Source organism: Oncorhynchus tshawytscha, linkage group LG16 (assembly GCF_018296145.1).
Source record: "Oncorhynchus tshawytscha isolate Ot180627B linkage group LG16, Otsh_v2.0, whole genome shotgun sequence".
Lineage (NCBI taxonomy): Eukaryota > Metazoa > Chordata > Actinopteri > Salmoniformes > Salmonidae > Oncorhynchus > Oncorhynchus tshawytscha.
In genome coordinates this window covers 57,601,486-57,673,574 of record NC_056444.1, presented here as the reverse complement: position 1 = coordinate 57,673,574, position 72,089 = coordinate 57,601,486, and the positions used below count along the sequence as shown (strand labels likewise).

Genomic DNA, 72,089 nt, shown 5'->3' with positions numbered 1-72,089 from the left:
CCCACTACCAAAACCTACGGGCTCTCCTTCACTGCAGCCGACGTGAGCAAAACATTTAAATGTGTCAACCCTCGCAAGGCTGCAGGCCCAGACGGCATCCCCAGCCGCGTCCTCAGAGCATGCGCAGACCAGCTGGCTGGTGACATATTCAATCAACCCTTATCCCAGTCTGCTGTCCCCATATGCTTCAAGAGGGCCACCATTGTTCCTGTTCCCAAGAAAGCTAAGTTAACTGAGCTAAATTACCACCGCCCCGTAGCACTCACTTCCGTCATCATGAAGTGTTTTGAGAGACTAGTCAAGGACCATATCACCTCCACCCTACCTGACACCCTAGACCCACTCCAATTTCCTTACCGCCCCAATAGGTCCACAGACGACGCAATCACAATCACACTGCACACTGCCCTAACCCATCTGGACAAGAGGAATACCTATGTGAGAATGCTGTTCATCGACTACAGCTCAGCATTTAACACCATAGTACCCTCCAAACTCGTCATCAAGCGTCTCGACCCCGCCCTGTGCAACTGGGTCCTGGACTTCCTGACAGGTCGCCCCCAGGTGGTGAGGGTAAGTAACAAACTCTCCACCCCACTGATCCTCAACACTTGGGCCCCACAAGGGTGCGTTCTCAGCCCTCTCCTGTACTCCCTGTTCACCCACGACTGCGTGGCCATGCACGCCTCCAACTCAATCACCAGATGACACTACAGTGGATGACACTACAGTGGTAGGCAGATGACTACAGTGGTAGGTTTGATTACCAACAACGACGAGACGGCCTACAGGGAGGAGGTGAGGGCCCTCGGAGTGTGGTGTCAGGAAAATAACCTCACACTCAACATCAACAAAACAAAGGAGATGATCGTGGACTTCAGGAAACAGCAGAGGGAGCACCCCCCTATCCACATCGACGGGACAGTAGTGGAGAGGGGAGAAAGTTTTAAGTTCCTCGGCGTACACATCACGGACAAACTGAAATGGTCCAAACACACAGACAGCGTGGTGAAGAAGGCGCAGCAGCGCCTCTTCAACCTCAGGAAGCTGAAGAAATTTGGCTTGTCACCAAAATCACTCACAAACTTTTACAGATGCACAATCGAGAGCATCACCGCCTGGTACGGCAACTGCTCCGCACATAACCGTAAGGCTCTCCAGAGGGTAGTGAGGTCTGCACAACGCATCACCGGGGGCAAACTACCTGCCCTCCAGGACACCTACACCACCTGATGTCACAGGAAGGCCAAAAAGATCATCAAGGGCAACAACCACCCGAGTCACTGCCTGTTCACCCCGCTATCATCCAGAAGGCGAGGTCAGTACAGGTGCATGAAAGCAGGGACCGAGAGACAGAAGCTGTTTTTCAATCTCAAGGCCATCAGACTGTCAAACAGCCATTTCTAACATTGAGTGGCTGCTGCCAACATACTGACTCAACTCCAGCCACTTTAATAATGGAAAATTTGATGTAATAAATGTATCACTAGCCACTTTAAACAATGCCACTTCATGATGTTTACATACCCTACATTACTCATCTCATATGTATATACTGTACTCTATACCATCTACTGCATCTTGCCATCTTGATGTAATGTATCACTAGCCACTTTAAACAATGCCACTTCATGATGTTTACATACCCTACATTACTCATCTCATATGTATATACTGTACTCTATACCATCCACTGCATCTTGCCTATGCCGTTCTATACCATCACTCATTCATATATATTTTTATGTACATATTCTTATTCATTCCTTTACACTTGTGTGTATAAGGTAATTGTTGTGAAATTGTTAGGTTAGATTACTCATTGGATATGACTGCATTGTCGGAACTAGAAGCACAAGCATTTCGCTACACTCGCATTAACATCTGCTAACCATGTGTATGTGACAAATAAAATTTGATTTGATGATTTGATTTGATTTGACAGCCTATAGGGAGGAGGTCAGAGACCTGGCCGTGTGGTGCCAGTTTATCATCCTCTCCCTCAGCGTGATCAAGACAAAGGAGATGATTGTGGACTACAGGAAAAGGAGGACTGAGCTCGCCCCCCATTCTTATCGACGGGGCTGTGGTGGAGCAGCTTGAGAGATACAAGTTCCTTGGTGACCACATCACCAACAAACTATCATGGTCCAAACACACCAAGTCAGTCGTGTCTGGACACGACAAAGCCTATTCCCCCTCTGCAGACTGAAAAGATTTGGCATGGGTCCTGAGATCCTCAAAAAGTTATACATCTGCACTATCGAGAGCATCCTGACTGGTTGCATCACTGCCCGGTTTGGCAACTGCTCGACCTCCGACTGCAAGGCACTACAGAGGGTAATGCGTATGGCCCAGTACATCACTGGGACCAAGCTTCCTGCCATCCAGGACCTCTATACCAGGCGGTGTCAGAGGAAGGCCCTACAAATTGTCAAAGATTCCAGCCACCCTTAGTCATAGACTGTCTCTCTGCTACTGCACATCAAGTGGTACCGGAGCACTGAGTCTAGGTCCAAAAGGCTTCTTAAAAGCTTCTACCCCCCAGCCATAGACTTCTGAACAGCTAATCAAATGGCTTCCCAGACTATTTGCATTGCCTAGTCCCCCCCTTTACACTGCTGCTTCTCTCTGTTTATTATTTATGCATAGTCACTTTAACTCTACCTACATGTACATATTACCTCAATCACCTCGACTAACCGGTGCCCCCGCACATTGACTCTGTACCTCCTGTATATATCCTCGCTGCAGTTATTTTTTACTGCTGTTCTTTAATTATTTGTAACTTTTTTTTGACTTTTTTTTCTTAACACTTATTTTTCTTAAAACTGCATTGTTGGTTAATGTCTTGTAAGTAAGCATTTCACTGTAACTTACTTACTTACTGACTTTATTGTCCCCATGGGGAAATGTTGTTGCGGTGTCATGTACACATTTAAAGTGCCGTTTAAATACAAAACCAAATTGACAATAAAACTTTCATAACAGTTACATAACAATAAAAAAAAGATAATAATTGTAATAAATAAATAAAATAAAAAAATAAATAAAAAAGGCTAGCCTGTTGGCCTTACGGAGTCGATAGGAACATTAGCCCGAGCTATTTAGGAGGGATATCACACCTGGCACAAATGATTGTCTAGGTCTGTTTTTCCTGCTGAGGGTTTCCCTATACCTGTGATCAGAGGGGAGTAGTTCAAAGTCCAGGTACAGGGTGTGGTTTTGGTCTAAAATGATTTTGTGGGCCTTACGGAGAGCCCTGACCATAAAGATCTCATCCAGGCCTGACAGTTTGACTCCAAGGACCTTGCTTGCTGTGGTAATAATCCTTCTTAATATATTTCTCTGGCCGACAGTGACATTGCCAAACCAACAAACAATAGAAAAAGTTAAAATACTCTCAGTAAAAGATTTGTAAAACCAAGTCAATATAGTACTGTCTACATGAAAAGATCCCAGCTTTTTGAGAAAGTACAGTCTCTGTTGGCTCTTTTTGTAGATCAGGTCTGTACATTTACTCCACTGAAGCTTATTGTCCAAAAGGACACCCAGATATTTATATTCCTCTACAATCTCTATATTCTGACCTCTGATAGATGTTGCAGAGGTAGGTGTTGTACACTTCCTGAAGTCTATGCACATCTCTTTGGTCTTGTTGGTATTGAGGACCAAGTGTGATTCCTCACACCATTCTACAAAGTCATCTAGGACCGGGCCATGATGTTCCTCATCATCATGCAACAGGCTGATCAAGGCAGTGTCATCAGCGAACTTAATGAGGTGTCTGTCAGGATGGAAACTAGTACAACTATTAGTGTACAAGATGCACAGGAGTGGGGACTAAACATATCCCTGAGGAGAGCCTGTGTTGGTATTGCGTATATCCAACACGTGGGGACCTATTTTGACTTGGTGTGAACGTTGGCTCAGGAAGTCCAACAGCCACAAAACCAGCCCCCCATCTAAGGAGAAGTCCCGAATGAGTCTCTGTGCCAGTCAGGTTGTAAAATTGGATTTGATTTGGTTGAATTTATTCTTCCACTGTGTTTTCTTATTGTCTCGGCCTTAGGCCTAAATATCAAGGTCGCAAGGCACATGAACGAACAGGTTATAGAGCAAACAACACAATTATCACAACACAATATGGCCTTTTTTTCTTCCCCAGTGATTTTATCCACGCACCACTACTGCCAGAGGGAGCATGCAATTGGCATGCTGACAATAAAATTGGTTGGCATGCTGACAATAAAGTATGTGACAATAAAACTTATATATACTGAACAAAAATAAAAACGCAACATGCAACAATTTCAACCATTTTACTGAGGTACAGTTCATATAAGGAAATCAGTCAATTGAGATGAATTCATTAGGCCCTAATCTATGGATTTCACATGACTAGCCAGGGGTGCAGCCATGGGTGGGCCTGGGAGGCCATAGGCCCAGCCAATCAGAATGAGTTTTCCCCCACCAAAGGTTTTTTATTACAGACAGAAAAATCCTTCTCAATTTCATCAGCTATCTAGGTGGCTGGTCTCAGACGATCCCACAGGTAATGAAGCCGAATGTGGAGGTCCTGGGCTGGTATGGTTACACGTGTTCTGCAGTTCTGAGGCCGGTTGGACATACTGCGGCTTATGGTAGAGAAATTAACATGAAATTCTCTGGCAACAGCTCTGGACATTCCTGCAGTCAGCATGCCAATTACATGCTCCCTTAAAACTTGAGACATCTGTGGCATTGTGTTGTGTGACAAAACTACACATTTTAGGAACATTTCTGGGATCTTTAATTTCATCTCATGAAACACTTTACATGTTGCATTTCAATTTTAGCTCATTGTATACTGTATACAATATTTGCCCGTTTAAAAAAAAAAAACTCTCAAGTTGGTTGTTGATTATTGCTATACAGTCTTGCCATAGATTTTCAAGCCTATTTAAGTCAAAACTGTAACTAGGCGGCTCAGGAACATTCAATGTCATCTTGATAAGCAACTACAGTGTATATTTGGCCTTGTGATTCACGTTAATGTCCTGTTATAAGTTGAATTTGTCTCAAAGTGTCTGTTGGAAAGCAGACAACCAGGTTTTCCGCTAGGATTATGCCTGTGCTTAGCTTTATTCCATTTATTTGTATCCCAAAAAGATTGGTACTCAGTGATGTGTTGTGTTGGATTTGCCCCAAACATAACATTTTCTATTCAGGACAAATAGTTAATTTCTGTGCCAGATGTTTTTCCAGTATTACTTTAGTGTCGTGTTGCAAACAGGATGCATGTTTTAGAAAATTTGTATTATGTACAGGCTTCCTTTTTTTAATTCTGTCATTTAGGTTAGTATCGTGGAGTAACTACAATGTTGTTGATCCATCCTCAATTTTCTCCTCCTATCACAGTCATTAAATTGGTCTACACGTACAAGTTCTGGCCTGGTTTAGATCTTATCTGTCGGAAAGATATCAGTTTGTCTCTGTGAATGGTTTGTCCTCTGACAAATCAATTGTACATTTCGGTGTTCCTCAAGGTTCCGTTTTAGGACCACTATTGTTTTCACTATATATTTTACCTCTTGGGGATGTCATTCGAAAACACAATGTCAACTTTCACTGCTATGTGGATGACACACAGCTGTACATTTCAATGAAACATGGTGAAGCCCCAAAATTGCCCTCACTAGAAGCCTGTGTTTCAGACATAAGGAAGTGGATGGCTGCAAACTTTCTACTTTTAAACTCTGACAAAACAAAGATGCTTGTTCTAGGTCCCAAGAAACAAAGAGATCTTCTGTTGAATCTGACAATTAATCTTAATGGTTGTACAGTCGTCTCAAATAAAACTGTGAAGGACCTCGGCATTACTCTGGACCCTGATCTCTCTTTTGACGAACATATCAAGACTGCTTCAAGGACAGCTTTTTTTCCATCTACGTAACATTGCAAAAATCTGAAACTTTCTGTCCAAAAATGATGCAGAAAAATGTATCCATGCTTTTGTTACTTCCAGATTAGACAACTGCAATGCTCTACTTTTTTATTTTTTTTATTTTACTAGGCAAGTTAGTTAAGAACAAATTCTTATTTTCAATGATGGCTGAGGAATAGTGGGTTAACTGCCTGTTCAGGGGCAGAACGACAGATTTTGTACCTTGTCAGGTCAGGGATTTGAACTTGCAAACTTTCAGTTACTAGTCCAACACTCTAACCACTAGGCTACGCTGCTGCCCCACTTTCTGGCTACCCGGATAAAGCACTAAATAAACTTCAGTTAGTGCTAAATACGGCTGCTAGAATCCTGACTAGAACCAAAAAATGTGATCATATTACTCCAGTGCTAGCCTCCCTACACTGGTTTCCTGTTCAGGCAAGGGCTGATTTCAAGGTATTACTGCTAACCTACAAGGCATTACATGGGCTTGCTCCTACCTATCTCTCTGATTTGGTCCTGCCGTACATACCTACACGTACGCTACGGTCACAAGATGCAAGCCTCCTAATTGTCCCTAGAATTTCTAAGCAAACAGCTGGAGGCAGGGCTTTCTCCTATAGAGCTCAATTTTTATGGAATGGTCTGCCTACCCATCTGAGAGACGCAGATTCGGTCTCAAGCTTTAAGTCTTTACTGAAGACTCATCTCTTCAGTGGGTCATATGATTGAGTGTAGCCTGGCCCAGGAATGTGATGTTGAACGGAAAGGCTCTCAGTATCTGACTTGCTAACCAAACTTATACTCTTGTATTTATTTAGGCTTGACATATCAAAGGGGTTGAATACTTAGACTTAAGACATTTCATCTTTTCATTTTTTCAAAATTTGTAAAACATCCCACCCCCAAATCCACTTTGACATTATGGGGCCAGTGTCACAATCTCAATTTAATCCGTTTTAAATTCAGGCCGTAACACAACAACATTTTGAAAAAGTCAATGGGTGTGAATACTTTCTGAAGGCACTGTAGGTCCATTATTCTTTCTACAGTTTCGATTAGATTTTTGTCATTGTAAAGTATATTTGAAATGACTAAAGTATAATTATTTTACTTAAACCACCTGTATTAGACAGCTCCCTGAAAATGTGAAACACCCTATGTCAGCTTGATAATGAAGGAAGTTATTTTGTTATTGTCCCGTTCTGACCTTAGTTCGGTAGTTATGTCTTTGTTTTAGTATGGTCAGGGCGTGAGTTGGGTAGGTTGTCTATGTTCCTTTTTCTATGTTTTGGGATTTCTGTGTTTGGCCTGGTATGGTTCTCAATCAGAGGCAGCTGTCAATCGTTGTCCCTGATTGAGGATCATACTTAGGTAGCCTGGTTTCACTTTTGAGTTGTGTGTGATTGTTTCCTGTTGTAATGTTTGTTTCACATTTCAGGACTGTTTCGGTTTTCGTTTTGTTATTTTGTATTCTTTAGTGTTCAGTTTCATATATATATATATATATATATATATATATATATATATATATATAATATATAATGGTTAATGTAATACAATTTTACATTTGATTATGTTTGGTTTTCGTTTTGTTATTTTGTATTCTTTAGTGTTCAGTTTCATATATATATATATATATATATATATATATATATATATATATATATATATATAATATATAATGGTTAATGTAATACAATTTTACATTTGATTATGTTTACCGACAAGGTATTACATTAACTGGGTTTATTACACAAACAAAATGTAAAAGTTATTACATTTGCCGGCGGTATTTGATTTACCGCTGTTGCCTTTTGACAGGAAATCATTTGACACCTATTCAGATTACTGTAGGTTTTCAGGGTTTTAGGGTTTCAATGGCAGGATGATGGGAACTGGGTGCAACAGGAGGCTGGGGTCATCATGGGTACCTGTTTCCACCTAGTGGTTAATATAGTCAGATCCATTTGGGGGAGAACATTATCTCCACTGAATGATCATATGAATAGTAGTAGACTCAATCACAAGGAATTTTGCAACTTTTATTTGTTAAAAAGCAGCTCAATTCAAATTCCGTGCCCAATTCCATTTTCAGTCTTGCATTTCTAAGACATGTCTCCAATGTGCTTTTTTCCCCATTCAGAGCCCCTATCAGGGGACAAAGGCAAGGCCTTATGACAACTGATTCACATACACAAAAAAACATCACTAACTACTAGAAAAAGAGAATACCACACAGTAACTGGTCACATTTGATAAGGTGACTGTCTCAATTCCCATTGAAGCTTACAGTTTACATGGAGTTGTATGCTCTGCATGTTTGTGTTTTTCTTAAATGGCTGAGTAGTTGAGTTACTCACTGTTCTGACCTTGCTTGTGGTAAAAAGAGGGGTTGGGGTCAGTTCCATTTAAATTCCAGTCAATTCAGGAAGTAGTAGAATTTGGTTTATTTTCTGAATTGACTGGAAGTGAAATAGAATTGACCCAAACCCTGGTAAACAGGGGGCACAAGATGTTCAACATACTGTACTGTTTTAAATGGCATAGTGATGCTGAATAATTCATGGGTATAACACAGTAAACAAAGCATTCAATGGTGTTGATAAACTAGAAGACTACAGTATGCCCTCAAAATGAAGGGTGCAATGGGAAAGGGAAGATGAATGCTGTCTGTGGAACCCCCATATATTCCTGTCTCGATCAGTGACTGGTCTCACAATAGTGCCACAATTAGGGGTATCTGTCATTGGGGGACTGTTGCCTTTGCTTTGGGGTCAACTTTTGACCTAATAAGGAAGGTTTTGCTACACAGTACACCTGTGTATCTGGCTACTTACAGTAGGTACACATGAATGATACAGTACATTCCCACTCAGCACTTAATGTCACTATGGGAAACAACTCAAAACCACTGAGCCTGAACTGAATAGTTTTCATTCACATTGGATATTCAACATACTTCATACACAAATTAGTCGGAAAGTAATTCATAACACATTTCATAGTACATGAGGACCCATACAGTAAGGACATTAAATTAACTTCCTACATAATTGGATATGGTAAATGCATTGGTACAGTAAATCACAAAGAAGGTGATGGTACAAAATAAATATTCACAGAAATGTACATGGTAATCTTGCAGTGCAACCTCCATACATGTCAATGCAACACAACATCACTCTGTTATCTTAGATTTTTCTTCCTCATTCAAGATTTGACACAACAGCAACAGTAGATGATAATAGATTAGAGGCACATTAAAACACTGTTGCATACACAGCCTCCTCATGCATTCATTCCCTCTACACACAACCACACATGTACAGTACACGCACACACGCACAAATGCAGTAAACCCAGTAAACTCATCCATCCAACTCCCCTCAGCTCTTAAAGGCACTGTGTTGTGGTAAATCTCCATAGCTGAGAAGAGCAGCAGATAGTCCAAGGTGTTCAGATCAGAGTGTCTCCTGACTGGGGGGTATGGCATGGTTGAATCAATGAGAGGCATTGGCCCATCGCTCTCACTGGCATTGCAGCAGACTTTAGCCCTACGACCTTCTATCATTAAGCGACAGCTCCATGGCAATATATACTCAAGACTGATGTTGGACCAGTTGCACAGTGGGCCTCACAGGCTGCAGGAGAAGAGGGCTACTGTTTGACCTCTCCTTCCACCTCCCAGACCTGGGGGTCTCCTTTCCTTTTCTCCTTCCAGCCGATCAGCAGGATCTGTGTCACAGGTTACATGACAAGTTGTTTATTCCTGAGCTCAAGAAAGGGGAGGATAAGAGAGATAGTGGGAATAAGAGATGAATGAATCAAATATATAGTTTGAATGTATGTGTAAAGAGACTGTATTAATATTCATATTATTAAAAACAAAAGTGTCAAGTTTCCTCTTAACTTAAGTCCGCAATCTGGATCTCTGCATGGTCTCTTTGAAGGTCCCTTCTCTAGCCTCCGGATTAAAACCCAATTATGAGTGTACCATTATGTGTGCCATATCATATACTGGATCTTTAAAAGATACAACTTTCACATGACCCTGTAGTTTACCAATAAAATGGGCTGTTGGTGATGTAGGTATACTGGTATTCATATCCCAAAATACATAAATGAACTTACCATAACAAATTGATATAGAACGTTAACAAAAATAGACAAGATCCTTCAACCATGGAGAGGTAAATACCTATCTTTATGGAAAAATCACCCTGGCTAACTCTTTAGTCATATCACAGTTTACTTATTTGTTATAGCACTACCCACACCAGACAACTTGTTTTTTAAACCATATGAGCCAAAAATAGTTCAATTTATTTGGAATGCTAAGTCAGGCAAAATTAAATGTGACTATTTTATAATGAAATGAGTTTGGGGGGCTGAAATGCTTCAAAAAGTATTCACACTCCTTGACTTTTTCTACATTTTGTTGTGTTACAGCCTGAATTTAGAATGGATTAAATATAGATTTTGTGCCTCCACACAATACCCCATAATGTTAAAGTGGAATGAAGTTAAGAAATGTTTACAAATGAATTAAAAATGAAAAGCTGAAATGTCTTGAGTCAATAAGTATTCACCCCTTTTGTTATGGCCTAAATAAGTTCAGGAGTAAAAATGTGCTTAACACGTCACATAATAAATTGCATGGACTCTGTGCAATAATGATTTTTTGTATAAATGACCCCACCTCTGTACCCCACACATACAATTATCTGCAAGGTTCCTTAGTCGAGGAGTGAATTGTAAGCACAGATTTAACCACAAAGACCAGGGAGGTTTTCCAATGGTTCGCAAAGAAGGGTACCTATTGGTAGATAAAAGACATTGAACAGACATTGAATATCCCTTTGAGCATGGTGAAGTTATTAATTACACTTTGTGTGGTGTATCAATACACCCTGTCACTATAAAAAATATAGGCGTCCTTCCTAACTCAGTTGCCAGAGAGGAAGGAAACCGCTCAGCGACTTCACCATTAGGCCAATGGTGATTTTAAAACAGTTACAGAGTTTAATGGCTGTGATAGAAGATAGAGGATGTATCAACAACATTGTAGTTACTCCACAATACTAACATAAATTACATTGTGAAAAGAAGGAAGCTTGTACAGAATAAAACATATTCCAAAACATGCAACTAAACATGCACTAAAGTAATACTATAAAAGATGTGGCAAAGAATTGCACTTTTTGTCCTGAATACAAAGTTGTATTTGAGGTAAATCCAACACGACACATCACTGAGTACCACTCTTCATATTTTCAAGCAGCATAGTGGTGGCTGCATCATGTTATGGGTATGCTTGTCATTAACAAGGAAAATGTAGTTTTTTAAAGAAAAATAAACATAATAGAGCTAAGCACAGGCAAAATCCAACAGGAAAACTTGGTTCAGTCTGCTTTTCAACAGACACTGGGAGACAAATTCACCTTACAGCAGGACAATTACCTAAAACACAAGACCAAATATACACTGGAGTTGCTTACCAAGACGACGTTGAATGGTCCTGAATTACAGTGTTGACTTAAATCGGCATCAAAATCTATGGCAAGACCTGAAAAAGGCTTTCTATCAATGATCAACAACCAACTTCACAGAGGACATTTAAAAAAATAAAATAATGGGCAAATATTGTACAATCCGGGTGTGCAAAGCTCTTAGAGACTTACCTAGAAAGACTCACAGCTGTAATCACTGCCACAGGTGATTCTGACATGTATTGACTCAGGGGATTGAATACTTCGCTAATCAAGATATATCAGTGTTTAATTGTCCTTTTTTTAAAACAATGTTAGAATTTGTATTCCACTTTGACATTACAGAGTATTTTGTAACACAACAAAGTGTGGAAAAAGTCAAGGGGTGTGTCATGTTCGTTATAAGGATCGGACCAAGGCGCAGCGTGGTATACGTACATTCTTATTTATTTAAAGAGTGAACACTGAACAAACTAACAAAATAATAAAACGAAATGTGATCGAGTGCTGACAAACGAGTGCTGACAGGCAACTACACATTGACAAGAACCCACGAACACAAAAGGGAAAATGGCTACCTAAATATGATGCCCAATCAGAGACAATGATAAACAGCTGCCTCTAATTGGGAACCATATCAGGCTACCATAGACATACAAATACCTAGACCTACAAAACCCCTAGACAATACAAAAACTAGCATACCCACCATCATCACACCCTGACCTAACCAAAATATAAAGAAAACAGAGATATCTAAGGTCAGAGCATGACAGGGTGTGAATACTTTATGAAGGCACTGTAGGCAGTGCATTCGGAAAGTATTCCTATGCCTTGATTTTTTCCCACATTTTCTTATTTTAGTCTTATTCTAAAATGGATTAAATAAAAAAAATCCTCATTAATCTACACACAATACCCCATAATGACAAATTGAAAACAGATTTTTAGAAAAACAGGAATACCTTATTTGCATAAGTATTCAGACCCTTTGCTATGAGACATGGAATTCAGCTCAGGAGCTTCCTCTTTCCATTGATCACCCTTGAGATGTTTCTACAACTTGATTGGAGTTAACCTGTGATAAATTCAGTTAATTGGACATGATTTAGAAAGGCACACACCTGTCTATATAAGGTCCCACAGTTGACAGTGCATGTCAGAACAAAAACCGAGCCATGAGGTCGAAGGAATTGTCCGTAGAGCTCTGAGACAGGATTGTGTCGATGCAGAGATCTGGGGAAGGGTACCAACACATTTCTGCAGTATTGAAAGTTACCAAGAAAACAGAGGCCTCCATCATTCTTAAATGAAGGAAGTTTGGAAACACCAAGACTCTTCTTGGAACTGGCCAGCTGGCCAAACTGAGCAATCGGGGGAGAAGGCCAGGGAGGTGACCAATAACCCAATGGTTAGTCTGACACAACTCTAGAGTTCCTCTGTGGAGATGGGAGAACCTTCCAGAAGGACAACCATCTCTGCAACACTCCACCACTCAGGCCTTCATGGTAGAGTGGCCAGACGGAAAACACTCCTCAGTAAAAGGCACGAGACAGCCCACTTGGAGATTGCCAAAATGCACATAAAGACTCTCAGACCATGAGAAACAAGATTCTCTGGTCTGATCAAACCAAGATTGAACTCTTTGGCCTGAATGCCAAGTGTCACTTCTAGAGGAAACCAGGCACCATCCCTACGGTGAAGCATGGTGGTGGCAGCATTATGCCGTGGGGATGTTTTTCAGCGGCAGGGACTGGGAGACAAGTCAGGATTGAGGGAAAGAAGAACGGAGCAAAGTACAGAGAGATCATTGATGAAAACCTGCTCCAGAGTGCTCAGGACCTCAGACTGGAGCGAAGGTTCACCTTCCAACAAGACAGGGACGCTAAGCACACAGCCAAGACAACGCAGGAGTGGCTTCAGGACAAGTCTCTGAATGTCCTTGAGTTTCCCAGCCAGATCCCGGAATTGAACACAATCTAATATTTCTGGAGACCTGACAAAAGCTGTGCTGCAACGCTCCCAATCCAACCTGACAGAGCTTAAGAGGATCTGCAGAGAAGAATGGGAGAAACTCCCCAAATACAGGTGTGCCAAGCTTGTAGCGTCATACCTAAGAAGACTTGAGGCTGTAATCGCTGCCAAAGGTGCTTCAACAAAGTACTGAGTAAAGAGTCTGAATACTTAAATAAATGTCATATTTCAGTTTTTTCTTTTAATACATTTGCAAAAATGTTTAAAAACATGTTTTTGCTTTGTCATTATGGGGTATTGTGTGTACATTGGTGAGGAAAAAAACTATTTTATCAATTTTAGACTAAGGCTGAAATGTAACAGAATGTGAAAAAGTAAAGGGGTTTGAATACTTTCCAAAGGCTCTATACATAGCTACCTCAATTACCTCGTACCCCTGCACATCGGCTCAGTACTGGTACTCACTGTATAGCCATGTCATTTTTTACTCGTTTGTTATTCATTATTTTAAAATCTTTATTTTTATTGTCTTTGAATCTGTATTGTTAGAAAAGGGCTGATAAGTAAGCATTACATTACCTGTGGCTGAAAAATCAGTAGATTCATTTAATATTAACCTTACAAATAGCAGTGTTGAGCGATTTGGAAAGCCACAACCAACCAATCAACGATATAATAATAATCTTAGGAAAAATAATAATCTTTAATTTACAGTCTGTGGATACTATGCAATTAGAAAGGTTCAAAATTCATGTAAGCAAGTTGAGAAATGTATGTCACGTGGAAATCAAGAGGTTTGTCTACTGAGATAGGTGGGATGGGCTGAGAGTATCTGAAGGGTGGGATTAAAAAGCTCATGATCGGTAATAGTTATTATTGAAAACATAATATGCTGAGTGTACAAAACATTATGAACACCTTCCTAATATTGAGTTGCACCCCCTGTTTCCCTCAGAAGAGCCTCAATTCATCAGGGCATGGACTACAAGGTGTGGAAAGCGTTCCACAGGGATGCTGGCCTGTGTTGACTCCAATGCTTCCCACAGTCGTGTCAAGTTGGCTGAATGTCCTTTTGGTGGTGGACCATTTCTTGACACACTCAAACCGGTGCACCTGTCACCTACTACCATACCCCATTCAAAGGCACTTAAATATTTTGTCTTGCCCATTCACCCTTGCATATGTGTGAATGGCACCTATACACAATCCATGTCTCAGTTGTCTCAAGGCTTAAAAATCCTTCTTTAACCTGTCTCCTCCCCTTCATCTACACTGATTGAAGAGGATTTAACAGGTTACATCAATAAGGGATCATAGGTTTCACGTGGATTCACCTGGTCAGTCTATGTCATGGAAAGAGAAGGTGATCCTAATAGATGTACCGTTATAAGATCCGTCAATGTAGATTCAAATGGCTACTGATAATGTTCGATATCATAGCTACTAATGGGTCAACATTTAAAAAAAATAAATATTATCATTATGGTCACAACATCCACTGTTGTTTCTGTCAGTACATTCATTCATACTGTGTTTGGTTTTCTGTGTATGTGTATTTGAGCGTGATATCTTTATGAGTATTTAATGTTCATTAATGTGTCCCTGCGTTTATTTGCCAAGGGTCATAAATGTAATGTCTGCACACAAACCAGACAAGACAGACAGCAGCGCTGCTGAGTTATGACTCAACCAGTATCCATGGAAACTGATCCTTTGTCCTACAATCCTCTCTCCTACATAGTTTGTCTTCTAATCCTGTCTCTTTTTGCGTGACCTTGCTCATTTCTTTAATACTGTTCTATGAAGAACCCGGTGACTATTAAATCCCTCAATGTGTTGGGTACAAAAGTGCCCATGTTTGTCGGCCTAATGTTTTCAGTGCCAGTGTCTGTGTTTTGATCTGTGGAAAAAAAAACTTGTTTCAGTCATATTCATCGAATCCCCTGGAATTAAAAAAGCAGAAATATTTGGCTGTTCCTATATAGTTGTGGGTTCTGCTGGCTGAGTAAGAGGATGAGAGAATGTGTTTGTTTGAGGAAGACACAAGAGGATACAGGAGGAGATACAGAAAGTAAGAGAGAACTGTGGGACATATGTCACATGCATTTGTCATTTGTTTGGTTATGTGTATATACAGTACCAGTCAAACGTTTAGACAAACCTACTCATTCAAGGGTTAATCTTTATCTTTACTATTTTCTACCATGAAGAATAGTAGTGAAGACATCAACACTATGAAAAACACATATGGAATCAGGGAGTAAGCAAATAAGTGTTAAACAAATCAAAATATATTTTATATTTGAGATGATTCAAAGTAGCCACCCTGCTGAAAAACAAATGAGTGCAAACCAGACGGGATGGCGTATTGCTGCAGAATGCTGTGGTAGCCATGCTGGTTAAGTGTGCCTTGAATTCTAAATATTCCTAGTGTTTTTTGGCACAAGCAAGTCTCTTCTTATTATTGGTGTCCTTTAGTAGTGAGTTCTTTGCAGCAATTCGACCATGGCCTGATTCAGTCTCCTCTGAGCAGTTGATGTTGAGATGTGTATGTCACTTGAACTCTGTGAAAAAATGTATTTGGACTGCAATTTCTGAGGCTGGTAACTCTTATGAACTTATCCTCTGCAGCAGAGGTCACTCCTTTCCTGTGGCGGTCCTCATGAGAGCCAGTTTCATCATAGCCCTTGATGGTTTTTGCGACTGCACTTGAAGAAACTTTCAGTTCTTGAAATGTTCCGTATTGACTGACCTTCATGTCTTAAAGTATTGATGGACTGTCGTTTCTCTTTGCTTATTTGAGCTGTTCTTGCCATAATATGGACTTGGTCTTTTACCAAATAAAGCCATCTTCTGTATACCACCTCTACCTTGTCACAACACAAATGATTGGCTCAAAGGTGTTAAGGAAAGTAATTCCACAAATTAATTTTTAACAAGGTACACCTGTTAATTGAAATGCATTCCAGGTGACTACCTCATGAAGCTGGTTGAGAGAATGCCAAGAGCGTGCAAAGTTGTCATCGAGGCAAAGGGTGGCTACTTTGAAAAATATCAAATATAACATTTTTTGGTTACTACATGATTCCGTATGTGTTATTTCATAGTTTTGATGTCTTCACTATTATTCTACAAAGTAGAAAATAGTAAAAAAATAAATAAAAACCATGTAAAGAGTGGCTGTGTCCAAACTTTTTACTGGTACGTGGTACATGCGAGAGAGTTTGAAGTGAGCAGACACATCCAATACTTTCAAATACCGATAAAACATCTAAACAAAACAAATGATTCCATTGTTCACCTGTTGTTTAAAAAAAACAGGACATCTTAAGAAACATTTTAATAAAATTCATAGTTTCCATTTCATTTACAAAAGTACCAAAACAAAATCCAAAAGTCTAATTTTACGAAGTGCTAGGGAGTGAGGAGGCATAACAATAAGACTAGGAATGTTTGTGATTACACATACTCTGTAATGGCGGTCAAGCCCCGCTCTCCCCAATTGGAGAATGGTGGAGAGCTGATCTGGAGGCATTTGGGTCCATAACAAATGAATACATTTAAAACAAAAACATGAGAAATGCAAATTACCAACAAGTTGTAAAGTGTCATTACTGTTACATTAAACAACAAAGACTATATTTTAACACTTTATTGAACAGGGTAGTTTTAGGGGAGATTGTTTGTCATGGTAAACTTCTGTGGGTCCATTTTTCTAGTGTAAATCATTAACTACAGCATCTTTATACAAATATGTCTGGACAATATCAAATCATGCGGAAAACAACAAATTGAAAGACTATATGAGCAATCTGTGCTTTTAATTTCCATCATAAATAAATGATCTAGATCACAAAACAGAAGAGAGATTGGGGCAATGCTACTTTGGCACACTTGTAGGTTTGGATAAGAGGCTTGTTGTTCTTGTTTTTATGGCAACTCATTCCATTAGTGCATTGTTCCTACAATTTTTTCAACCGGCATACACTGCCAGAATAACTCTCATATAATACCATTGTCTAAATTCATCAGAGCTGATTAGTTTTAAAGTGCAGCAATGTGTCTGGTTGTGAAAAAGGGTCTTGGTATTACCCCTTCATACAAAATAGTTGGTGGATAGTGGCCTCTTGGGTTTTGTCTTCACTTCTGTTAAATGGCAGCCTGCTACAGGTCATTCAATATCATACATGTGCTAAAGGCTGTCATAAATAGGTGTGTGCTCTTCCATTTGTTAAAATATATGTGTGTTTTTTTTTCAATAGGTATAGTTATAATAACAGTAAGTGCCTTTAAATACTATTGGTCTATAGTTTTTATATGATATGAAAATTCTGTTTGTCTTTGTATTTCAATTCTGTTTCAGTGTAGATTAAAAAAAAGATGCATCTGTGATAGGGCAAGACAACAGGGTTGTTTTACGGGTGTAAATGCCTCTTTCAACACTCATAAGGAATGCTTCATACTCATGGCATGACATAAGCTATACAAACAGCCCCTATGTCCCATCCTTTAGACCCGACTGGGAAACAAAACAAAATCTTCATTTAAAATTGCGATTTTGGACTGGTTTAAATCCCAAAGGCCATCAGGAGAAACCTCTTAGCTACTTGTCAGATTATCCTCTGACCCTATCTGTGACCCTAGTCTTTCATCACATCACATCACACACACCCCAAGTTCAGTGGGCTGGCAGTGGAGGGCAGGCCGATGGGATGAACGTGGGGTCAGTAGGTGAGACATGCCCTGGGGTGATATGTCTATGTGTTGGGAGTGGCTATGAGACGGGCTGGCAGTGGTGGGGGAAGCAGTGGTACGCCACACACACCAACATACATGTGCGGTGAGATGTGGGGTGATACACACTGTAGTGCAGGGTGGGTGGGGTCTGAAGTCATCATAACCTGGTGTGTACATTGGCGATGATCTCTGGTGGAAGGTCCTTGATGGGGAGGTCCCCCGTCTCACCCCCGCTGTCCCCCGGCCCATGGTCGGTGCTCTCACAGCTGCTCTGGGGTGACTCTGGAGGAGGCTTGTACAGAACACTGGCAAGCAGGAAGAACAGCGTGCCGAGAACCTGACAGAAAGAGGGAGGGAATGAGACATGCACTACAGTTAAAGTAGGGAGAATAGAATTCTCTCTCAGTTAAACAAACATTTGATATGGTTACGAGTATAAAGAAAATCCTTGAACATAATCCTCCACCTGCAACAGGCGTAGATAACAGCACAGACAACTTGTAGGCCTTAAGTTACCTTGTAGATGATGCCAGCGATAAGGGTGTAGCGGCTCATGGCAGAGTTCTGGTAGAGATGGCAGGAGCCCTGCTCTCCACACTGGTCCTCCCACAGCAGGCATGAGATGTCGATCACAGAGCCAAATGCTATCGGGCCTGGGATCCCACCTTCAGGAAGAACATATCACATCATATAATGCTTGTTGTTGGGAATGTCAGGCTACAAGGCCATTAATCAAATCAAATTCAGCAAGAGCATACAGTACCTAGACTTCGCACCACAATCCATTGGATCCCCAGTCCAAAGGACCTCTGGTTGTCTGGAACACACCTGGAGGGGGAGAGCAGTTTAGAGGCAGAGTTCACACACAGGTTTCTCTCTCATGCCTTGTTATAACAGGATTATACCACTGAGTTCTCCCTCTCTTTAGTCTGTCTGATCCGTACCCACCTGAGGGTAGCGGTGAGGGCTGGTATACTACACAGGAAGGTGAAGGAGATGATGATGAAGAGGAAGGTGAGGAAGGCTGGCATGTGGCTACAGGAGCTGGTGCATTTCCCATCCCATGCCAGGCCCTCCTGCCCCGATGTCACATTCCCACCCACCACACAGCTGCAGCCCGAGTACACCTGCACAGGGACACACCAGACAGAGGAGACAGTCAGTCAAAGTCAACACTTACAGTTGAAGTCGGAAGTTTACATACACTGAGGTTGGAGTCATTAAGACTCGTTTTTCAACCACTCCACAAATGTCTTGTTAACAAACTACAGTTTTGGTAAGTTGGTTAGGACATCTACTTTGTGCATGACACAGATCATTTTCCCAACAATTGTTTACAGACAGATTATTTCACTGTATCACAATACCAGTGGGTCAGAAGTTTACATACACTAAGTTGACTGTGCCTTTAAACAGCTTGGAAAATTCCAGAAAATTATGTCATGGCTTTAGAAGCTTCTGATAGGCTAATTGACATCATTTGAGTCAATTGGAGGTGTATCTGTGGATGTATTTCAAGGCCTACCTTCAAACTCAGTGCCTCTTTGATTGAAATCATGGGAAAATCAAAAGAAATCAGCCAAGGCCTCAGAAAAACAATTGTAGACCTCCACAAGTCTGGTTCATCCTTGGGAGCAATTTCCATACGCCTGAAGGTACCATGTTCATCTGTACAAACAATCGTATGCAAGTATAAACACCATGGGACCACGCAGCCGTCATACCGCTCAGGAAGGAGATGTGTTCTGTCTCTTAGAGATTAACGTACTTTGGTGCGAAAAGTGCAAATCAATCCCAGAACAACAGCAAAGGACCTTGTGAAGGAAACAGGTACAAAAATATCTATATCCACAGTAAAATGAGTCCTATATCGACATAACCTGAAAGGCAGCTCAGCAAGGAAGAAGCCACTGCTCCAAAAGCCAGACTACGGTTTGAAACTGCACATGGGGACAAAGATCGTACTCTTTGGAGAAATGTCCTCTGGTCTGGTGAAACAAAAACAGAACTGTTTGGTCATAATGACCATTGTTATGTTTGGAAGAAAAAGGGGGAGGCTTGCAACCCGAAGAACACCATCCCAACCGTGAAGCATGGGGGTGGCAGCATCATGTAGTGGGGGTGCTTTGCTGCAGGAGGGACTGGTGCACTTCACAAAATAGATGACGTCATGAGATGTGAAATTTATGTGGATATATTGAAGCAACATCAAAACATCCGTCAGGAAGTTAAAGCTTTGTCGCAAATGGGTCTTCCAAATGGACAATGACCCCAAGCATACTTCCAAAGTTGTGGCAAAATGGCTTAAAGACAACAAAGTCAAGGTATTGGAGTGGTCATCACAAAGCCCTGACCTCAATCCTATTTTAAAATCTGTGGGCAGAACTGAAAATGCGTGTGCTCACAAGGAGGCCTACAAACCTGACTCAGTTACACCAGCTCTGTCGGGAGGAATGGGCCAAAATTCACCCAACTTATTGTGGGAAGCTTGTGGAAGGCTACCCTAAATGTTTGACCCAAGTTCAACAATTTAAAGGCAATGCTACCAAATACTAATTGAGTGTATGTAAACTTCTGACCCAATGGGAATAAGATGAAAGAAATAAAAGCTAAAGTAAATAATTATCTCTACTATTATTCTGACATTTCACATTATTAAAATAAAGTGGTGATCCTAACTGACCTAAAACAGGACATTTTTACAATGATTAAATGTCAGGAATTGTGAAAAACAGAGTTTCAATGTATTTGGCTACGGTGTATGTTAACTTCTGACTTCAACTGTATTGTTACGGTTGTTTAGAGATGGAGACCAAGGTGCAGCGTGGTAAGCGTACATCTTACTCTATTTTGATGAACACCAACAACAACAAAAAAAGATAAACGAACGTATCGTTCTGCAGGCTACACAGGAACTGTACAAAAACAAGATCCCACAAACTCAGGTGGAAAACAGGCTGCCTAAGTATGATCCCCAATCAGAGACAACGATAGACAGCTGCCTCTGATTGGGAACCATACCCGGCCAACAAAGAAATAGAACACATAGATTTGCACACCCAAGTCACACCCTGACCTAACCAAATAGAGAATAAAAAAGGCTCTCTAAGGTCAGGGCGTGACATGTATACTGGCTATCATTCATCTTCATTAACTAATGTATCTAATTTAACTAATGTATTTGAATGTATCTTCATTCATTCATCTCCATCTAACACAGACCTGTTACACAGACCCTGCCCATCGGTTTTTACAATTTGAGTTCTGACCAAAGTGAGATCTTTGCTGAAGGTTTGGTTCATTACCCGTCTGCCTGTTGAGATCTCTGTGTGGTTGATTGTGCTGCATCCTGCATGGCATGGGGAGTAATACATCACACCGTCGGCTCCACAGACCGGGTTATAGAGCTCTCGTAAACAGTGGCAATCTGCATTACACCCCACCGTCAGGTTGCCCCCCAACAAAGAGCTGAAAGAGGGAGAGAGAAATAGAGTTGAAAGGTTATTTTCTATGACATCCATGATTAATATGTGTTGCTGTGTATGCAGTAGTATTTATTCTACTGTGTTATCAATGTTAAATAGCCTGCAAACCAGTCTGTTTAGCTAACGCTTCACTCCTTAAACTCTGTGTCATTGCAAAACTATTCGGCGGTATGTAACCTAAACAGACTTGTACCATGGCTAACTGTTGATCGTTTCGTGGAATGGAACTGGCATAGGACAATAAGGAGCTGGTCTAGTTGTTGACTAGCTAAATATATTCATTTCCTTGAGGGGGAATGTCTTGTCTTTCACATTGTGCAGAGACATGCAGCTGACAAACTAAAAGTTTTAGACTGTAAAATACTTGTCAAACAGCATACCCTCCTCTCCTCCCCTGGTGGGTTGTACAATCCCTCTGCTTCCTCTCTGTTTATTAGTATCCCACAGCCAGAGGGCATCAACTAATGTGTAATCAACTCAGTGTTAATGTGTGCTGCTTTAATGTTGAGTCATTTGTGTTGTTTACTGTGGGCTACTCTGTATGCTTTTTTTTAGTTTCTTAAGATTTTCACAATTCAGTTGAGCTTGTCCTGATTTTCACCTAAATATCCTTACCATATGATAATGTAACATTACAGAAATAATGTCAAACAATCCTTATAAAAGGACACCGATGGTCTGTCTGTTCATTGCGCCTAGTCTGGGTTTACCTGTTGCGGAGGTTGTTGGCTTGCTCATAGTACTGTTCATTGTACTTCTTGTTGTACTGATGACCCGATGGCAGGTTGCTGCGGTAGGGAGCGGTCACCCCGGCCATAGGGACATTGGGACAGTGGATGAGGAAGATGAATATGGCCAGTAGACTGACGAGGGCACACACCATGCAGAAACGGATGATGCCACGGCAACGTAGGTTCAGCTTCTTCACGATGTAGCCGCCCAGGAAGGTGCCACCTCCGCCCGCGGGCACCACCATGTAGCCTAGTGGGAGGAAAGGGAAGGTTAATACCCATGTGTATGTGAGGGACGAGGATGGATGAGGATGGAAGAGGATGGAAGCATAACTAGCTAAATGGTAATAGTGTGACTAAAAGAAGAGAGGTAGATGAGGTAGGGTCCTAATATAGTGGAGGGGGTAAGTGGTGTTTCAAATATACAATGTGCTATAAGTGCAAGTTTGTGTATGGGGTAATGTTAGTTGTCTGGTTCAGTAGTCTCTCACCGAACCATGTGGCTGCCTCAGATGCACTCAAGCTGAACTGAGACTCCAGGAACTTTGGGCCAAAGGTGGACATGCCAGCGATGAGGGTGGCCTCCGTGGCCCCCGCCAGACACAGGAAGAGGAAGGGAGGGTTCTTCAGCAGGAGCAACACTGACCTGGAAAGAGAGAGAGCGAGTGAGAGAGAGAGAGCGCAAGAGAGTTCTCTTTAGTAAGACCTTATCTTCTTAATTAAAGGTCCATCCCTGACCCTGGAAAAGATAGCCACAGTGAAAATAAATACTTTACTACCATGTTATACGATGTAATCACTGTCCTGTTTTCTCTCAGTAATCCCCTGTTGCCATGGAGAACCAGCTGGCTTTCTGAGCTCAAGTGGGTTTCAGGACACATAATAAACACTGTAGCTATGCATGGAGGGATTACACTATTGTATGTATGTCGTATATCTGTGTGAGAGTTATGAAGTAAGAGTGTAGGGCTTTCTGGTGGTCCCTCTAGTGTCCTAGAGTGTATGGTCACCTACCTAGGCATGTCCTTCACTGACTTCCCAAACTGAGGGTCTGATGCACTGGCCTGACTGCCGTCTTTCAGCTGGTGAGCCTCAGATACACGCATGGCCACATACTTCTGAGAGCCTAGAGAGAGAAGGGGGAAAATAGAGATATTCATGTTGATTGTTTAGTGCTCTGTGGTGCGGGTGAAGTGACAATAAATTGGTAAGTAACCTGGTAGTTGGCGTGGGTAGCCCAGGATGGGCAGGGCGATGACCAGCGCTGCTGCCCCTCCTGCAAGGAAGCCAATCCACCAGGCCCCCACCCACAGAGGGTTCTCTGGAGTCAGCTCCGTTCTACACACAGGGAAGGGGCACAGAAGAAGGAATGAAGAAGATGAGAAAGAGACAAAAGAGGGAGAAAGAGTGTGCTAGGGGCAATAATTAAGTTGAGAGCTTTTTTGGGGGGGGGGGGATTTGAGCAAAGGTTACACTACAAATGGCCACTAGATGGCAATATTCTTTATCTGTAGAAAGATTTTGCTCTGCTGCCATCTCCAATTTTAAGGTGAACCATTTTTATACAGTCTATGGGTCTAACTGATCTAGAAACGGTAAGTACAGCTACCTTAAGTGGCTAACTCCCTGAGGTTAGTCCAGGTGTATGGTAGGTGGAGACAGAACAACTGAGGTACTCACGTCATGTGAACCTCTGTGTAGATGTTGAGAAAGTGTCCTCCTAGAAGGTACCCTGCTGCTGGACCCACGATGGCTGCTGTATAGAAGATCCCTGAGGAAACAGAGACGAGAGGAGAGCTGCGTGCATCAGTTAGGGACTTCCTACTTCCTTTCAACGGAGTAAAAATACCTAAATGTTCCTGCTTTGATGTGTTGTTTAAATGTGATAGATAAGATCGCAGAAACAGAGCGCGTTCACTGAATCCTCGCTGGGGTCAACAAGGTGGAGATTGCCTCTGTTGCCTTTGAAATTAGGAGAGCGGGGGAGAGTTCCAATTCAAGGGCATATTATTCATGTCTGTGGTGAAACTGCTGAATGGAAAGATGGGAAGTCTAAGGGAACCTGAAAAGGTCAAAATTGTAGGCCTCATTCTGGGTGTGACATTGATCCTCCTTGATGGTAGGTGAATAGGGAACGTCAGATGTGGCGGGGGTTTCTGTGGCTTGTCTGCTGAACCTCAAGTGGAGACATAACGTCGCACACATCCAATTTCAACAACTTTCAACTACAATCGAGCTCAATCAACAGGGATGTAACAGTCTGTTATTGTTTTAGAGTTAAATACTGCCTTTCCGAGCCATAAGATATAACCCTAACTTTCACATCTAAGACCGCTTTTTTTTACTGAGTCTTTCTCCAATATGTGAATTCTCAAAGGTCTAATCTATTCACCTATTACATCAGCGAAGCAGGCTCTGCTCTCATCCTGACTAGTTTTCTGTCATTATAACTTGTCTGACAAGTCTCACAGCATCCTGGTTACTGCTTCTGTGCAGCGTGGGTCATTCTGTGGACACACCTAAAGGAGAAGTGACCACAGGGTTATAGATCACACAGGATATCAGTCATCACAGCAGCCACAAATACTGGCAGCACACTTCAAGAGTCGCATGAAGCAAGTCTAGACCCCTCAAACTCAACCCCACTTTCATTGTTCCCCTATAGTCAGGGACTGATTTAGACCTGGTGACACCAGGTGGGTGCAATTAATTATCAGGTTGAACAGAAAACCAGCAGGCTACGGACATCATAGGGTAAGAGTTGAGTACCCCTGGTTTAGACCATAAGCAAATCAAGTAAGTCATCTACAGTTCACAGTTCCTTTGATAGTACATTTAGTGTTTTTAGTTACGTTAAAATAAAATATTGTAACATTATTAAACACAATTAAAACTATTCTCTGATGGATGACAAATATATGCACCAGATAAAATCTGAAAAGTACACTTGAGAAAATACACGTTCCAAAAAAGATTAGATAGAACAATGGTCCTACAGTCAGTGCTTAGTGACTCACCAATGTACACTGGAGCATAGCTGGACTTGACATTCTCGTCCAGGTAGGTGACCCCCAGAGTGTACAGGGGAGTGGCTCCCACCCCGTGCAGGAACTGGCCCAGCATGAAGACAAAGCGGTAGCTGGACAGGCCCCCACCCTCGCTATCATGGCAAGGGCTGGTACGGTTCCCTGTGCACACCCCTGTCCGCTCAGGAATGCTGACATGGTATGGGGGAGTGGTGAAGTGTGGCAGGGCGAACACCAGAGAACCTAACGCCATGACTAGTACCCCCCAGCCCAGCCAACGAGGCTTGTGCCCCGTCCCACCAAAGTAACTGACAAAGGCCAGGCACACACAGGCAGCGATGTCGTAGGAGCTGGCGATGAGCCCGGCCTGGTAGCTACGCAGGTCAAAGCGCCTCTCTATGGAGGTCACCACGGTGTTGATGAAGCCGTTGATGATCATGCCCTGGAGGAAGGAAGCCACACAGAGGAAGAAGAGCACCCAGCGAGGGGTGTTGAAGGTCTGGATGGATCGGGGCGTCAGGGCCCCCCAGCCACACAGCCCTTCTGAGTCCGTGGGGATGAATTTGAGGCCTAGGGGGGTCTCTGCGGGCACCTCAACCCCATAAAGCTGTCCAGGCAGAGGGGCAGAAGCCCTGGTGAGGATGAGGTGGCAAGCAGGGCCTTCTCCAGCCGGGCTGCCGGGGCCTGAGCCCACTGGGCTATCCTCGTGAGAGTTCAAGGGGCTGGGTGTATCCAGGGATGGGTCCATGGGGCCATTCTGGAGGTCCAGGAGCTCCTGCTTGGAGCTGAAGGAGGTGTCGGCATTAAGTAGGATGGGCATGGCTCCAGGGAGAGGCTCTCTGAGAGGGAGAGAGGGGCCTGGGAGACAGGGTAGTATTTTGGGGGAGGGAGAGACTGCTAAAAGATAAGGATTCTGTTCTCGTGTAGGCTACTGTCTGTACCCAGTATGTGCCTATGCCATGGAGCTGTCAAAGTCTCTGCATGTGGAAAGCACAGCTCTGCAGGAGGGCCACTATACCGGGGAATGGACAGGATGTGCCATTCTGGAGCCTCTGGGAAACTTCATTCTAAAGAGAGGAGAGAACAGGACATATTTTGAAAATATGAAAATGTTGGGATAAAAAAATCATGATTCTAATATAGCAAATTAATTTAAGCCAATTCCTTTGTCTAGTGCCTGCTGACAGGGGACATCTGTCTCTGGTTGGGTTTAGCCAGGTCTCATGGTTTAGCCAGGTCTCTATTATCCTCGTGTGATGGTGCCCAGGGCATTGGAGCGGTCCATAGGACCAGAACAAAACACTAACGGAATAAGCTCTGCATGGTAGCTTTAGCACAACTATCACTGCTTTCTCTTATCTGTCCAGACCCACATGTTTCCCCCCAAAAACACAGCCCAGTAGGCTAAAATTGGTTGAATCAATGCTTTTTCCACGTCATTTCAACACATTTTTGTATGTGTTGCCATTGAATCATCATAGAAAACTGATTGAATTTGCCAAACGTCTTCAACATATGAGTAATGGAGCTGCATTGGATAGCATTCATTGTACAGGCTACTGACCAATTCTGCTATTTTTAGTGTTTTTTCTGCGCTGATATGAATTTCTTTGGTACATAATGTATCCGCTATGACCGAAAAGAGCTTCTGAACATCAAAACAGTGATCACTAACCTCGATTTGGATGAAGAATTCTACTTCAACGAGTCGGAGGAGCAGGACATACTGCTCACCCTGGAAAGGCCCTAATCCCAGAAACACAGAAAAGGAAACACTTGCATAAGAGAGGCCAATTTACGGGCACCCTGACGAAACTACATCGGTGAGTACATAAACCGCCTCTACCCTCCATTCTATTGGCAAATGCATAATCACTGGACAACAACGGGACAGTGGTGGAACAAGGGCATGGATAATATACATCAAGCTATTTTAGCTATTCATCGGCAGGACAGAACGGCAATGTCAGGTAAGCTCAAGGGAGGAGGTGTGTGTCTCTATGTTATTCCAATGGCATTGAGGAGTTTACCACATCAGTCACCGGCTTCATTAATAAGCACAACAATGACTTTGTCCCAATAGTGACCTTACGTACATATCCCAACCAGAAGCAATGGATTACAGGAAACATCCTCACTGAACTAAAGGCTAGAGCTTCTGCTTTCAAGGAGCGCCACGCTAATCGAGACACTGATAAGAAATTCCGCGATGCCCTCCGACGTATCATCAAACAGGCAAAGCAGGACTAAGATCGAATACAGGACTAATCCTACTACACCGGCTCTGATGCTTGTCGGATCTGGCAGAGCTTGCTATCACAGATTACAAAGGGAAGAAAAAAATTACGGTAATATCTTAAGTTTCACTGAGATGTCCTTGAATAACGACACAGATAATATAGAGCTGGGTGGTGAAGTCTGGTAAGACGAGGGGCGGGTCTGTGTCTATTTGTCAATAACTGATGGTGCGCCATGTCAAATATTTTAAATATTAAAGTCTCGAGGTATTGCTCGCCTGAGGTGGAATACCTCGTGAAAATATCTTGTGTTACTTTTCTTTAATTTTTTAAAAAACTTTAGTTTATTTAGTAAATATTTTCTTAACTCTTCTTGAACTGCACTGTTGGTTAAGGGCTTGTAATTTACATTTCACCTTAAGGTCTACACCAGTTGTATTTGGCGAATGTGACAAAAAGTTTGATTTGAAACACTGCTCTATTACACTCAGCACTGCTCTGCCCACTTGGACAAGAGGAACACCTATGTGAGAATTCTGTTCATTAGCTACATCTCAGCGTTCAACACCATAGTGCCCTCCAAGCTCATCACTAAGCAAAGGACTTCCTGACAGGCCCCCCCACAGGTGGTGAGGGTAGGCAACAACACATCCGCCATGCTGACCCTCAACATGGGGGCCCCTCAGGGGTACTGTTTAGTCCCCTCCTGTACTCCTGTTTTACCTATGACTGCATGGCTTTGCAGGATTCCATCATTAAGTTTGCCGATGATGGTGGTTGACCTGATCACCAATGACGATGAGGAGGAGGAGGAGACTGTCAGAGAAAAGACAGTGTGATGCCAGAAAAACAACTTCTCCCTCAACATTAGCAAGACAAAGGAGTTGATTGTGAACTAAAGGAAACGGAGGGGAGCACGCCCCCATTCACATCGATAGGGCTGTAGTGGAGCGGGTCGGGAGCTTCAAGTTCCTCAGTGTCCACATCACTAAGGATCTATCATTGTCCACAACAGTGGTGGAAAAAGTACCGTATTGTCATACTTGAGTGAAAGTAAAGATACCTTCATAGAAAATGACTCAAGTAAAAGTGAAAGTCACCCAGTAAAATAGTACTTGAGAAAACGTTTTTAAAAGTATTTGGTTTTAAATATACTTTAGTATCAAAAGTAAAAGTATAAATAATGTAAAAAGCAAACCAGACGGCACTATTTTATTTTTTGTCTTTAGGAAAATAGTAAAGAAAAAGTAAAAGTACAGATAACCCAAACAACTACTGAAGTAGTACTTTTAAAATATTTTTGACTTAAGTTCTTTACACCACTGGTCCACACACACCAACACAATTGTGAAGAGGGCACAATAGCGCCTCTCCCCCTTCAGGAGGCTGAAAAGATTTGGCATGGGCCCTCAGATCCTTAAAAAGTTAAGTAACTTTAAGTAACTGCACCTTTGAGAGCATCTTGACTGGCTCCATCACCGCTTGGTATGGCAACAGCTTGCCATCCAACCCCAAGGTGCTACAGAAGGTAGTGCGTACAGCCCTGTACATCAATGGGGCCGAGCTCCCTGCCATTCAGGACCTCTTTTTATCGTCAATTTCGTGGTATCCAATTGGTAGTTACAGTCTTGTCTCATCGCTGCAACTCCCATACAGACTTGGGACAGGTGAAGGTTGAGAGCCGCGCGTCCTCCGAAACACAACCCAACCAAGCCGCACTGCTTCTTGACACAATGCCCACTTAACCCGGAAGCCAGGAAACACCGGAGGAAACACTGTGCACCTGGCGACCATGTCAGCGTGCACTGCGCCTGGCCCGCCACAGGAGTCACTAGTGCGCGATGGTACAAGGACATCCCATTGGCCAAACCCTCCCCTAACCCAGACGACGCAGGGCCAATTCTGCGCCGTGCAATGTGTCTCCCGGTCACGGCTGGCTGCGACAGAGCCTGGACTCAGACCCAGAATCTCTAGTGGCACAGCTAGCACTGCGATACTGCGCCACTCGGGAGGCCATCCAGGACCTCTATTCTAGGCGGTGTCCGAGGAAGCCCCTAAAAATTGTCAAAGACTCCAGCCAACCAAGTCATAGACTGTTCTCTCTGCTACCGCACAGTAAGCAGTGCCGATGCACTGGAACCAACAGGACCCTGTCTGGAACCAAGTCTGGAACCAACAAGACCCTGAATAGCTTCTACCTCCCAAGCCGTAAGACTTCTAAATACTATGTTTAATAGTTAACCAAATAGCTACGCGGACTATCTGCATAGACTCTTTTTGCACTATATTTTTTGACTTGCCACATATGCTGCTTCTGTTTATTAACGGTCACTTTACTCCTAGTTATATGTACATCATCGACCTCAATTACCTCGTACCCCTGCACATTGACTCAATACTGGTATCCCTTGTATATAGCCAAGTTATCTTTACTCATTGTGTATCTACTATTACATTTAATATTACGTGTCTTACTTTTCGATTATTTCTCTATTTTCTTTCTCTCTGCATTGTTGGGAAGGGCCCATATGTAAGCATTTCACTGTTAGTCTACACCTTTTGTTTACAAAGCATGAGACAAATAAAATTTGATTTGATTTCTAAGGGAATTTCATATTTTTTCACCTAACTTTGAACCTAAATCCAATGACAGGGTGCAATTTTTTGCTGATTTCATGTTGAAATTCACATTAGTTGACAACTCAAACATGTGTAAATCAAAATCCCACATTTTACATGAAGACATATCTAGTCAGTGACTGTTCCCTATATACTGTACTCTACTGACTCTCATTGTGCTGCATGAATGAAGGTGGAAACACTTTGAAAAATATCTTGGACTAAACAATGGTACCATATGAAGGTAATAATGTATACAAATAAACCCACGGATTGCATTTGGTGCTGTGGAACAGAAGGTAGAGAGCACAGGCTAACAGGTGAGCCAAAGGTCATCCATCAGAGCATCGCCTGACCCCTCGATCTCTTACCCCACCTTACCTCGCCTCCACTTCTCATTCCCCACTCCGAGTAAACAAATTAAAACGGATGGTAAGGCAGAGAGAAGTACTGAAATGTATGCCTAACTCTGTGAAGGGCTGTGTGTGTGTATGTGTGTGTCCATGGTTCAGACAGCTGACCACAGCCACAATAGGTTTCTGCATCAACAGCCATATGCTGACATTACACTGTTAAACAATGCAAACAATAAAATATGAAACAGAAACACACTGCCCTTATACCCTAGGCATAGGAGTGATTTACATTAAGCACAGTGTTGCCAATTTAGCAACTTTGTTTCTGTATTTAGCGAGTTTTCAGGCCTGTCAAGTTTTGGTTTAAAAAAAAACGACAAATCCGCCTACTTTTCAGGCTGCCTTGGTTTTACCACCAGTGGTTTTAATAGGATTTAGCAACTTTTCCCCATCAATTCTGGCCTAAATGAGAGTGGGAGAAGCTGTCTGTGCAACAGATGTCACTGCAATTACCATTTAACCTGTTAGGTATAGTTTGTTTGTAACATCACTCACTACTTGTAGCTGTATAGTCTGTTAATTTGTGTTGCTGGTCTTGGCTAGCTTAATGTTCCGGTCAGTAGGTAGCTTGCATTCACTCACGTGGCTGCTAGTGCTGTTATGAAAGAAATTCAAAGTAGTGAAAACGCTCTGGAGCAGACAATGTTGAAATGCAATCTTTAGACATGTACTTTTCTTAAATGTAGTTTTGTAATTTACTAAAACAACAAGAACATTTTGTTTGAAAAATATGAAGTTTTTGCTGTGAGCCAATGGGGTAGCCTAGATAACCACAGGTTGTTTTCCCTCACAGGTTGGCGAGGCCGCGACGTTCTATCTAATACCAACACGGACTATGAGCTTACTAGCTATTATTCAACGGGTGGTTTTGAATTCCCATTGTTACGTCCTATCATGCCCAGGATATACTTAAGTGACAATGCCCAAAAAGCTAGTGTTCTGAGGATATATTGGCACGGGTCGTCTCGGGCCTGGAAAACCATGCCAATATAAACACCGGCTTAGAGGGTATTAACACTTTTATACAACGGGTTACCGACATATTGAAATAATGATTGACATATTTTCATTAAACTTTATTTTTATTAATTTATTCATACTATTTCATCCTTCCACAAGATATAGTCCTGATACAAATCTAGGGTTGCAACCCGTTCATCTATCAGTTTGTTTGCCAGATTCGCGACCCAGTCATTTAGTCTTTTTGTTCTGGAGCTATGGACGCGACCCAGTAGTTCGTTCTAAATGTTCCATTGCCATACTGGCTGGCAACGTTCTTATCCCTTGCTTGCTAGCTAGCCAACTAACTTACAGTAACGTCAAACAGTGCAGCCAGAATAACAGCAAGGTAGCTGCATTTGTGTTTGTTTAATCAGTTTTCTAGTGACAATTTTTTGGATAGATCCATAACAATGAGCTAATGAACGATTTCGCCTGGCATAGAAAATGTACTCTGTCGTCAGGACCCCATTGTTCAGAGGAGCTAGCCAACAGCATATCTAACACAATCACTTCAAATTGAATCTGGAAAGACAGCAAACTAGCTGCATTTCTAGCTGCATTTCGTTTTCTATTGACATTTCGTTGTATATATATCCATAAAAATGACCCCAGCTGATTCATTATTTCGACTGACTGAGAAACGTTGCCTGCCTGTCTGTCTCGTCCCGACTCCTTAAACGTTCATTACTATGGGACATCTGGAGATGGAATTTCAATATTGAAATAGACAGCTAGGTTTATACAAATCTGTTAGAGGAATTCTAAATTCCTATATGTTTTGTAGCCAAAACCAAATTCACTCTCTCTATTTCATAATAAGTTGTAAATTTATCATTTTGCATGAAATAGATCGAGACCAGTCTTAAAAAAAAGTTCAGCATTTATTCTTGATGAGTACTGACCCAAAATACAAAGAACATTACATTTTAAAGAGAACCTAAAATGACGTCATCAGTTTCTCACACCCTCTCCGATCCACACAATAGTGTGTGTCTTCAGGTCTGGAAATTGTCTTCTACTCCGCTCATAAAACAAACATTCCAATCTGTCTAAAATATATACTTTTCTCCACTAATTTAACATCAAACAAACATTCTTATCTGTCTGAAAAGATATATGCCATCCCCCTCCCTTAAACCCGCAAGGTACAGACAATTAATTCGTTTTACTTACATTTTCAGTAACAGCTTAACCAATAACCCATACATTTCATACCATAACATAATAGTATTAAAATAAATGGTTCTAATTTAAATGTATACATAATTAATAATTTCAACTATAACTTCCTCCAACAAAATCTCTGCTTTTGACAATCAAAAAGAAATGGGAGATAATGTCAAGATGCTTTTTATAGTGGAGATCAAGTCTATAAATTGCCTGGCTGGGCTGAGGATGCAGTGGATTGAGCAGTGAGATGGAACAGAGTAAATAGGCATTTCAACGTCATAGCTTTTGCCGGTGGTAACTTGTGGAATATACACCAGAATGAATGCGATAAGCATCCAGGATTAGATCCACCTGGGATTAAAGTGCATTATAAACTGGGTGGTTCAAGCCCGGAATGCTGGTTGGCTATATCAGACCGCATACCATGGGTATGACAAAACATTTATTTTTACTGTTCTAATTACGTTAGTAGCGGAAGTTACGAATGTAACTATGGTTCCACGAATACCTGGAAGACCGTCAGTACAGTTGAAATGATGGATTATATCCCTCGCATTCCGCACAGGTCAAGTAATAATAACAACAAAGTCACGGAGGTGACGTGACAGCATGGGAGGACCTGCCCCCCCAGTTCATATAAAACTGTACGTCAAACCACGCACTGTCTCAGTGGATCTTCTTGACCAAAAGATTCAGAGAGACAGGAAAGTACTGACGGTCTTCCAGGTATTCATAGAACCATAGTTATATTCTAAACTTCCATTCTACTTCATACCTTTCAGACCCTAAGTACGGTTGAAAGTACGGATGAATCATACCAACAAGGGCACAAGGAATAGCACTACTAATGCACCAGTGCCACTGGAAGAATGGCAGAGCCCATGGTGTGGAAGGATGTGACGTTGACCTTGTAAAATCTTGAGACCGTGCAGGGCGACGACCAGATAGCAGCAGCGCATATCTCATTCAGGGGGACGCCTCCCAGGACACTTCTGGTCGCAGCCCAGGACACTTCTGGTAGAGCGATATATCACAGAGGGAAAGCATACAGAAGGCCCTGGCCATGTGTGGGCTAAGGCATCCATGCCCTGGAGAACCAGAGGGAGCAGTAGGATGTTTTCGCTATGGCGAACAGGTCCACATGTGCTGTTCCAAACCTCTGCCATATCATCACTACTTGCGACAAAAGGTCTGCCACCTCGTCCACCTGACCTGGGAGATGAATGGCTCATAGGAAGGCCAGATGTGGTAGGGCCCATATCAAGAGTTGTTGGGCCACCTGCAGGGACCATACATTCCCCCTTGATGGTTGATGTGGAACACTGTTGATGTACAATGCCTTGCAAAAGCATTCATCCCCCTTTTTCCTATTTTGTTGCATTACAACCTGTAATTTTATTGAATTTTTATTTGGATTTCATGTAATGGACATACACAAAATAGTCCAAATTGGTGAAGTGAAATTTTTTTTTAAAAATAAAATAAAAAACGGAAAAGTGGTGCGTGCATATTTATTCACCCCTTTGCTATGAAGCCCCTAAATAAGATATGGTGCAACCAATTACCTTCAGAAGTCACATAGTCAGTTAAATAAAGTCCAGCTGTGTGCAATCTAAGAGTCACATGATCTGTCACATGATCTCAGTATGTATACACCTGTTCTGAAAGGCCCCAGAGTATGCAACACCACTAGGCAAGGGGAAGCACCAAGCAGGCGGCACCAAGCAAGACCAAGGAGCTCTCCAAACAGGTCAGGGACGAGTTGTGGAGTAGTACAGATCAGGGTTGGGTTATAAAAAAATATCTGAAACTTTGAACATCCCACAGAGCACCATTAAATCCATTATTAAAAAATGTAAAGAATATGGCACCACAACAAACCTGCCAAGAGAGGGCCGCGCACCAAAACTCACTGACCAGGCAAGGAGGGCATTGATCAGAGAGGCAACAAAGAGACCAAAGATAACCCTGAAGGAGCTGCAAAACTCCACAGTGGAGATTGGAGTATCTGTCCATAGGACCACTTTACACCATACAATCCACAGAGATGGGCTTTATGGAAGAGTGGCCAGAAAAAAGCCATTGCTTAAAGAACAAAATAAGCAAACACATTTGGTGTTCGCCAAAAGGCATGTGGGAGACTCCCCAAACATATGGAAGATGGTACTCTGGTCAGATGAGACTAAAATGTAGCTTTTTGGCCATCAAGGAAAATGCTATGTCTGGTGCAAACCCAACACCTCTCATCACCCCGAGAACACCATCCCCACAGGGAAGCATGGTGTTGGCAGCATCATGCTTTGCTGATGTTGTTCATCGGCAGGGACTGGGAAAATGGTCAAAATTGAAGGAATGATGGATACCACTAAATACAGGGAAATTATTGAGGGAAACCTGTTTCAGTCTTACAGAAATTTGAGACCGGGACGGAGGTTCACCTTCCAGCATGACAATGACCCTAAGCATATTGCTAAAGCAACACTCAAGGGGTTTAAGGGGAAACATTTAAATGTATTGAAATGGCCTCAAGCCAATTGACAATCTGTGGTGTGACTTAAAGATTGCTTTACACCAGCAGAACCCAACCAACTTGAAGGAGCTGGAGCAGCTTTACCTTGAAGAATGGGCATCTTCAAAGTGGTAGGCATGCCACTTTGGTTCAGATAACTTGGTTCAGAGTCAGCGCTGTTCCCTCGGCTGCACACTCGCGAAAGGGGGCCCAGATGAGACAGTCGTTGAGGTAAGGAAGGATCTTGATCCCTTGTAGGTGGAGGGAGCTCAAGGCTGCGCTCACGCATCTTGTGAAGACACGAGGAGCCAGGGAGAGACCGAAGGGTAATCCTGGAAACTGGTATCACTAGCCCTGGAATGCGAACCGCAGAAAACGCCTGTGTTCCGGTAACACCGGAATGTGATAGTAAGTCCAGGGACGTGAACCATTGCTGGGTAGTACTTTTTGGAAAACATTGAAGCTTTTTAAATCCAGAACTGGACAGAAGCCTCGATCTTTCTTTGGAACCAGGAAATAGGTTGAGTAAAAGCCATCTTGCTGTTCTGATGCTTATAATCTTGTGATCGCACCCTTACCAAGGAGAGATGTGATCTCCTGGTTGAGGGTGCAAGCTTTCAGGGGTCATTCTGATCCCTGAGAATGGTGGGGGTCGGCGTCAGAAATGCTTAGGCGAGCCAGACCTGGTGACGAGTCACAACAAGGGTGGACATCAGTCTGCTTAGCTCTCTGGTCATGAACGCAGACGCATGAGATGTCATGTTATGACGCTTGAAGAGATGTAACATTGCAAAAATTAGTGCTAGCCTCCCTACACTGGCTTCCTGTCAAAGCAAGGGCTGATTTCAAGGTTTTACTGCTAACCTACAAAGCATTACATGGGCTTGCTCCTACCTATCTCTCTGATTTGGTCCTGCCGTACATACCTACACGTACGCTACGGTCACAAGACGCAGGCCTCCTAATTGTCCCTAGAATTTCTAAGCAAACAGCTGGAGGCAAGGCTTTCTCCTATAGAGCTCCATTTTTATGGAACCGTCTGCCTATCCATGTCAGAGACGCAAACTCGGTCTCAACCTTTAAGTCTTTACTGAAGACTCATCTCTTCAGTGGGTCATATGATTGAGTGTAGTCTGGCCCAGGAGGTGAACGGAAAGGCTCTGGAGCAACGAACCGCCCTTGCTGTCTCTGCCTGGCCGGTTCCCCTCTTTCCACTGGGATTCTCTGCCTCTAACCCTATTATAGGGGCTGAGTCACTGGCTTACTGGGGCTCTCTCATACCTTCACTGGAAGGGGTGCGTCACCTGAGTGGGTTGATTCACTGATGTGGTCATCCTGTCTGGGTTGGCGCCCCCCCTTGGGTTGTGCCGTGGCGGAGATCTTTGTGGGCTATACTCAGCCTTGTCTCTGGATGGTAAGTTGGTGGTTGAAGATATCCCTCTAGTGGTGTGGGGGCTGTGCTTTGGCAAAGTAGGTGGGGTTATATCCTTCCTGTTTGGCCCTGTCCGGGGGTGTCCTCGGATGGGGCCACAGTGTCTCCTGACCCCTCCTGTCTCAGCCTAGGGTCAGTTTGCTATATCTGGAGTACTTCTCCTGTCCTATTCGGTGTCCTGTGTGAATTTAAGTGTGCTCTCTCTAATTCTTTCTTTCTCTCTTTCTTTCTCTCTCTCGGAGGACCTGAGCCCTAGGACCATGCCCCAGGACTACCTGACATGATGACTCCTTGCTGTCCCCAGTCCACCTGGCCGTGCTGCTGCTCCAGTTTCAACTGTTCTGCCTTATTATTATTCAACCATGCTGGTCATTTATGAACATTTGAACATCTTGGCCATGTTCTGTTATAATCTCGCACAGCCAGAAGAGGACTGGCCACCCCACATAGCCTGGTTCCTCTCTAGGTTTCTTCCTAGGTTTTGGCCTTTCTAGGGAGTTTTTCCTAGCCACCGTGCTTCTAGCCCTGCATTGCTTGCTGTTTGGGGTTTTAGGCTGGGTTTCTGTACAGCACTTTGAGATATCAGCTGATGTACGAAGGGCTATATAAATAAATTTTGATTTCATTTGATTTGATCTCATCCAGGTTGCCGAGGTCCAGGTCTGCGTGCTCTGGCTGGAGCATCCTGTTCTGTGCTAGCATGAGCACTGAGAAGGACTTCCCAATGTGGGCCATACGGACCGTTGTGTTCTGGCACGTGACAGTAGCTCCTCTTTGGCCCTGCACTGAGGTCTTGGGCAGCGGGCGTCATCTTTCAAGGCTTCATCTGCGGAGAGCATCAGCTCTCCTATGCATACATCCACCTCAGGCATATGGTCCAGCCCATGTTGTTTTGCGTCATATATGGCAGATAGCGTCCTACTGTCCTTGCCGTGGTGGGCAAGTGCTCGCGGGTCACCCAACATCTCTGAAGCTCCGTAAGAAAAGCCAGTGAAGGTGGCACACTGAACGGTGTAGCTGCCGGTGCTTTTCTTAATGAACAGGTTAGCGGCAGGGGCTGTGGCTTGAGGGTCATCAAGCTCTAGCTTAGCTAAGGCCGCATGCAGGGCCGTGCATAGTGAGGCAGAGCTTCTTTCTGACTCTGTGTGATCAGAGCCTTGGAATGACTCCTCTGTCCCATCTTTAGCTTTGAAACTTAATGGGGCCACAAGTGGACAGCAGGTCATCATCCCTAGAGGGCCCCGACTCAGGGGGATTGAAAGAACGCAAAAGCGTTTGTAGCTGCTCTATCTCAGAGGATAAGGAATCGACCTTGTGGGGGGGGGGCATCAGTTTCGTGTGCTTTCCCTCTTTTGGTGGCCCTGGATGGGACCTTGCGAACAACGCCGGACGCTGGTAAATTATCTGTGAAAACCAGGCACTCAACGCTTGCCTCACCTTCAAAGTCAGGACGGCACAGTTAACGCAGGGGTCAGAAAGGGCCTCATGCAGGTGGCCAAAGCCTAACCATCTTCAAGTTGTAGTTCAGCTCCGCAAGAGGAGCAGCCATGCATGCCCAGCATCATGGTGATGCGGTGTTCTCTCAGCTCAGAATGTGAAGAAAATAAATTATACATTTTTAATATTTCTCATGCATACTCATCAAACTAACTAATATAATAGTAACCAAAAAATGTATACAACAGCTACAATAATCTGGCGGAAGCTGTACAGCAGCCTTCACAATCATTTTGAGTGAGCCTAGCTATGACCACAGGGGCTGGAGCAGGAGAGGTAACATGTTTAAATGTAGGCTTATTTATCTGAAAAACACACAAAGGGTAGTTTAGGGAAGTTACCCATTTGAGTTTTAAATAGTCGAAGGATGACTAGTGCCCGGTGGCCTCGATAACAAGCACAGCAGTGGAGGATATCTTGACATGGTTAGCACCGGACTACTTTGGTCAGCACGAGACAAGGAAGCCCGATATCCTTCAATAAAAGGGAGCTGTCACACAGACTTGGAGGGCGAGTTTCGTGCTCTGACCTAGAGGTCACAGGCTGTTGGTGACAGACTGACAGTACACACAACTCACACAGAGTTTAGCTTACCCTCCTGAGACCTGGGAAGATGCAATCAATAAAAAGGGAGCAGCAGAGCAGTCAACTTGTGCGATACGGCTAAGCTAACATTGCGAGAAGAAATAAGAAACAGAGTGTGGTCTGATGTCCTCCCATGCTGTCACGTCACCAGCGTGACTTTGTTGTTACTAATACTTGACCTGCGCGGAGCGCGAGTGTTACAGATACAGGTATCCTGTGGGTGTGTGTGTATGTATCCTGTGTTCTTTTCTATCCTTCTCCCCTCACAGGTGAAAATCATCACTCCCCAATCAGTCACCAAACAATCATCAATCAGAAGACACACCTCCTCCTGTTTCCTACCCAATCACAGTTCCTTTCACTTGGTTTAAAAACCCTGTCAGTTGTTTGCTCTAGAGCTCCATCTCTCTGTAAATGCCATGTCTGTAGATCGCTCTGTTTCACCCTCTCCTACTATGTCTCTCTATCGCTCTTTATGTATTGAGCTATTTTTTGTTTGAGCACCTCCATATCACTTTGTCCTCACCTGTGAGTATTGTTTTTGGTTATGGTGTTTGTGTTTGTTTGCTGGTGGGAAAAGGGGGAGCCAAGACAAGTCGCCCATGGGCATACACTCCCCGTGGGGAAACTTTGTTAAAAACACTAGTTAGAACTGGGCGGACCACCCACTGTGTTTTTGGTTAGCTGTTGTTGAAATAGGCTAGTCTAGTTTAAGAGTGTTTTGGATGCTTATTGTTTCTTTCCTTGGGTCCAGCTCAAACCCCCCCGTGTGTTTTCTAATAAACCATGTGTTTGACGGTAATTTAGTTGTCTGTGGTTATTGCGTTCTCACTTTTACTTTTTCACTATTATAATTTGCATGAGTTATGTTACGGGTCTCGTTACCATCTCCCCCTAGACTGCTGGGCCAAAAGGGATTCGTAACAGCGAAGAATATAATCCCTGCTTTCAACCGTACTGATGGTCTGAAAGGTATGAAGTAGAACCTGTTTATAATAGCAATAAGGCACCTCGGGGTTTGTGGTATATGGCCAATATACCATGGCTAAGGACTGTATCCAGGCACTCTGCAAGAACAGCCCTTAGCCTTGGTATATTGGCCATATACCACACCCCCTCGTGCCTTATTTCTTAAACAAATCATTGGAATTTTGATAGCTAACAGAGATTCAATGATGAGAGAAAATAACTTCAATAAATAATGATTTAATAAAGGCCTACATAAGCAACAACTATTAGGGTTGGCAAGTCTGAGCTAACCAAGTTAGTTGGTAATGTTAATAGTGCCGTTGATGGCACACGAGTGGAAGAACTGTCCATGGTCCTGGCGCTGGTTGGTGACAGCCAGTGCTTGCCTCTTCTTTGGCTGAAAATGGGACGCCCCACTCAAATCGTGCTAAAATGGCTATCCAGCACTTTCTGTTCTCCATGGTGCAGCCAATAACTATTGAGTGAGCTCTCACACCGATGACCATTCACAGCCATTATTTCCCTTGCCTCCAGGCCCGCACCAGAACTTTTGCATTCTGAAGTAGCTACCCAAGGCTGGATGCTTAGTTATTTTGTCATGTTTTGACCCAGTCGTTAATTCTAATCATTCAACATTGCTGTGCTAAACAAATCATTGGCATGTAACTAGCTAGCAGAGATTCAATGATGATGAGAGACAAGAACTTCAGTAAATAATGATTTAGCTAATATCCAATAAGCGTGCGCTGGTTAATGAATGGAATTCTGAGTGTTTATGGTTTCCATGGTCTATTATTAGTTTCACATTTATTCTTGGAACAGGAGAGATCGCATTTGTAAAATGATACATTGTTGCACCGGTCATGGGCAGACAGGTAAATTAATACAATCCAAACCAAAATATTTTATGAATTTTATACTTGGGCTGCAGGACCGTGGAATGATGACATTAACACGTCATGGTATTTTGCGGGAGCATTGTCCCACAACTCCCATATACTGTATCAACCAATCAGCGTCCAGAATCCAAACAACCCATTTCATGAGACAATATACACATGGCCAGTACATTCATAAGAAGTACCATTGTTTATGTCATTACCTAGCAACACACTACTACCTTTACAGATCCACTGTCTCATCTGCCAAGCCATGCAATTTATAAACTTGTCCACTGTATAAAGCATTATACATTATGTCCAACATTTGTAACATGGTTGCAATATTGAAATTCAATCTCCACTGCGTCCCATAATAATGAATGTGTTGGGAGTCTGGGCAAGACAGACAGGCAGCTTTTCTCAGCCAGTCAAAATCATGTATCAGCATAATTTTTATGGATAGAAAGAATTTTCTATAGAAAAACTGGTAAAACGAAACAAAATGCAGCTAGTTTGCTGTCTTTCCAGCTTCAGTGATTGTGTGGTAGCTGTGTAGTTGGCTATCTAGCAAGGGGGAAGAGCCTCCATTGCAACCATTTTTGCTTGCCATAGCAACCTGCACATTTCTGGAACTATCAACCAGCGCTTGGGTCGTTTTGCTTTACATGGCAGCCAATACGAATAGAACTAATGACCAGAAAGCGCCTACAATTGCACTTGACAACCAATGTTAGTGAATGTAGCATCACATTTTGTAGAAACTGTATGGTTTGGGAATGAATCTTGCTTTTTAATGCTGGTAACCAATAATATATGAGAGGCCGTGTGTTATGACATTTTTATCATGGCTGTGGTGGTCTACGGCTTCGCCTTGGCTGTAACAGCCATGATACAATTGTCATAACACATGACCTCTCATGTATTACTGCTTAAATCAAATTATACAGCTCAGACTCCATCTCATTAAACCTATTCCAACAGCAACGAAAAATAACTGAAAGCCTTTAGTCAGATAACACTTGGATATTTCTATGACCAAATCATTATTTCAAACATAAAAAATACCTTATTAAACATACTCCTTGTTGCTTGGTTTGTACAGACCATTTTTGGTTGACATTTTTGAAAACATTATATTCCATACAATCCAACTGCTTTAGAACTTTCAGGATACCTGCAAAAACAGTTTGGCCTGCCAACATTCTTCAGAGCCATAAACATGTGATGCTTTGTTGAATGATCAACTAAACCCTGGTGAGCAAGTACTAGGAAAGAAAAGCTAACAACTGTTTCAAGTATGCAATTAAAGCATATTGCTGTTATCTGTTATTTTGAGACTGGAGAAAATCCTTTCTTCCTCAGCTTTGGAAGCTACGCAACTTTTCGCATAATATGCTAACCCTCCTCTCCTCAGTACAACATAATTTAGTTAACAATATAATCAGATTGAAGATTAAACTCGCACAGAATAAAATAAAATCCTCAGATTGACCATACGGTTTTCTCAATTACTCCCCAATACCAATAATGAAGCATTACAATAAATACTCATTAGAAAGCGAAATATTAAGCATAATTTGCATCCTACCTCCACTCTTCCTCACAGGGTAAGGGAAACTGAGTCAGGGAGAGAGATAGAGACGGAGGTATCCCAGGTTCTAACCCAGTCTCTCCAAGCCTCTTAAAGGCTAACACTGAGACAGCTCAACGCCCAATCCTGACGTACAGATCCTGCTGATGACAGCCATGTGGGACAGCCCACCACTACAGTACCTAATCCACCTGGATAATTGGCTAGGGCTTACCACCACCGCCCACTGGCCAACCATGACACGCACACACACACACACACCACCGCTGTAGAATACAGTATAACATAATATATATAATATAATAACTGCAGTATAATCTCGTTTTAGATCACACATCTCTGTGGTTATAGCTCAAAGGGTGAATCGTAAACAACGGTAACTACTGTAAATGCAAACTCATTATTTGAACACATATTCACTAGAGCAGCAAATGAATGTGAATGTTGTGTGTGAACAGGAGAATGAAATAGCCTAGTCTGACCGCCGGCCACACAGCCATTGTATGCGTGGGGTCGTTTCAGGACAAGTATATAGGGAAACGTTATCCTGACCGTGAACAGAATAGCACTTCAGCTCTTCTGAAGGGAATTATCACAGTGTTGTGTGTTTGTCAGGTGTTTCTCTCTCTCTCTCTCCCTCACTAAAATACACACACACAAACAAATACACCCTTTACCTTATCACCTTTATGATATACCCTCAGGTTTTGCCTGATTTTCCCTGAGGGCCACTTTACAGGTTAAATCATCTGCTGCTGCCTTCAGGATCCTCAAAACGAGCAATTATTTGCCCGAACCTCTGCGCTCAGTCCACAAACGTAATACCAAAAACCTGATTTTCACAGCTTTGAGGATGTTTATGACATCAGGGTTTTTGGCTACATGCCATATACAGTAGTAGTAATATTGTCCTCATAATTCTGCATGAAGTGATGGCACTGGTGGTCTGTTACTGCTGTTAAAACAACAGAGAAAGACGAGTACTATCTGGCTTCAGCAACAATGGTCATGATGATTGCAGATATAAGAGTATGCGGTGGTGAGCCAGACCAGAACATTTGATTAAATCCTAATTAAATCGTATTGAGCAGTTGATTGATGGCCAAGTGGAGATATCCCCATTTCCCTCAGATAGTTTGAGAGAGAGAGAGAGTAAGACTCTACATTAGACTATGGGAACTAGTCTGGAGCTGGAAGGACGCACTTGAGCCAGGGTACAATGTTCACAATGAGCCATGGGGTGATGTCTGTTATTTAGTTGTTTGCGTATCCCAGTGCAACGGATATATGAAGAAAAACAAGGCCCAAACACAAGATTTGGCAAACCTTCTAGTGTTTTACAGACCTGTTCCATTTATATTGGGATCTTCGAGTCTTTTCATTTCTATATCAAAGTGAGATCAAAATGAGGGAGCTCAGATGAATAAGCAAAGGGGCTACCGGTCCTCATTCTTATGAATAGCAGCTCATTCTTATGAATAGCAGCAGTGTTTGCTTTGGAGTGAGGAGGGTTTCCTCCTCTTTGGTAAACAGTTTCCTTTGATGTGTTGTTGGAGGCGCTCACATGGCTATTGCATGCAGAGCCAAGAGGTAGAACCAGAGCCATATCTTTAGATTTGGGACAACTTTTAGCATTTTTTTATTTTGTTCTTATTCTAGACATTCAGTTCCATATTATTGTTTAAATATCCCCCGTGTCATTTTAATGGGGAGTTAACATGGCTGCCATAGAATGTTGTAGTGTCATGCAAATGCATCATAATTCAGAAACCTCAAAGGCCCAACTCTTTAAGAGTGCATTCGTAAATTTACCCTGGAAAGTAGAGTGAATTCTGGGCCGTTCCTAAATTCAGAGTGTTGTCAGATTGTCCGTTTGTAAATTCATAGTGCACACTGGACGCTCTGGCCGAGAAGTAGAGTTGATCCGAGCAATCTGACCTCACAGCAGCAATCATGCACCCAAGCTAACTGGCTAATTTTGATAAGCTTGCTAGCTACTTTCAGTCACAAATGAGAGAACACCTCACTTGGACCATTTCACTCACCCTAGCAGAGCTGGTTATACTGTTTTCATGTTATCTTAAGGAACCACTGCTTTTAATCAGGGCAAGGTGACCGGAAACATGACGGAATACAAACAGTGTAACTATTCCCTCCGCAAGGCAATCAAACAAGCTAAGCGTCAGTACAGAGACAAAGTAGAATCTCAATTCAACGGCTCAGACACAAGAGGTATGTGGTAGGGTCTACAGTCAATCACGGATTACAAAAAGAAAACCAGCCCCGTCAGGGACCAGGATGTCTTTCTCCCAGGCAGACTATATAACTTTTTTGCCTGCTTTGAGGACAATACAGTGCCACTGACACGGCCCGCAACTAAAACATGCGGACTCTCCTTCACTGCAGCCGACGTGAGGAAAACATTTAAACGTGTCAACCCTCGCAAGGCTGCAGGCCCAGACGGCATCCCCAGCCGCACCCTCAGAGCATGCGCAGACCAGCTGGCTGGTGTGTTTACGGACATATTCAATCAATCCCTATCCCAGTCTGTTGTTCCCACATGCTTCAAGAGGGCCACCATTGTTCCTGTTCCCAAGAAAGCTAAGGTAACTGAGCTAAACGACTACTGCCCCGTAGCACTCACTTCCGTCATCATAAAGTGCTTTGAGAGACTAGTCAAGGACCATATCACCTCCACCCTACCTGACACCCTAGACCCACTCCAATTTGCTTAGCGCCAAAATAGATCCACAAGCCTCCTCAGGAGGCTGAAGAAATTTGGCTTGTCACCAAAAGCACTCACAAACTTCTACAGATGCACAATCGAGAGTATCCTGTCGGGCTGTATCACCGCCTGGTACGGCAACTGCTCCGCCCACAACCGTAAGGCTCTCCAGAGGGTAGTGAGGTCTGCACAACGCATCACTGGGGGCAAACTACCTGCCCTCCAGGACACCTACACCACCCGATGTCACAGGAAGGCCATAAAGATCATCAAGGACAACAACCACCCGAGCCACTGCCTGTTCACCCCGCTATCATCCAGAAGGCGAGGTCAGTACAGGTGCATCAAAGCTGGGACCGAGAAACTGAAAAACAGCTTCTATCTCAAGGCCATCAGACTGTTAAACAGCCACCACTAACATTGAGTGGCTGCTGCCAACACACTGACTCAACTCCAGCCACTTTAATAATGGGAATTGATGGGAAATGATGTAAAATATATCACTAGCCACTTTAAACTATGCTACCTAATATAATGTTTACATACCCTACAATATTCATCTCATATGTATACGTATATACTGTACTCTATATCATCTACTGCATCCTTATGTAATACATGTATCACTAGCCACTTTAACTATGCCACTTTGTTTACATACTCATCTCATATGTATATACTGCACTCAATACCATCTACTGTATCTTGCCTATGCCTCTCTGTACCATCACTCATTCATATATCTTTATGTACATATTCTTTATCCCCTTACACTTGTGTCTATAAGGTAGTAGTTTTGGAATTGTTAGCTAGATTACTTGTTGGTTATTACTGCATTGTCGGAACTAGAAGCACAAGCATTTCGCTACACTCACATTAACATCTGCTAACCATGTGTATGTGACAAATAAAATTTGATTTGATTTAATGACAGTTTTTTAGCCAATGTTTACTGACACCTGTCATAACCACGGTGCTAGGCTGTTTGTAAATTCATAAATTATTCTTTGCTCTGATACTCTCAAACCAGAGTGCTCTGAACTTTCGGGAGTAGATTGCCAGAGTGAATTTACAAACGCACCCTAAATACGTGGCTCTGGGTAGAACCACTGGCTCACATAAAATAGCAGGGTAGGGAAGCCACCCTACTCATTCTCACCTGTTGTTCCTGGAAGGGAAGCACTTCCAATAGTAAATCTTCATTCGACCTCCATTCCTCAACTGCAACATAGAGGATGGAATATGGATGTAACACACTTATTATCAGGTTTAAGTTCGGTAATAAGGTGCTGTAACTTGACGCTGATAAACACAATTTTTAGGGAAAATATTAAACTAAACATATTTGAAAATCATTAATTTGGGGAAGAACTGTATGTTTCTGTATCTGTCTTGTGACGGATTGGTCCAGAGCACACAGAAGATTTGGTTTTGCCTGCTGAGATCAGACAATGTATGGTCCGATTGCAACGTCATAGATGTCCGAAAGAAAAACTAAAATTTAACCAATCACTACAAAACGAACCAGGGAACAGCCCACTAACATTGTTGTCTTTCAGCCCCCGTTGGCTCAATGTTCCTGGGAGGTTCAGGCAACAGCAAACATACTATTTCCATTAGAACAATCTCCGATACTGATCTAACCATTGTGTCTAGTCTACAAAGTACACTATTAAAACCTGACATTCCTTCATCTCTGTTTGGCCCCAGGGTAGTATTGTTCTCCATACTGTTTATCTTTATACAGTTACAGTACATCCATACTGTATGCCCTCAAAAAAATAATATCAGGACATTTTATGAGGTGGTCGACACCCATTGCATGTGCTGTGTAGGCTAATACCACCCAATTTGAGCACTTACAGTAAGTTGTGGGCAGCAGCTAGCCTAGTGGTTAGAACGTTGGGCCAGTAACCGGAAGGTTGCTAGATTGAATCCCTGAGCTGACAAGGTAAAACATATGTTCTGCCCCTGAACAAGGCAGTTAGTTAACCCACTGTTCCTAGGTCATCATTGTAAATAAGGATTTCTTCTTAACTGACTTGCCTAGTTGAATAACAAAAAAGTTCTGACTCTCATCACAAACATTACACTGGCTTGGTATTCACCCCCCTTGGCATTTTTCCTATTTGGTTGTTGTTTGTCTCTATAAGCTTGGCACATCTAGTCACTTGGGTTTTTGCCCATTCTTCAAGGCAAAACTGCTCCAGCTCCTTCAATTTGGATGGGTTCCGCTTGTCTACATCTTTAAGTCATACCACAGATTCTCAATTGGATTGAGGTCTGGGCTTTGACTAGGCCATTCCAATACATTTTAATGTTTCCTCTTAAACCACTCAGTGTTGCTTTAGCAGTATGCTTAGGGTCATTGTCCTGCTGGAAGGTGAACCTCTGTTCTAGTCTCAAATCTCTGTAAGACTGAAACAGGTTTCCCTCAATAATTTCCTCTATATATATAGTGCCATCCATCATTCCTTCAATTCTGACCAGTTTCCCAGTCCTTGACGATGAAAAACATCCCCACAGCATGATGCTGCCACCACCATGCTTCACTGTAGGGTTGGTGTTCTCGGGGTGATGAGAGGTGTTAGGTTTGCACCAGACATAGCGTTTTCCTTGATGGCCAAAAAGCTAAATTTGAGTCACATCTGACCAGAGTACCTTCTTCTACATGTTTGGGCAGTCTCCCACATGCCTTTGGGCGAACACCAAACATGTTTGCTTATTGTTTTATGGCCACTCTTCTGTAAAGCCCAGCTCTGTGGAGTGTATGGCTTAAAGTGGTCCTATGGACAGATACTCCAATCTCCGCTGTGAAGCTTTGCAGCTCCTTCAGGGTTATCTTTGGTCTCTTTGTTGCCTATCTGATTAATACCCTCCTTGCCTGGTCCGTGAGTTTTTATGGGCGGCCCTCTCTTAGCAGGTTTGTTGTGGTGCCATATTCTTTCCATTTTTTAAGAATAGATTTAATGGTGGGATGTTCAAAGTTTCTAATATTTTTTTAGAACCCAACCCTGATCTGTACTTCTCCACAACTTTGTCCCTGACCTGTTTGGAGAGCTCCTTGGTCTTCATGGTGCAGTTTGCTTGGTGCTGCCCCTTGCCCAGTGGTGTTGTAGACTCTGGGGCCTTTCAGAACAGGTGTATATATATACTGAGATCATGTGACAGATCATGTGACACTTAGATTGCACACAGGTGGACTTTATTTAACTAATTATGTGACTTCTGAAGGTAATTAGATGCTCCAGATCTTATTTAGGGGCTTCATAGCATTTTTTATTTTTTTTAAATAGGAAAAATGCCAAGGGGGTGAATACTTTTGCAAGGCACTGTATCTGTGTGCATCACATGAATCTGATCATGATGTCCATGCTGTGCACTGAAGTCTATCATCATGTATTCAATCCATTACAGCCAATATGTTTACATACTGTAGGAGTACCAGTATGTCATAGATGAGCAGCATCGTTCTGACTAGTGCATTATGATGAATTATGAGGTGATCAGTGCACATTATGGACATCATGATCAGAGTCACGTGATGCACACAGTCACCCCAAAAGCACTAGCGAGACAGAGGGATACACTCCATACATAGCAGCCACAAGAAAACGACAACTTACATCATACAGTAGACTGCAAACAAGAACTGACAGACAGAAAGACATGGCACAGCAGGTATAGAACTGCCAGACAGACAGCCAGGGACAGACAGACATACGGACAGACAGCCGGGCCCTCAGTGAGTAGGCGTTAGCAGGTTGTCCCTCAGGCCAGCAGAGATCTTGACTGGGGCTGAGGCTGGGCACTATGACATTGCCAGAACGCCAGGCCCTGGACTCAGCACACTCGCAATGTACCTATAGTAGGAAACAGCAGAGGGAACACCCCCATATCCACATCGATGGAACAGTAGTGGAGAGGGTAGTAAGTTTTAAGTTCCTCGGCGTACACATCACAGACAAACTGAATTGGTCCACCCACACAGACAGCATCGTGAAGAAGGCGCAGCAGCGCCTCTTCAACCTCAGGAGGCTGAAGAAATTCGGCTTGTCACCAAAAGCACTCACAAACTTCTACAGATGCACAATCGAGAGCATCCTGTCGGGCTGTATCACCGCCTGGTACAGCAACTGCTCCGCCCACAACCGTAAGGCTCTCCAGAGGGTAGTGAGGTCTGCACAACGCATCACTGGGGGCAAACTACCTGCCCTCCAGGACACCTACACCACCCGATGTCACAGGAAGGCCATAAAGATCATCAAGGACAACAACCACCCGAGCCACTGCCTGTTCACCCCGCTATCATCCAGAAGGCGAGGTCAGTACAGGTGCATCAAAGCTGGGACCGAGAGACTGAAAAACAGCTTCTATCTCAAGGCCATCAGACTGTTAAACAGCCACCACTAACATTGAGTGGCTGCTGCCAACACACTGTCAATGACACTGACTCAACTCCAGCCACTTTAATAATGGGAATTGATGGGAAATGATGTAAAATATATCACTAGCCACTTTAAACAATGCTACCTAATATAATGTTTACATACCCTACATTATCCATCTCATATGTATACGTATATACTGTACTCTATATCATCTACTGCATCTTTATGTAATACATGTATCACTAGCCACTTTAACTATGCCACTTTGTTTACATACTCATCTCATATGTATATACTGCACTCAATACCATCTACTGTATCTTGCCTATGCCGCTCTGTACCATCACTCATTCATATATCTTTATGTACATATTCTTTATCCCCTTACACTTGTGTCTATAAGGTAGTAGTTTGGGAATTGTTAGCTAGATTACTTGTTGGTTATTACTGCATTGTCGGAACTAGAAGCACAAGCATTTCGGTACACTCGCATTAACATCTGCTAACCATGTGTATGTGACAAATAAAATTTGATTTGATTTGATTTAGTATGCCTATGCATCAGTCCCGTGTGTATGTTAGTGGCTAGTTTTCCCTCTGGGTGCCTGAAGCGTAAGGCAGGGCCAACCTGAAACACATGGGGCGGACAGGACTCATACGTTTATAATCCTGGTTATGGCAGCAGTTTTCTGTTATCATTGTCCAGATGCTGTTATCATGGGACATTACCTCCCAATTATACAGGTAGTTACTAAGCTTCCCTTCATGATGCTTCTGCAGGCTATGCATGATAAGACCAGTGAAGAATTTGAAATATTACCATTTTGTTTTTCATAAGGTAGGAAATAGGTCCTACATTTCCAAATGTGCAGTTCATCTCCTTAGCTACAATTTATACAAATGTACTCTGGTTACGTACGTTACATTGTACCCTACCACATGTAACAGTGACAGTAGCTGTAGTGACACTGGGTTCAGGGTGCCCTTTGGAATTCTACTCACAGTAAGTTGATGTTATTACACTTTACTGCTCTATTATGGAATGTATATACAATACAACTGTGTGCCATTAAACGAGATGCCTTTCATATTTGTGCTTGATACAGGTACCTCAACCACAGTTGATTCAGCCAAGTGTATTCAGAGATTTCCTTTCAGAATTTTGGAAAATGTAAGTAAGACCTATTCAAAAACTGTTTACTGTACATACCAAGTCAGAGTAACTGATCTTCAGTTTTACTTTCCTTTTACTTTAAATTATTTTCCTCCTAAAGATGTGCTGACTGTCTTTTAGTTTCCCTTCTGTTGACATGTATTCCATACAGCAGATGAGACCAGTTCTGTCAGGTGATCCATTTGGTACATCCACTAGTACAGTATCTAACATACTGTAGCCACTGAGCTAAAATCCCCAAAGCTTCCCTACCAAAGTTTTTCACTAACAGCAGCAGTAGCAGCAGTTTTAACAGCCTGTATCTCCCTACACAGCAGTTGAGCAGCACATTGCGCTCTCTTGATATCAAACCGATGCCCTGCCCAGTCTCCCTTGGGATTGGCACGTTCAGTATTTTGGATGAGGCCATTCCATCCTATTTTAAAGAAATGTGAACTTTGAAACCTCTTGGCTGATCTTGAAGCCTAATCAGCACTTCCTGGTACTGCCTCAGAACAACAGGTGAGTCAGATGTGTAACTGGGCTGTGGGGAGACTCCAGGAACAGATATCCCCAGTGTGGTTAAACTGTATTTAATATCAATAGCTTTCTTAATGGACGGATTCCATTGACACCCATAATGTGCCAACCAGAGTGTGATGTCCTCCTGTACAGAAAGGTATGTGTGGAAAAATCCCTCAGCCTTCCAGCTCATTGCAGTAACAGTACACCCCACAGGGCACAACTCACTCTATTGGAGCTAATGAGACTGGACAAGGCAGGCACTGACCCAATAATGGCTTTCCACTTGCTGCTCACAGGGCTAACATCACCCTGCAGCCAATTCTTTATTCAATTTCTTGCAAAAAATAAATCCCACATTAAATAACAGAAGAATACCTTAAATGTACCTTATGTAAAACCATATCAGAGACCCAGGGTTATTTTTTTGAATCTCTTATATTGGGTCAAATGACATATGATTCATTACAGTGGAGGCTGCTGAGGGGAAGACACCTCATAATAATGGAGTGAATGGAATGGCATCAAACCATGTGTTTGACTTATTTGATACCATTCATATATTCCACTCCAGCCATTACCACAAACCTGTCCTCCCCAATTAAGGTTCCACCAACCTCCTGTGATTCATTAATTCTTTACAGCTAAATAATTGAATCTATTAAATGAATAGTTTAGTTCCAAAACGATATAAAAACACTTTGAAGCTTCTATATTGCAATAGTTAACACACCATATAAATACAATGGATTTTACACAGCATACTACGATTTCACTTCCCAGGGTGCAATGCTCCCCCCAGGGCTGTTGGCTGGCTAGTGGTTACTGATAGCAAGCCTAGACAAATATCAAGTAGTCTAAATATTGTGAATTTCACGTGACTTTAGGGTTGTGTAATTACATTTTTTTTAAACTTGTCATTTTTAGCAGGCTCTTATAAAGAGTGACTTACAGGAGCATTTAGGGTTAAGCGCCTTGCTTAAGCCCACATCAACATATTTTTCACCTAGTCGGCTCGGGGATTTGAACCTGCGACCTATTACTGGCCCAACGCTCTTAACCGCTAGGCTACCTGCTGCCCTCATACTATAATGCTCACATGAATGTCATACTGAATATACAGTATGATCATGTCATTGTCAATCAAAAATAATTATAATTTAGTAGAATAACGACAATGATGCAGTGCACTGTACTGCTGTGTGACCCCTTTTACATCGTTGTTTCGGTGGACTGGCCCTCGTCATCTGCTCTGTAATCAAAGTATTCCCATAGTTTGCTTCTGGAGCCAGTTTTGTCAACAAGCTACATGCATGGAGGTATGATGTTTCTCATTTTCTCTCTCCTCTCACTTGCTTCTCAAAAGTGGCTTGCGCTGTGTCAGCTGCATGACCAAGCCAAAGTAGCCTGGCTAGCTACTGCCACCATGAAAAGATTCAGACAAATTACTAGACACTCGATCCTCTCAATCGGTATATGACATGAGACACATTTGACCAAAAGTAACACAAATTCTAGTTTGTGTTACTTTTGTTTTTTATGTTCTAGTATCAAAAAAGTAGTGAAGTTTGGGTATCCTACGAAACACTAGTAGGAGAGGGGACAGCTCTTTCTACTCTCACCTCCCCTGGTTGCACCCCAGCACTATTTGTCTTTGGCGGCTGAGAGTCATAAATGGGGACACACCAATGCATCCTTCCTCAGATGTTATATAGTTTATCATATACATATGCAAATCTACATTTGTGAGTTGTGTGCATACACGTGTGATGTTTTAAATCAAAGCCAACCAAAGCCAGAAATGCTGTATACTGGGAGGCTTTAAAGGAGGATTGGTCCCTATCCCTCTGACTGTGTGTGGTTTGAGTGGTGTAATGTGCTGCCTCAGGCCTATAGGGGTGGGGTGATTTTGATGGGGATAGGTAAGAGTTTGTTGAGTGGAGGAAAATTATGTCCATTTACTGTACAAATCACTGTGTAAAGGTCCGATTCCATCCAAAATAAGACGCATACCGACACACACAGATGAACCTTCTGCCCTACTTTTCCAGGCAGGCTTGCTATCTGCTGTTGATGTGTTGGATCACAGATGAAACCGACTGGAAGAAATGACCTCCAGTAAGCCAATCAGACATCTCCAAGCCAGACTTACCCTTATATGAGCTTTCTGAGGGGTGAGGAGAGGCCACCATGTAGATGATGCCTATGAATTACCCGTGTCTGCTGACCCTGATGCTCACTGCCTGCCGAGGTTGGGCTTGCCTCAACTTCAGAGATGAAAAGAAAGACTGAAAAAATAAACACTGCGCTACAAATGAACCAGACCTCACAGTGAAGCTACAGGAACACTCAGAGCAGGATATAGGTCAACCAGTTCAACCACATGGAGAGTGGAGGGCAGTGGGAAACAGTGAGGGCCTTCTACGCCCTCAGTGAACGCCTAAGGATTCCTAAGGATTTTTTAAAACTTCCGCCTTCTTGAAGGCCTTGACACGTCACTCCTGAGAGCGCATGCAGTAGCCTAGCTTTCCCACGGTTTAGCTAGCTTTTGTTGTAGTGTGTGGTGCCTACAGACACAAGTGTTATTGTGAAGGATAATTTTGCTAATTTGTTAACATCGCCCTGAGTTGAGTGCCACGGTGGTGTGCATTGTACACGGTCTAATTTCCTTCATCTGAACATCAGTGTCAGCAACAATCATGCATCTCAGTTCATTACACACAGCATAACACATACAATTAAATATTTGAGAATATATTACATAGAACAGACATGCTTCGGTATTAGGCTGTAGACCTGTGGTGTATCTTCGCTAGAGTATTTGACAAAGCATTGCAGATAACAGCATTGCTTTAAAAGGGGATACAGTACGTTTGAAAATAACATATAATGAACAAATTCGTGTCTGTCAACCAAACTAGCCACTATCCAGTGTTAGGGAGTAGTGAACTCCATGTACAGTTGAAGTCGGAAGTTTTACATACACCTTAGCCAAATACAAATACATTTCAATGTGTCAGAAGTTAGCATACACTCAATTAGTATTTGGTAGCAATTCCTTTAAATTGTTCAACTTGGGTCAAATGTTTTGGGTAGCCTTCCACAAGCTTCGCACAATAAGTTGGGTGAATTTTGGCCCATCCCTCCTGATAGAGCTGGTGTAACTGAGTCAGGTTTGTAGGCCTCCTTGCTCGCACACTCTTTTTCAGTTCTGCCCACAGATTTTCTATAGGATTGACGTCAGGGCTTTGTGATGGCCTCTCCAATACCTTGACTTTGTTGTCCTTAAGCCATTTTGCCACAACTTTGGAAGTGTGCTTGGGGTCATTGTCCATTAGGAAGACCCTTTTGCGACCAAGCTTTAACTTCCTGACTGATGTCATGAGATTTTGCTTTAATATATCCACATAATTTTCACACCTCATGATGCCATCTATTTTGTGAAGTGCACCAGTCCCTCCTGTAGCAAATCACCCCCACAACATGATGTTGCCACCCCCGTGCTTCACAGTTGGGATGTGGTTCTTCAGCTTGCAAGCGTCCCCCTTTTTCCTCCAAACATAACGATGGTTATTATGGCCAAACAGTTATATTTTTGTTTAATCAGACCAGAGGACATTTCTCCAAAAAGTACGATCTTTGTCCCCATGTGCAGTTGCAAACCGTAGTATGGAAGCAGTGGCTTCTTCCTTGCTGAGCGGCCTTTTAGGTTATGTCGATATAGGACTCGTTTAACTGTGGATATAGATACTTTTGCACCTGTTTCCTCCAGCATCTTCACAAGGTCCTTTCCTGTTGTTCTGAGAATGATTTGCACTTTTCGCACCAAAGTACGTTCATCTCTAGGACACAGAACGCCTGGTCTCATGGTGTTTATACTTGCATACTATTGTTTGTACAGATGAACGTGGTACCTTCAGGCATTTGGAAATTGCTCCCAAGGATGAACCAGACTTGTGGAAGTCTACAAAAAAACTTCTGAGGTCTTGACTGATTTCTTTTGAATTTCCTATGATGTCAAGCAAAGAGGCACTGAGTTTGAACGTAGGCCTTGAAATACATCCACAGGTACACCTCCAACTGACTCAAATGATGTTAATCAGAAGCTTCTAAAGCCATTACATAGTTTTCTGGAATTTTCCAAGCTGTTTAAAGGCAGTCAACTTAGTGTATGACCCACTGGAATTGTGATACAGTGAATTATAAGTTAAATAATCTGTCTGTAAACAATTATTGGAAAAATTACTGGTGTCATCCACAAAGTAGATGTCCTAACCTGTCACGACTTCCGCCGAAGTTTGCTCCCCTGCCTGTTCGGGCGGTGCTCAGTGGTCGTCGTCACCGGCCTACTAGCTGCCACCGATCCCTTTTTCGTTGTCTGTTTGTTTTGTCTTATTAGTTTCACCTGTGTCCTGTTGTATGTGCTTAATGGGCTTCCTTATTTAAAGTACGTGTACCCGCCCTTGTTTTGTGCAGGATTGTATTTTTGTTACGTGTGTGCATTAGGTAGAGGTGTTCGTGTTCTGGACCTGGTACCCTGTGTTTTGGGTGGTCCACATTATTGTCCTGTGTTGTGGGCTTGTTATCTTGTGCCGCATTAAAGTGCACCTTTTCCCTGTGGAACTCTCTGCGTCTGATTCCTTCCTCACCCACTTAGTCCCGCGTGACATAACAGACTTGCCAAAACTATAGTTTGTTAACAAGAAATTTGTGGAGTGGTTGAAAAACAAGTTTTAATGACTCCAACCTAAGTGTACGTAAACCTCCGACTTTAACTGTAGTTCAATTAGTAATTTAACTACATTTTGCAATAGCTTGGTGGTATTTTAACTAAATTTAAATCTCGGTAGTGCTTTCAGTTACTTTTAAAAAAAACATTTTTTACCATGGAGTGGATTAACATCTGCTAACCATGTGTATGTGACAAATACATTTGATTTGATTTGATTTAGCTAACTACTGGAACTACACGCTACTTTTTTTGCAGGAAGAAGACATAGGTGAAGTAGGCAAGAAGTTCCTTTCTCTGTCGACATCAGACATGTCTAATTCTCACTTGCATTTAATAAATTACACATTCTGTTAACACCTGACTCCAGAGTGATCTGTTCTTGCACTTTGTAGTCTATGACATTTAAGATTTAGATATGATAATATAATATATCACAAAGTAGTTTAGATGTAGTGAACTTCTTTTGTGAAGTAACTTCAGTTGAGTAAACTATATATTTCTCAGGGGTAGCTTTAGTGTAGCTTAAGTTCTTCTGGTGTGAAGTAACTTGTAGCTTGGTAAACTATATAGCTGAGTACAGAGTATCTCTATTCTTATAAAGTTCACTCAGTCATGTTTTATTTTAGATTTCATGTACATTACATCACATACTAACTTGACCTACCTCTCTCTCTCTCTCACACACACACACACACACACACACACACACACACACACACACACACACACACACACACACACACACACACACACACACACACACACACACACACACACACACAATATTGGATAGCATACCACTGATAAGTGGTTTGTTTTGGTGGCTACCTCTCCTTATTGTGCCAAACGGAGCTCACTCAGGCAATATCCGTTTGCCAGGCTCAAATGGGGAGCAGGTGGCATGGAGAGGGAGGAGGCTGAACCTCGCTAACCAGAACTGGGCTGGGGATGCCTAACCAGAGTCCAGACCGTATACAGTTCTCATTGCTATTGCATGGGCTTATTGCAGGCATGGTCGTGCATACACAGTATAACAAGAAACATGGGGATATGAAGCATATAGGTCTTATTCTTTCCTTTGAACTCCTCACTAGCACACACACACACACATTCAATCATATCATACTTACACACACGCATACACACACACACACTTAGGTTTACACTACCTTATTCTATATGACCCTAACAGAGGATACTCTCTCCATCCACATAGTGGCAAACAGTAGGATTGGTCGGGGAGGGTATGGGGGGGTCTAGGGACCGTGATTGGTTTAAGACCTTCAACACGTTGCCCTCTGCAACCACTGCTGTCACTCGGTCAACAGGACTAATTTTTCATGTGGTTTTTAAAGTGAGTAGTGGTCTCATGGGGGAGGGGGGATGCACACCAGAGTAAATGGGCACTTAACAATGGACAAGCTCACATGGGAGACCCCTGTCAATTATGTATAAGGGACAAGGGATCAAGTGTTACTGCGAATCACTCTTAAAATATCCAAATGTTACAGGCATGGGGAAACAGAGAAGGGTTTTAAGTGTGTAAAAATGCCATGTGTCAAGCCTGGTCTGGCAGTGGTTCAGATTTGAAATCTAATTCTCACAGAGACTGTTATAGTGTAATGACAATATATCCCCATGCATACAAGATATAGGGGACATTTCTTTTTTCTTATTTTTTGTGGTCAACATTTCTGTTTTATTCAGTATGCTATAGGTTTATATGCAAATACTGGTTACCAAAGGTTACAGACCATATGATGTACATAATGTGTACCATGAGTAAGCATAAGGTTTATCTTTTAGTAGGTTGGTATGCATTCATTGGGCCAAAGCCTATTTCACGTGCTTTTGTAAAAGAGCAGGTGCTTAATGCAGGCACGCCACTCACACACAGTAGCGTTTGGAGACTGCATGGAAGACATTTTGCCATGTTGACTTAGCCTAAGTACGAGGAAGCAACACGAGAGACGCAGGTGTCACTTTTTGACCATAGCGACGCAGGCGTTACTGTTTGACCATAGAGACGCAGGTGTCACTGTTTGACCATAGAGACGCAGGTGTCACTGTTTGAACATAGAGACGCAGGTGTTAGTGTTTGACCCTTTTTAATAATAACCTGAGTGAATACAATAACATGCATGGAACTGTGTTGCGCGCTGCATGGCTTTGTTGCGCGACTGCATAGACAAAGGATGGGAGTATGATCGGAAACCCAGTAGGCCTATGCAGAATAGACGTAGGTGTCTTATATATAAACACCCTGCATGTCGACCGATCATTGCTCAGATATGTAGGCTATTCGGGCTACAACAATGAGACCAAAAACAAATCGCTGCTGTGGCACTGTTATAACGGAATAATAGTACCAGGCGAAATTATGCCACCAAGTTTAGTTTCGCCCTATATAATATCCATTTCGTTTTCTTCCATTGTTTTCCTCTGTGTCACGCCTCAACACTTCCTCTTGTCATGATGGGCAAATCCGGCAGCAAATTAATGCGCTAATAACCCAAAAAGTATTCGAGTGAATCCTCTCATACTCCTGTAAACAGAATATATGCTAAGGCATATACCAATGGACAGGTAGTCAGTTAAATCCACCTAATTGTAAAATAATGGTCAATAATAATAATAATAATCAAACAGTCGGTTATCAGCCCATCAGTCCGTATGGTGACTGTATTGTATGAACTAACTCATTTACAGCCTATACAGAATTCATTTGTAATGCTTCCTACGCAATGTAAAGGATTAAATAGGCTAGATACGACCAGATGTTGTTGATGCTGTAGACGCTTTTGTTTATCTGTCAACCATCATTAAGCCCGATGTGACTGAGGAACACAATGCTTTAATCAGTTTAGGCTATGCAGAGCTGAGAGTAAATATTGTATTAATGACTTGGAGTAAAACATGTGCGCCACTGGGAAACGGCATCCACGTTCGTTGGCTTTACAGTAATGACAGCCATAGACCACGAACATGCTGGCCATCGGGATACAGAATTCCTGAGAGTATCCCTAAACGGAACTGGAATGACTGATGTATCGGATACAAAATGTAAAATACTTACATGTTAGTGTCCTTTTAGGTTGCTACCCGTTGTCTCGACCATGCCATTGGGCGGATGACAATTCCATTGGGTGGATGAAATAATGATTCAAATGTCTACATTGATACGTAACGACGTCCTTCCTTGTTTGTTGGTCCTCCCAGTTGGCGGCAGCGTCGGGTCTCTACGCCTCGATTAGACAGTCAGTGATGTTTCGGTTAGACCGACAGTGTTATTGCGTTTTGGTACACAAGATGTAGCCTACATGAATTTCCAGTAGAACCCTGCATTTGTCTTGCAGCATTGCAGAGGCAGTGCGTTCTGTCTCTTACAAAAAAATATTACCGTTTTGAAACTGCAGTCAAAGTGGAGTAACTGCAGTCAACTGTGGTATTTTGGACGCAGTAATTGCAGAATATCTGCAGTGTACTGCAGTTAAATTGCTGTTTTACTGCAATAAAAGTGCAGTAAAAGAAACGGTGTTATTTTGGACGCAGTATTAGCAGCACACTGCAGTTATACTGCACTCTAACAGCAATTATACTGCACAATGAATGCCATCCTTTTTCATAATTGGTGTGGTGCAAATGTAACCCAATAGTACTTTGTAACGAGAATAAAGGATAACTCACTGTGTACATAGATTAATTCGTTTTATTCTTCTCTTTAACCAGTTTTCTATCCAACCATTTCATGTGGATGAATTACCTGAGCTGATGCATGAAAAAAGTTACAACCCAGCTGATGGAAACGGGATATGTCAGTACAATCTTATAAATGGAGAGAGACAATTTGTTTGTTCGTCATGGTGGGATCTTTTTGTTTCTGTCAAATTAATTTCACGAGAAATTGCGGTGGAAACGCTTTTATGTTATGTTGTCCTCCCACTACGACTCAGGAAACTATACAGTTTATAGTCCGCCACAGTGAACAGGTCATAATACCCATAAAACCTAGCTGTCAAACACGGAAATGGTTCCAATCATCTTTCCACCATCATTTTACAAACACTTAAGTATGTGTTTGGTGTAGGCTTACCTTGGCGTGACGTTTTGATCACTGTGTAATTCTCTCTAAGACAAGGTTAGTTTTATCAATATGTAAACCTCAATTTACTCCCCCAAATTTGAAATGCTATAATTAGCAACAGGGAAGACAAAAAAACTCCTGCAGGAATCTCCTGCAAGTCATCTCTAGCTGTCATTGTCAGCTACTGTTCATCAGCACGATCAGAGACCTTGTGCTGTATTGAAATGAATTGAATGAATTCCGTCTTTCTCTTTCTAGCCATTGACTATGCTTAAGCTAGCTAGTTAGGAGAGCAGTAGGTAAAAATTATTTTGTATTACTTAGTCTACATAATTGTTTGTACAGTATGGTGTCTATTTCAGACCTTTTTGCATTTTTCAAGGATGAGCATGTGGCGAAGTGCAGCTATAGTGAGTGGATACTTACCGGTTTGGTCAGGGCCAATATGAGGGTTAAAGTTTATCCTGTGTCGGTGAGTGTATCTATTAAGCGGTTAAGATGGCATTGAAGTAATGGAGACACTGGCTCGAGGGGGCTTCTCAACCATTTCAAGTGCTTACGGACCACAAAAATCTGGAGTATATCCAGCAGGAGAAGCGGTTGAACTCCAGACAAGCTCGATGGTCTCTTTTCTTCAATCGATCCTAGTTTATCCTCACCTATCGGCCCGGGTCGAAGAATCTCAAACCGGACGCCTTGTCCAGAGTCTACGCTCCTGCCATTCGAGAAGATACTGACATGTCTGTCCTTCCTGCCGCTAAGATCGTGGCCCCGATCTCGTGGCAAGTTGAGGATACCGTGAGACGAGCTCAAGCTATCGAACCGGGTCCGAAAGGAGGTCCTGCCAATCGGCTGTTTATCCCCAAGGCAGCGAGGACCCAGGTCCTTCTGTGGGGGCACTCATCTCGCCTCACCTGTCACCCGGGCGTAGGTCGCACCTTATAGTTCATCCCGCGAAAGTTCTGGTGGCCCACCATAAAAGAAGACGTTGCCACTTTCGCCAAGGCCTGTCCCGTGTGCTGCCAGGGCAAATCTTCTCACCTCCGCCTTCAAGGACTCCTTCACCCTTTATCTATTCCCCACCGACCCTGGTCCCATATCTCGTTGGACTTTATTAAATCAAATCAAAATCAAATCAAATCAAATTTTATTTGTCACATACACATGGTTAGCAGATGTTAATGCGAGTGTAGCGAAATGCTTGTGCTTCTAGTTCCGACAATGCAGTAATAACGAGCAAGTAATCTAACTAACAATTCCAAAAAAAACTACTGTCATACACAGTGTAAGGGGATAAAGAATATGTACATAAGGATATATGAATGAGTGATGGTACAGAGCAGCATAGGCAAGATACAGTAGATGATATCGAGTACAGTATATACATATGAGATAAGTATGTAAACCAAGTGGCATAGTTAAAGTGGCTAGTGATACATGTATTACATAAGGATGCAGTCGATGATATAGAGTACAGTATCAACGTATGCATATGAGATGAACAATGTAGGGTAAGTAACATTATATAAGGTAGCATTGTTTAAAGTGGCTAGTGATATATTTACATCATTTCCCATCAATTCCCATGATTAAAGTTGCTGGAGTAGAGTCAGTGTCATTGACAGTGTGTTGGCAGTAGCCACTCAATGTTAGTGGTGGCTGTTTAACAGTCTGATGGCCTTGAGATAGAAGCTGTTTTTCAGTCTCTCGGTCCCAGCTTTGATGCACCTGTACTGACCTCGCCTTCTGGATGGCAGCGGGGTGAACAGGCAGTGGCTCGGGTGGTTGATGTCCTTGATGATCTTTATGGCCTTCCTGTAGCATCGGGTGGTGTAGGTGTCCTGGAGGGCAGGTAGTTTGCCCCCGGTGATGCGTTGTGCAGACCTCACTACCCTCTGGAGAGCCTTACGGTTGAGGGCGGTGCAGTTGCCATACCAGGCGGTGATACAGCCCACCAGGATGCTCTCGATTGTGCATCTGTAGAAGTTTGTGAGTGCTTTTGGTGACAAGCTGAATTTCTTCAGCCTCCTGAGGTTGAAGAGGCGCTGCTGCGCCTTCCTCACGATGCTGTCTGTGTGAGTGGACCAATTCAGTTTGTCTGTGATGTGTATGCCGAGGAACTTAAAACTTGCTACCCTCTCCACTACTGTTCCATCGATGTGGATGGGGGTGTTCCCTCTGCTGTTTCCTGAAGTCCACAATCATCTCCTTAGTTTTGTTGACGTTGAGTGTGAGGTTATTTTCCTGACACCACACTCCGAGGGCCCTCACCTCCTCCCTGTAGGCCGTCTCGTCGTTGTTGGTAATCAAGCCTACCACTGTTGTGTCGTCCGCAAACTTGATGATTGAGTTGGAGGCGTGCATGGCCACGCAGTCGTGGGTGAACAGGGAGTACAGGAGAGGGCTCAGAACGCACCCTTGTGGGGCCCCAGTGTTGAGGATCAGCGGGGAGGAGATGTTGTTGCCTACCCTCACCACCTGGGGGCGGCCCGTCAGGAAGTCCAGTACCCAGTTGCACAGGGCGGGGTCGAGACCCAGGGTCTCGAGCTTGATGACGAGCTTGGAGGGTACTATGGTGTTGAATGCCGAGCTGTAGTCGATGAACAGCATTCTCACATAGGTATTCCTCTTGTCCAGATGGGTTAGGGCAGTGTGCAGTGTGGTTGAGATTGCATCGTCTGTGGACCTATTTGGGCGGTAAGCAAATTGGAGTGGGTCAAGGGTGTCAGGTAGGGTGGAGGTGATATGGTCCTTGACTAGTCTCTCAAAGCACTTCATGATGACGGATGTGAGTGCTACGGGCGGTAGTCGTTTAGCTCAGTTACCTTAGCTTTCTTGGGAACAGGAACAATGGTGGCCCTCTTGAAGCATGTGGGAACAGCAGACTGGTATAGGGATTGATTGAATATGTCCGTAAACACACCGGCCAGCTGGTCTGCGCATGCTCTGAGGGCGCGGCTGGGGATGCCGTCTGGGCCTGCAGCCTTGCGAGGGTTAACACGTTTAAATGTCTTACTCACTTCGGCTGCAGTGAAGGAGAGACCGCATGTTTCCGTTGCAGGCCGTGTCAGTGGCACTGTATTGTCCTCAAAGCGGGCAAAAAGTTATTTAGTCTGCCTGGGAGCAAGACATCCTGGTCCGTGACTGGGCTGGGTTTCTTCCTGTAGTCCGTGATTGACTGTAGACCCTGCCACATACCTCTTGTGTCTGAGCCATTGAATTGAGATTCTACTTTGTCTCTGTACTGGCGCTTAGCTTGTTTGATAGCCTTGCGGAGGGAATAGCTGCACTGTTTGTATTCAGTCATGTTACCAGACACCTTGCCCTGATTAAAAGCAGTGGTTCGTGCCTTCAGTTTCACACGAATGCTGCCATCAATCCACGGTTTCTGGTTTGGGAATGTTTTAATCGTTGCTATGGGAACGACATCTTCAACGCACGTTCTAATGAACTCGCACACCGTATCAGCGTATTCGTCAATGTTGTTGTCTGATGCAATACGAAACATCTCCCAGTCCACGTGATGGAAGCAGTCTTGGAGTGTGGAGTCAGCTTGGTCGGACCAGCGTTGGACAGACCTCAGCGTGGGAGCTTCTTGTTTTAGTTTCTGTCTGTAGGCAGGGATCAACAAAATGGAGTCGTGGTCAGCTTTTCCGAAAGGGGGCGGGGCAGGGCCTTATATGCGTCGCGGAAGTTAGAGTAACAATGATCCAGGGTCTTTCCACCCCTGGTTGCGCAATCGATATGCTGATAAAATTTAGGGAGTCTTGTTTTCAGATTAGCCTTGTTAAAATCCCCAGCTACAATGAATGCAGCCTCCGGATAAATCGTTTCCAGTTTGCAGAGAGTTAAATAAAGTTCGTTCAGAGCCATCGATGTGTCTGCTTGGGGGGGATATATACGGCTGTGATTATAATCGAAGAGAATTCTCTTGGTAGATAATGCGGTCTACATTTGATTGTGAGGAATTCTAAATCAGGTGAACAGAAGGATTTGAGTTCCTGTATGTTTCTTTCATCACACCATGTCACGTTGGCCATAAGACATACGCCCCCGCCCGTCTTCTTACCAGAAAGATGTTTGTTTCTGTCGGCGCGATGCGTGGAGAAACCCGCTGGCTGCACCGCTTCGGATTGCGTCTCTCCAGTTAGCCATGTTTCCGTGAAGCAGAGAACGTTACAGTCTCTGATGTCCCTCTGGAATGCTACCCTTGCTCGGATTTCATCAACCTTGTTGTCAAGAGACTGGACATTGGCAAGAAGAATGCTAGGGAGTGGTGCACGATGTGCCCGTCTCCGGAGTCTGACCAGAAGACCGCTTCGTTTCCCTCTTTTTCTGAGTCGTTTTTTTTTTTGGTCGCTGCATGTAATCCATTCCGTGGCACTGGTTGTAAGGCAGAACACAGGATCCGCATCGCGAAAAACATATTCTTGGTCGTACTGATGGTGAGTTGACGCTGATCTTATATTCAGTAGTTCTTCTCGGCTGTATGTAAAGAAACCTAAGATGACCTGGGGTACTAGTGTAAGAAATAACACGTAAAAAAACAAAAAACTGCATAGTTTCCTAGGAACGCGAAGCGAGGCGGCCATCTCTGTCGGCGCCGGAAGTACTATTACTGGCCTTCCTCCATCCCATGGTAATACTACTATCCTAGTCATCATCGACAGGTTTTCTAAGGCGGCCAGGTTCGTCCCCTTGACTAAGTTACCTTCTGGCAAGGAAACGGCTGAGTTGGTAATTAACCATGTGTTCCGAGTCTTCGGCATTCCTCAAGATATGGTTTCCGACAGAGGTCCCCAGTTCGCCTCAAGGTTTTGGAAGGCCTTCTGCCAACTCATAGGGGCCACTTCCAGTCTATCTTCAAGGTACCACCCGGAGTCCAATGGCCAAACCGAGAGGATGAATCAAGAGCTGGAATCCGCCCTCAGATGTATAGCCTCCAACAACCCGTCCACATGGTTGTCCTTCATTGTTTGGGCCAAGTATGCGCACAACACCTTGCGCTCCTCCTCCACTGGTATGTCCCCGCAAGAGAGTCAGTTTGGCTATGCCCCTCCATTTTTCCCGGACCAGGAGGCAGAAGTCGGAGTGCATTCAGCCCTCAAGTTCATCAGACGCTGTCGGCTTACGTGGAGGAAGACCCATCTTAATCTTCTGCGTTCCTCACAGCGGTACCAACGACAAGCCAACAGACGTCGCCGTCCCGGGCCTACCCTGCACCCCGGCCAGAGAGTCTGGCTCCCTACAAAAAACTTACCGCTACGGGTGGAGTCTCGCAAGCTGTCCCAGAAATACATTGGTCCATTTAAGGTTGCCAGGAGAGTGAACCCCGTTACACATCGCCTGTACTTACCCAGATCCCTTAAGATTAATCCCACGTTTCACATTTCCTTATTAAAACCTGTTGTTTTTTCTCCCCTTGTCCAGGCAGACAGACCTTCCCCTCCGCCCCGTGTCATCGGAGGCCAGCCGGCTTATACCGCCCATCGGATACTGGATTCCCGCCAGGTGCAGCGGTCCTGGCAGTATCTGGCGGACTGGGAAGGCTATGGTCCTGAGGAGCGCTCCTGGGTTCCTGCCAAAGACATACTGGACCCTGATCTCATTCGACAGTTCAGGGCCCTCCACCCTGAGAAAACTGGAAGGAACGTCAGGAGCCGTTCCTAGGGGGGGGTGGATTCTGTCAGGTTTTGGCCACTAGATGCCCCCATTGTGTTTTTGACCTTTTTGGTTTCCCTGGTTTCCAGTTATTATTTGCACCTGTGCCTCGTTTCCCTTGAATGTATTTAAACTCTTAGTTTTCCTCAGTTCTTTGCTCTGTGTTTGAATGTTAGCACCCAGGCCCAGCGATGCTGTGAACATTTGTTGCTCCAGTTGGACTCCATTGTGGTACTCTGTTTTTGTTCTCGTTTATTTATTTTTGATTATCTTTTGAGGCTTTTTCCTGCTGTACCTACCACCTTGTGGATTTACCTTTTGACTTGGAGGATTACCTTTTTCTCTTGGAATTACTTTTGACGTTGTGGATTTATATTTTTGCCTGAAGAACTTTCCTTTTTACTTTATTAAAACACTGTCTCAAGTACTGCTGTGTCTGCCTCACTATTACTGGGTTCTGCCGACGATTAGTGGCTCAGTTTGCTAAGTGACACCGGAGACCTGAGTTTGTAACCGGGTCTTGACATGACTGCCTCGCCTGGATCACCAACTACTTCTCTGATAGGGTTCAGTGTGTCAAATCGGAGGGCCTGTTGTCCGGACCTCTGGGAGTCTCTATGGGGGTGCCACAGGGTTCAATTCTCGGGCTGACTCTCTTCTCTGTATACATCAATGATGTCGCTCTTGCTGTTGGTGATTCTCTGATCCACCTCCACACAGACGACCCCATTCTGTATACTTCTGGCCCTACTTTGGACGCTGTGCTAACTAACCTCCAGACGAGCTTCAATGCCATACAAATCTCCTTCCGTGGCCTCCAATTGCTCTTAAATGCAAGTAACACTAAATGCATGCTCTTCAACCGATCACTGCCCACACCTGCCCGCCCGTCCAGCATCACTATTCTGGACGGTTCTGACCTAGAATATGTGGACAATTACAAATACCTAGGTGTCTGGTTAGACTGTAAACTCTCCTTCCAGACCCACATTAAGCATCTCCAATCCAAAATGAAATCTAGAATCGGCTTCCTATTTCGCAACAAAGCATCCTTCACTCATGCTGCCAAACATACCCTCGTAAAACTGACCATCCTACCGATCCTCGACTTCGGCAATGTCATTTACAAAATAGCCTCCAACACTCTACTCAACAAATTGGATGCAGTCTATCACAGTGCTATTATTTTTGTCACCAAAGCCCCATATACTACCCACCACTGCGACCTGTATGCTTTCGGGGCTGTCGCTGGGCAATACGGACTTTCAGCTCCCTCCAAAGATTTTCTATTGGGTTCAGGTCTGGAGACTGGCTGGGCCACTACAGGACCTTGAGATGCTTCTTACGGAGCCACTCCTTAGTTGCCCTGGCTGTGTGTTTCGGGTCGTTGTCATGCTGGAAGACCCAGCCACGACCCATCTTCAATGCTCTTACTGAGGGAATACATGGCCCCATCCATCCTCCCCTCAATACGGTGCAGTCGTCCTGTCCCCTTTGCAGAAAAGCAGCCCCAAAGAATGATGTTTCCACCTCCATGCTTCACGGTTGGGATGGTGTTCTTGGGGTTGTACTCATCCTTCTTCTTCCTCCAAACATGGCGAGTGGACTTTAGACCAAAAAGCTTTATTTTTGTCTCATCAAACCACATGACCTACTCCCATTCCTCCTCTGGATCATCCAGATGGTCATTGGCAAACTTCAGACGGGCCTGGACATGCACTGGCTTGAGCAGGGGGACCTTGCGTGCGCTGCAGGATTTTAATCCATGACGGCATAGTGTGTTACTAATGGTTTTCTTTGAGAGTGTGGTCCCAGCTCTTTTCAGGCCATTGACCAGGTCCTGCCGTGTAGTTCTGGGCTGATCCCTCACCTTCTTCATGATCATTGATGCCCCACGAGGTGAGATCTTGCATGGAGCCGCAGAACGAGAAAAGAGAAAACCCTCAGCCATGAGGTCACTGAGGAGGACCAACAGTGATGGGGAAAGGTACTGACATGCAGGGATGGAACACAAGGATTTTGGGCACTGGCCAGCAGACCACAATTTCTACTACACTGGGTAAAATTCGGGTGCTAAATCTGTGCCATGCGATGTTAGTGAAGGCAACGTTTCACTTCTGTGCCAAGCTTGTTTGGCACTTTGTCTACTATCCCAGTCTGAAAAGTACTAGCCTCAGGCAAGCTTAATTTCCATCCCTGCTGACATGTATAACTGACTTCACATGAACTCACCTTTCGTGTTGTCACACTTTTCCATGTGGTGACATGCTAGCTAATGTTTGTCCACAAGGGCAGGGATATTTAGATACCGTTTAGCTAGCTAGTCACGTTAGCTCATCGTTCGTGTAGTCAGACTTTTCCCCACCCCATAAGTGGTGTCATGCTAGCTAGTCCACCACGGCAGTGATATTTAACATTAGCTAGTTAGCACTAACTGCTAATGTTAGTCACATTCGCTAGCATGTCACCGCCTGTTGGGAAAGTCCGACTACACCACGTGAGATACTGTGCAACGTTAGCCAGCTAATATTATCTAATGCAGCAAACTAGCCAACCAAGGTGCCTAACTAGCTAGCCCACCAGGCAGTATTTAGCAAGCTATATCCCTGCCCTGGTTAGCTAACATTTCAAAAGTATGACTACACAAACTGTAAGCGGAAGTTAAATAGTTCGCTAGCTCACAAAAGACTTGTCAACAATAAAAGGTCACAACAGTCATTATGTTAGGCTATGCTGGTTTTATTTTTCCTTATTAGAAAAGTAACGTGTGTTATACACTTAACTACAGTCAGTGGCTATCTAGCTAATTTTCAAAAACATCTAGCTAACCACAGATATTTGACCCAACCAAAATAGCTTGTTAGCAGCTAGCAAACATGGCTTACCTTATCACACATGGCTTACCTTATCACACAGCACCAGCGATGCCTCTTGCTTACAGAGGTCACGCTTATCGGAGTAGTGGTTACAATCCAGTACACAGCACAGAACCATCCTTGCTTTGGATCGACGGAGAGACCTAAGGTAGCTAGTTAGCTACAAAGGCCAGGGAAATTAAAACAATTCAATTAATTAAGAAATGCTACAGTAGCTAGTAATTAGAAAAAGTGCTAAAATAAGAATACACACAAGAAACACACAATATCAATTAATTACACAATAAACTAAAAAGGCTATGTAATTTACTTACTAGGTTACTTGCTAATTGTTGATGAGAGTTTGCATTGAGAAATATGGAGCTTTTCCCCACCCTGTGTCTTGAGTTATTACGTCAAAGCTTGCAACAGGTTGTATAGTTCTGTTTGATTGCTACATTAGCATCTAATTAGCATTTCATTTTGTTGCGTAATTACTTGCGAATATATTTATAAAAGTGACCTTGTCGGAGAAAGATTTGGGCAGTTATGAAAAGATCAAGCCAGGGTAAACCTACACGAAACACATGAAGTAGTTCTAAAATACCCTACGGAAATATGAATGGTGGAAAATGATTGGAACCTTTTCCGAGTTTACCGCTAGGTATTTTGACTCATTTTATGGTACTCAGTTAGGCTACACATTAAATAAGTTATGATGAACTGCATAGGGTGGTGAAAGTGCATGCAATGAGATTGATGCTACTTTCCAATAAATATCAAGGGTTTTATTATGGTGACATGATGATCGATGCTTGGCTGCCGTTTGACAAATAAAAATTATAAAATTATATCTTATTCGTAATGATCTCATAATCTAGGTAGCCTACCTGCACTATATCTGTGAGCTGTTTGCTAGAGTGCACCTGCCAAGACCAGAGTGAGCACATTTGCTATATAACACAACAGTTTTTGTGACTGTAATGGGTGCGTGCTGGTGGCAGGGAAGTCAGGCGCAGGAGAGTGAACTTGGTATAAACGGAGCAGTTTAATAAATGCTCAAAAAAATCAGAAAACCAATATATACAAAAATAATATAAAAGGGTACAAAACCCGTCGCACACCAGAACATGACTTGCACAAAACATACAACAAACAATCATCGACAAAGACATGAAGGGAAACATGTGCAGTTGCAAGCCGGCTTCTTCATTGCTGAGCGGCCTTTCAGGTTATGTCATATAGGACTCGGCTGATTTTTAATGAAATATCTACATACGCATCCAGAGGCCCATAATCAGCAAACATCACTTCTGTGTCCAATGGCAAGTTGTGTTAGCTAATTGATCGTTAGCAAACCATTTTGCAATTATGTTAGCACAGCTAAAAACTGTTGTTCTGATTAAAGAAGCAATAAAACTGGCCTTCTTCAGACTAGTTGAGTATCTGCAGCATCAGCATTTGTGGGTTCTATTACAGGCTCAAATTGGCCAGAAACAAATAACTTTCTTCTGAAACCCGTCAGTCTATTCTTGTTCTGAGAAATTAAGGGCTATTCCTCGCGAGAAATTGCCAAGAAACTGAAGATCTCGGACAATGCTCTGAACTACTCCCTTCACAGAACAGGGCAAACTGTCTCTAACCAGAATAGAAAGAGGAGAAAGAGGACAAGTAAAAGTACATTAGAGTGTCTAGTTTGAGAAACAGATGCCTCACAAGTCCTCAACTGGCAGCTTCCTTAAATAGTACCTGCAAAACACCCGTCTCAAGGTCAACAGTGAAGAGGTGACTTCGGGATGATGGCCTTCTAGACAGAGTTGCAAAGAAAAAGCCATATCTCAGGCTGGCCAATAAAAATCAAATATTAAGATGGGAAAAAGAACACAGACACTGGATAGAGGAACTATGCCTAGAAGGCCAGCATGAAGCATGAAGTAGCCTCTTCACTGTTGACGTTGAGACTCACAGGAGTGGTGGAGTGATGGTTGCTGATAATGGGCCTCTGTACGCCTATGTAGATATTCCATAAAAGATCTGACATTTCCAGCTACAATAGTCATTTACAACATTAACTATGACTACACTCTATTTCTCATCAATTTTCCGTTATTTTAATGGACAAAAAAATGTGCTTTTCGTACAGTATAGTTTTAGGCTACTTGTGGATCTGTGACAGTTAAGTTGGTGTATAGCCTATTGACTTGGGTTTTTAGTAAAACAATGACCACATGGTACATTCTCACATCAAGCCACATGCGTTATAGTTGTAGTATAGTTTAGTTGTGTAGGTACGCAAAATGGTATGCAGTCGAATTCAAAGAGGCTGATGGTGTCCAATGATATTCCACCCCCTATGCCGCTGTATTTTTGTTATTATTAGAAGAAGAAAAAAAAGTCTGAAAAACCAGTATACATACAAGACGTATACAAACAGACAATGATGACATATGCTAGGAGGTACAACAAATTACAGATTATACAAAGACCTTAAAAGAAACACACATATTGATTGCTTTAACAGCTTTCTTATTAGAATTGTCTTAATGTACTGCTTGAATTCCTTATAGAAAACACGGAAGAGTGGTTTTTGTTATTGAATTTACATTTATGAATATGACATTTTGCCATTAGCACAGTCACATTTATGAGGTAAAATGAAGGGACCGAGCAGCACATTCTCCCATAAAAAAAAAAAAACGACAATTAAAAAAAACAAGTCATCAAAAAATATAAACAATTATAACACTATGAATATCTTTCCATAATTTACTTACATGTAGACTTTGTCAAAATAAATGCAAAACTGTTTCTGGATGCTCAACACAAAGAGTACAGTTATGTCTTTATTTTGAGTTTCTTCAGGTAATGATTTGCAGGGTAATACTTTTGGATCATTCTGAAAGAGACCTCTTTGACCTTGTTAACAAGCAGGTATTTCTGTGGTAATAACCATACCTTTTTTTCCCAACAGATATTATTGACAAACGTATTCCAGTAAGTTGTGACACAAGGAATGGATACAATATCCCTTTGAAATAAAGCACGTATAGATCCACCTATGGCGCTTTTGTTTCCGGAGCAATTGGTGTGACGCAGGATCTATCGGATGACAGGCATCGATATGAGTATGAGATGTGGCTCCAATTCGTGACCTTTCTTACGATATTTGGTGAAACGATTAGTCTAAACTGCTTGGAGATGTCATTCATTTCAATATAGTTTATGGTAAACATATCAAATGGGAGAAAGTGTAGGCTACTGAAGTGGGCTTGGCTAGATGAGAAGGATTTTGGAGCAGCTTGTATTTTAGTGTCACGGCTTTCTTCTGTTGAAGGAGAGGCGGACCAAAACGCAGGGTGGTTATTGTGATACATCTTTAATAAAAATGAAAATAGAACAATATACAAAAAACAAGAAACGTGAAAAACCAAAAACAGCCCTATCTGGTGTAACAAACACAAAGACAGGAACAAAACCCAACACCAAACAGGCTACCTAAATATGGTTCCCAATCAGAGACAATGACTAACACCTGCCTCTGATTGAGAACCATATCAGGCCAAACACAGAAACAGACAAACTAGACACACACAACATAGAATGCCCACTCAGATATCACACCCTGACCAAACAAAACATAGAAACATACAAAGCAAACTATGGTCAGGGTGTGACATTTAGGCTACC

General features: G+C 42.9%; 1 protein-coding gene across 6 annotated transcripts; it reads right to left on the bottom strand.

The window, feature by feature from the left end:
• Nucleotides 1–16,717: 16,717 nt before the first annotated feature.
• LOC112215989 (solute carrier organic anion transporter family, member 4A1) lies at nt 16,718–59,104 on the bottom strand. Of its 6 annotated transcripts, XM_024375525.2 has the most exons (14): nt 58,879–59,104; nt 46,164–46,225; nt 27,047–27,117; nt 25,363–26,438; nt 24,026–24,116; nt 23,562–23,683; nt 23,360–23,471; nt 22,837–22,991; nt 22,325–22,595; nt 21,435–21,597; nt 19,078–19,256; nt 18,893–18,957; nt 18,646–18,794; nt 16,718–18,466 (listed from the first exon to the last, which is right to left on the bottom strand). In XM_024375525.2, the coding sequence occupies exons 4-14, from the start codon at nt 26,189–26,191 to the stop codon at nt 18,287–18,289; spliced, it is 2,316 nt and encodes a 771-aa protein (XP_024231293.1). In that variant the 5' UTR covers nt 26,192–26,438; nt 27,047–27,117; nt 46,164–46,225; nt 58,879–59,104; the 3' UTR covers nt 16,718–18,286. The 6 variants fall into 6 exon arrangements, with proteins under 6 accessions (XP_024231293.1, XP_042155341.1, XP_042155342.1 ...); XM_042299407.1 differs by lacking the exon at nt 46,164–46,225; XM_042299408.1 differs by lacking the exons at nt 46,164–46,225; nt 58,879–59,104 and adding an exon at nt 50,606–50,865.
• Nucleotides 59,105–72,089: the final 12,985 nt, after the last annotated feature.

Coding starts and splice junctions, on each gene's coding strand:
- LOC112215989 (XM_024375525.2), bottom strand. CDS start 26,191: ATGCCCATCCTACTTAATGCCGACACCTCCTTCAGCTCCAAGCAGGAG. Junction 23,684..24,025: donor TACACAGAGGTTCACATGAC/GTGAGTACCTCA, acceptor CCCTGTGTGTAG/AACGGAGCTGACTCCAGAGA. Junction 21,598..22,324: donor GCCAACAACCTCCGCAACAG/GTAAACCCAGAC, acceptor TCCCTCTTTCAG/CTCTTTGTTGGGGGGCAACC.